Genomic DNA, 72,089 nt, shown 5'->3' with positions numbered 1-72,089 from the left:
TGTATCTAATCTGGAGGAACCGGGTTTGATTCTCTGCTCTGCCGCCTAAGCTGTGGAGGCTTATCTGGGGAATTCAGAGTAGCCTGTGCACTCCCACACATGCCAGCTGGGTGACCTTGGACTAGTCACAGCTTCTCGGAGCTCTCTCAGCCACACCCACCTCACGGGGTGTTTGTTGTGAGGGGGGAAGGGCAAGGAGATTGTAAGCCCCTTTGAGTCTCCTGCAGGAGAGAAAGGGGGGGTATAAATCCAAACTCCTCCTCCTCCTCCTCCTCGTCGTCGTCGTCGTCTTCTTCTTCTTCTTCTTCTTCTTCTTCTTCTTCTTCTTCTTCTTCTTCTTCTTCTTCTTCTTCTTCTTCTTCTTCTTCTTCTAGTGCAGTGGTTCTCAACCTGTGGATCATGACCCCTTTGGGGGGGTCGAATGATCCTTTCACAGGGGTCACCTAAGACTCTCTGCATCAGTGTTCTCCATCTGTAAAATGGATAAATGTTAGGGTGGGGGTCACCAAAACATGAGGAACTGTATCAAAGGGTCGCAGCATTAGGAAGGTTGAGAACCACTGCACTAGTGGATAACATAAAGGGGAAAGGAGAGAAAGAGGAGCAAAGGGAAAGGGCTGGAAAAGGGGCCTAACCAGTCAACAAAAAACGTACTCCTCACAAAGCAAAGAAGGCGGAGGAAAAAAGGCAATTAGAAACTAAAACAATCCTTCTGTGTCCCCAAAGGTTGTTGGATAAGCCTACACAATGGAGTGAGCCCTCCAACTGTACAAAATGTTCTATGTATTTTTTAAAAAAACTTACTGAAAAGTGAACAGGTGTGATGTGGGTCAGTAAGATATCAGGGTGCATCTGCACAAAATAACGTTTCAAAAATGACATAAGTGAGATGCAGACTTGGAGGCCTGTAGATCCATTATATGCAGAATGAGTGCTTTGTTCCACCTTCCAACTCCTGGGCAGCTTCCATTCAAGGAAATGCATATGGTAAAATGAATCAATAACAGCTCTCCAACATGACCTTCATACAAATCCTGACTATTTCCTATGAGTCTTCAAGGAAAGCGGCCGTCTGCCGCGTCAAATAGCTCAGCAATCTGCTATGCGCTGGCAGAACGCAGAATTGAATTCATAGTGCCTGAACTGAATCGGATGTAGTATAAGCAATTAAAATAACACAAACCAACATTCCCTGGCTAACCTGCCTGCCCAAGGGGATTACATGCAGCATTTGACTTTTCTCTTTGATGTTTCACCCTATCTATTATGTATGCCAAAGAATGGCAAACCTGTAACTGCTTAAATATCAGCTATGCTGGCAATGACACAGTGGTGCCAGATACATCCCAAGCCATGCAGCTATGGTTCCCATCCATGCTCCCAGCAATGTCATTAGCCTGTCCGGGTGACTAGGTTCAGAATCGGAATTCAATGTCAAAGTCAGAGTCAAATACCTTTATTGGCATGCACATAGCAAAACAAAGAGATTCAGAATAACCAGAATAAAATACGTGAATGAGATAAAATATTAAAATAAAGATGAAATGGGGATGTATACATTTCCAATTACGTATAGCCTTAGATCCCATTATCTAAGTTCAGTTGGAAATTGTACAGAAATAATTTCATGGTTCCGGATCCTATGAGCTATCACTAAAAACTCAGCTACATCAGCTGTTATCTGGGAGGCTTTATCACCCATTGGATATCTAACTTTCCCTGTGTCAGAGGTCACTAAATCTTCTTTTAAGAGTGGATTTATCAGTTTATTTCTTCGCCGACAGTAGAGATCACAGTGGAGTAAGATGTGTTCAATGGATTCTATTTCCCTCTGAAAACAGAGGCAAAGATGCTCCCCTTAAGAATTGCTGTAGGTAGAATGTTGAGCTTGCTTGCATGAAGACTTGTCGTTGCTTTGGGACAGTGAGATTGAAAAAGTAAGGAGGGAGAGTTTCTTGTTTTGGGGGTAGACCCATAGCTAGTGGGGAGCAAATTCTATATGTTGAGAGTGTATAATTTGTTTTTCAATGTCTTTTAATCTTTGTTTAGCAGTCACGAATAAAACCGGTTTGCTTGAGTTGAAAAAGGATTCCAGTGAAATGCCAATTGACTCGAGCTTCTTCAGTATTTGCTTGGACCAATTAGATCGAAATGGGTCTCATAGCATGGCCCATATTAAACTTCCAAGTTTGGCTCTAAAGTGAAATCGGAGCCAAAGTCTGACAGTAGACAACCAGGTCTTTGTCTCTACTAAACATAAGCCCAATTCGTAGCAGAGAGTTGAATAAGCTACACAATTGGGTATCCCAAGATGTCGAATGAAGAGTGATTGAGTGCATTCAATGTCTGCTTTAAAGTCACAGATCCATATCGGAACACCAAAGAGTATTTGAGGCAGTAATTTAGACTCCATTAATTTGATGGCTGCTGGCACATAGTGGCCACCATTAGTATAAAAGAATTTGGCTACTGCAGACATTTTTTGTTTAGATGTTTTTGTTACTTGCTTCATATGAGATGTCCATCTGAGGTTATGTTGGAAGCACATTCTGATTTAATGAAATTCCCTGACCTGTTCGAGCTTGTTTTCATTTAGATTCCATGTATGGAGCTTCCATAGAAAAAAATTAGAAATACTTTAGAAAGAATTAATATTTTAGATGTAACGTAATTGATGGTAAGGAGGTTCTGTTGACACTAAGATGCAAATACCTTGGGGAGTCGTTTAAGGCCTATTTGGGTCTGGGACAGCAAGACAGTGTCATCAGCATAAAGGAGAGCTGGTATCTCAATTAGACCTAATTGAGGTGGATGTGCATTGGTGCCTCACAAACAGTCTGCTAAATCAGTTATGAAAAGATTGAAGAGGTAAGGTGCAAGGAGACAGCCCTGATTCACCCCTTTGTTTGATCGAATTTCAGGGGTAAGTTGACCATGTATGTTAAAGGATCCGGCATTTGGTGTTTGGGTATAGCTTCCATATTAGGTGAAGCAGGCAGGGATCAATGTCCATATCTGTGAGTTTTTGCCATAACAGTTCCCTAGAGATGGAATTGAAGGCACTTTTTAAGTCCAGAAATATGGCATATAGTTTGGTTCCCTTCTGACAACTATATTTTTTGGCTAAGTGGTTCAACACCGCACAGTGATCAAGAGTGGTTTGTCCTTTAACAAATCCAACCTGCTTAGGACCCATCTGTGATTGTACTCAGGTTAATAATTTCTCAAGAAGATGGCTAGCATATAATTTGCCAGCTATAGAAAATAGACTGACAGGCCTGTAGTTCGTGAGAATACTAGGGTCACCTATTTTGAAAATGGGTACAACTGTCACGGATAGCCACTCACTGGGTATTTGGCCAGTATAATCAATGGTGGAAAACAAGGCAGCTAGTGTAGGGGCCAACAGTCTGGATATCTGGTAAATATATATAAAAAATAGGCCATCAAGCCTGGGTGCTTTCCCATTTTTAAGGCATGTTATCAGTCAAACTATGTCTTCAGGAGTGATTGGCGACCATGCCTCAGTTCCCGGAGGTATTATTTCTACTTCACTATGAGGATGTTCTCTAACATTGTTGAATATGTTTAGAAAATGCTCCATGCATTCTTCAGCGGTGATTCTGGAATTGGTATTGTTTGATCTCTCACTGGTTGTATAAGAAACAAGTTGCCAAAAGAGTTTGGAGTTCTTTGTATGAATGGCATTAGTTATTAGGTCACAGTTCCTCTCCTGGAATTGTCGTTTCTTCATGGACATCTTTGAAGAAATTGGTTTCTCATTAGGAGCAGCAGTGGCATAGTAGTTAAGAGCAGGTGCATTCTAAACTGGAGGAACCGGGTTTGATTCCCCGCTGTGCCGCCTGAGCTGTGGAGGCTTATCTGATTAACTTGTGCACTCCAACACACGCCAGCTGGGTGACCTTGGGCTAGTCACAGTTTTTCGGAGCTCTCTCAGCCCCACCCACCTCATAGGGTGTTTGTTGTGAGGGGGGAAGGGCAAGGAGATTGTAAGCCCCTTTGAGTCTCCTACTTTGAGAAAAGGGGGATATAAATCCAAACTCTTCTTCTTCTTCTAGGTGGTATTCATTCACTAAGTGTTTTGAAAATACATGTTGCAAAAGCCGGTGAAAAATATGTGACTGATTTTTTTAATTGGCGGCACTCAGTATCAAACCATGAATTTATGTTTAGGGCTCTTTGCTTGTGGGAATTAAATGTTCTGGGATGCATAAGTTGGCTTATAAACATTATTAACTTTTCATGCCAATGGAGAGATCCCACTGAAAAAGGAAAAATTATGATAGCTGCAAAAAAGGGTCGAAGAAGCCTTGCACCATGGCTTTATCCAGTAATTGCTCAGTACGCACAGACCATTTGAGTGGTGGAGTATGTGAAGTTTTTGTATCCGTGTCTATCGCCTGGTTGCTTTGTATAAATTCTCTGCACTCTATATGACAGATAAGAGGAGAATGATCACTCTCAGTTCTACTGGTGACTTGAAAAAAGGACAATGTGCTTTAGCAGTGCGGGAGAGATTATGACATAGTCTATAACACTATTTCTGTGGACAGAGTTGAATGTAAAAGCTCCCGGTCGGTCATTTGGATGAAGTCCATTTAGAACTATTTTATTAGATGTATGACAAAAGTTGAAGAGAAGTAATCCTGCTCTGTTGATATGAGAATCACTTGGAAGTCTACTGACATATTGTATCATTGTCATGTCCTATTCTGGCGTTTAGATCTCCAACCCAGAGAACTCGGGCAAATGGGTATTGTATTTCCAAGCTCTCTACAAAGTTCAAGAGTTTGTCCCACTGTTTGGAAAGTTCTGTAAAGTCAGACCAGGGAGGTAAGTATAAATTCATTATAAGCAGAGTGTTATAAGTCGAGTGAGTTGATCAATTTTGCAGAGGAGAGCCTGAGCCAAAGGGGGGGGGGCACGTGGCAAGAGCTATGGTTGAAAAATGTGAATTTGAAACATAAAGGCAGCATGGACCAATATACAAAGAATGGATTTTTAAAAAACAAATCCCACTTGTATGGGCTCTGTTAGTGCTCCATCCAAACAGGGGCCCATTCCACACAGCACAAATAAAACATCTTATGGACATTTTAAGAAGAACCATTTTGGCTTTTTTTTTTTTTTTGCCTGTGTAGGATGGGGAAAACAAGCGTTCCAAGGGAAAACACTTCTTTTGTCTACTCCAGGGGTAGGGAACCTGCGGCTCTCCAATTGGCCATGCTGGCAGGGGCTGATGGGAATTGTATTTCCTGAACATCTGGAGAGCCGCAGGTTCCCTACCCCTGGTCTACTCCATCCCACCAGCTCTCACTTTCAGTTTGTGCAGCTCACACTTGCCATTTTCTGCTGCTTCGGGCTTCTCCATGCTGTCTGCCCCTTGCAGAAGGTTCCCACGAATGTCTGCTCTCCTTGCAGCTTATTCGTCCACCATTTCAGTTTGTAAAGTCCACGAATAAAGTTAGTTTTCACTGCCGATTCCGTGCATATGTAGTTTTTTTCCTTTGTTGTTTTCAACAGGGTGTTTTCGAAGCTATGAAGACTTGACATGAGAATCACAGCCCATACATTATTTAAACATTTTTGGGGTCAGCCTGGGGCTTTCTCAGGTTTTAAGAAAGATCTGTCTTAACTGTTCATGGTTCTCATCTTTGGATTTAAGTATCCACAGATGGGGGCATGTTGGGATGGGGCCAGAGGTGTGTATGTGTGTTATACCACCAGGACACTAAAATGTGTGAAATGCTCACAAACTATAGTAAAAGAGCTACATAAATGTCAAAGCTGCATTGTGCACAGCATCTAGCCATTTACAGGTGGAAAAATCTAAAAATAAAACAAAATGGGCTGAAATTTGTTGTATAATGTTTGCATCCGAACAAGGGTAAGTGCTTTGACAGTAAAGTATGTTTCCAATTTTTATGCAGCATAATGGCAGAGTAAAAGTTTAGTGCTGCAACGCTTGTTCGGAAAAGAAATTTATCACCCTGCACAAGTCCAATGAAATTGAATGTGATCAGTGCCCGAAAGACTGTTCAATCATTTGTTTCAGCACGGACAAAAGAATTGAAAGGCAACAGTAATATTTAAGAGATGTCCGCTCTGTAAGTCCAGTAAAAAAAAAAAAAGGTGTCCTTTTATTCCCCTCCTTCCCTCTTCTCCGATGCTTTTATTTTCTTAGTGGGAGCCTGCAACATAATAGCACAATAAACTCAGAAAATAGCTTTTCCAAACCATTTCGGTCTATTGTCATTGTAAAAGGATTCAAACCACTGATACACAAATCTTCCTTTAATGTGCATTACCTAAACTGCATAGTTATGTTTCTACTCTACTGGATAGCTTCTAATGTTATTTTAAATGTCGTTTTGCTATATTAAAACATTCCTGATTCGCTGTCAATCACATAAGCCATTTTTGCTACATAGCCATTAAACAACATCTTCTTCTCAGTCTGTCACCTTCAGCTATCCCTCCATCTCCCCTAATTATACCTGCAATCAACAAGAGAGTTAGTAACTTGTCTAAGACATGGCAGGTATCCAGTGGGTATCGGCCGAAATTTGAACTTGAACTCCAGTGGGTATCGGCCGAAATTTGAACTTGAAAGAATTTTGGATTGAAATGATCTGCTGAGCTGGTAGGGGCTGGCAGCAGTGGCGTAGCTGTCGTGGGAACATCTGGGAACAAATGCCCTGGGCACCCCTGTGGGAGTCACATGGGGGGGCAGAAAATCACCCCCACTGCTACCTCGGCCTGCCCTTTGGGCAGCAGATGACTCAGCCGCAGCTGCTCCACCCAGCAGAGGGGGTGGCTGCCAGCTGGGCATAGGGAATGGCCATGGTGCAACCAGAGGCCACACCCCCTCTTCCCAATGCAGCAAGCATGGCCACTGGCTCTGTCTGCGTTTTCCGTCCTCCCCCCATGGGCTCCCACGCCACTGCCACCCCCAGGCCCCACATACATACTACATATAAAGTAAGTGGTGGTGCGGTGTGTGTGTTTGTGTGGCGCGGGGCCCCATGGGTGGTGCGGAAAATGCGGAGTCCACCCCAGGTGCAGTTTTTCCCAGCTACGCCTCTGGTTGGCAGAAACCACTTGAGATTCTTATGGTAATTACCATACTGGTTCTTAGGCTACAGATCTAAACATTACTTTTCACCAAGGATGTGAATTAGCCAGTGCATCTTTTTAGCTTGTTTTGCTGTCTGCTTTAGGTTTGAAATCTATTTTAAGCAATTCTGCTGTGTTTATGTTCCTGGTTGGTTTTCATAGTTTGTTTTGTTCTGATATTGTGTTTTTGTTTGTAAGTATTCTGAGAGAACTGTGACTAGTCAAAAGTCATCCAGCAGGCTTTGTTTGAAGGAGTGGGGAAACAAACCCGGTTCTCCAGCTTAGGGTCCACTGTTCTTAACCACTGCATCATGCTGGCTCTCTGGGACCAGCCTGAGGGTAGTGGTGATAGCACAAAGAAACAGAAGATTTTGTTTTTAAAAAACTGCAGCCTTGTACTTACAAGAAGTTCTTACAGGAAGGGACAAAGAGTAGCTCTAAGAATTGCTAGATCCTGGAAGTTAGCTGTAAAAATCAGTAGAAACTTTACGATAAAACTATAGGATTTTCAGCAATTCCTAGATGAACCTTTTGTTTGCAGTTGGTGGAGACAAAACCTCTTTTGCAACAGTGGCTGAGTCCTAGGCTCCTTCCGCACATGCAGAATAATGCACTTTCACAACTGCTTTCAGTGCTCTTTGAAGCTGTGTGGAATGGCAAAATCCACTTGCAAACAGTTGTGAAAGTGGTTTGAAAACGCATTATTTTGCGTGCGTGGAAGGGGCCCTAGTTAGCATCAGGCTGTCTGGCTGTGGTTTCTGTTATCCAAACACCTCCTGTAGAATGGGCAGGCTTTGGAATGCCACACCTTCTAGGCTTGGTTTCTGAGTCTCCGTGGGAATCTTATTTGATCAGTTCTCTATAGCACATTTTTACACTTATGTTGGCTCAACCATGCCAAGATAGGCAAAAAACATCAGGAAGGGGTACAGCACCCAATAAATATATCCAGTAACAAGATGTCGTTTTTGCAACTTGAATCCTCTGTGGAGTTTTAATGTCTTTTATAAACTAGCTAATAACATGAATAAATCATGACAGCTGACACGTTAATTGCCTAAAGGCCTCCAGCTTATAGGGCACACCAACATTTGCCACTGGACCGGCCGCAGTACCTACGCCAGGCACAAAATGGATAATTGCTTTGTGGGTCCCCTGAGGGTACAGTAGCATTGAACTGCACTGTAGAGCAGTTCCCTTTAGAAACAAGGGCCTGGTGTAACATGTTATAAGTTGAATCTAATATCTCTTTTAAAAAGTGCCAGATTTGTACTACAAAATATTTACATTTGTTTTCTGGCACCCATCATCATGTGACATCTGTGAAATTCGTAAAGGATGTGTTGCAGAGGTTTTTCTGCTCATGCATTCTCTTTTAGAGCTGATGACCAGGAATGTTTACCTCCATAAACCTTTGAATACCCACAATGGGATGCAATCTTCCTGGGCAACTGGTTGGTCACTGTGTGAAACAGGATGCTGGACTCAATGGATGGTTGATCTGATGCAGAGGGCTCTTTTCATGCTCTGATTCCATAGGATGCAGCTCTGGATGCATCTGGGGCTTCAAGACATAGGCGGGTCCTCAGGTTGAGAGCCACAGGGTAAGAACCCTCTAGCTTATTCTAGAGGGTCACTGCTCAGTTCAAGCCCACCTTAAAAGAATGGAGGCATCCAAGGAGCCCCAGCAAATCTGCAGCTTGTAGCTCCTTGAAAGCTAAAAAATCAGGCTGCGATCGTTTGGGCCCTCCAATACTGCTCTCCAGTGACATTGGGCCATGACATGGGAATATCCCCTGATGGTAGAAAAACTATAAGCGTGTAATTTCAATTTTTCTTCATCCTTTTAAGGTGACAATTTTCCAGAAGCTGACAGTCAGAACTGCAACAATTGGCACCTGGCAGGAGACTGTTAGGGAATGGGGGCTGCCACATCAACAGCATGATGTCATTTCTGGGGAGAACCCAAAAGAGATGTCATGGCACTCTAGGGTTCAGTAGAAACTCTATGGTTTTACCATAGTCTATTCTGAAACCTAGGCCGTTTCCGCACGGCCACGACAAGGGTTGGGTCGGCGTACATGATGCCAATCCAACCCCCCAGGACCGTTCGCATGAACGGTCCCAGAAACTACCGGGACGACTGCGCCAGGTTTGCGCCACAAGGTTCAATCGACTTACCTTTTCTGCGACCATCCGGGCATCGCTACCGGGGCCAGGGGACTTCGCGCTGACCTGCGCGACCGCCCGGAGTCGCGAGAGGAAGGGGGGGGCGTGTCCCCAGGCCCATGCGACGCTACCGGACGGTCGCTGCGCGGTAGGTCGATGGGGAAGGGGGGGAGGGATGGCACCTTCCAGCTGCTGCCATTCACACAGCAGCAGCTGGAAGCTGCCGTTTCCCAAAAATCTTGCTGGGGAAGCGAGGTGGGAAAACGACAGCTTCGCGCTGCTCGGGAGGCGTGAGGGCGGCGCGGCTGCACAGCAGCTGCGCCCCCCGTGCGAACCGCTCCCTGGGGACAGCGTTTTTGCCATCCCCAGGGCGCTGTTTATGGCCCGTGCGGAAAGGGCCTTAGAATGGAATGATGTCATTTTCAGGCTTTCCCTGGAATTACATCACACCATTGATGCAACGGCAATTGTTGCCATACGTTTTTCCTCTGCCTATGGACCATGTTGCTCAGTATAAACTTTGACAACTATTGGGGTCACCTCAGCTGGTTAGGAGTTTTCTTTATTTCTAATCAACAGACAGCAAAATAAGGTCAACTGCAGATTATGTTGGTGTTGAAGTTTTCCGCAAAATGGAATTGAGACAAATGTAAACTGAAATTAAACTTGAGCAGGGCATTATTATTGCTAAAGTTTATTAAAGAATAAGAAACTAGATACCCACCTTATTTACCTTACAGAAAAAGTGGGAAACTTAAGGCTATGCAGAGTTAGTACAGATACACTTTTAAATATAACTGAATATTAAATATTGCTGTTAATTTATGACTACTTATTTTCTTCTGTACGGAGAAAGTCTAGTAAAAGAAAAAATCACTTGAAAATTCCAAAAGTCTCGTAAAGAACACCTGAATTACAAATTTGAAACAATACTGAGCCTTACAACAGGACTCTGACAAAAGTGCCATAAGGAAGGATTCTTATTGCTAACACTATGTAATTATATAATTGAGTAATTAGTGATAAATTACCTGCTGGTAATGATAATATATTCCCCTGGAAAACAGTCTAAAAATATATTGTGTTTATCTGTTGAAGGAAATTTTGTCACCTGTTTTAATTCTGCAATTAGTGTCTGATAGACGATCCTTCCTCTAAGGCAGCTCCTATACAATTTCCCATTTCCAATTATTGGGCTTTTTGTATAGAATCAGTGCTTGGAGGATTGTGTTCCATTTTGGCTAATTTTCTCCTCTGCATGAAAGAATAAAAGTTAAAAAGAAAGGAAGAGAGGCAAACAACATTAAATCTTTTCTCTTGCTGCTTCTTTTCAAGCAAGTGCCGCACAAAAAGTACCCATCATAATCTCTAAAGCATTATATTCTCACATTTTTTTCTCATAGTATCAAATGTATGGATGCACAATAGGGATATTTCTGAAGTCCAACAGGGATATGGGTTGGATCCAACCAGATTCTCTGCTAGAGAAAGGGGAAGAAGGAGAGCATTTGACTGCCAGAAAAGGCGATGACATGAGATTACTGACATGCAGTGCAGCTACAGACGGATATGTCAGCCAGTGCACAGATAATTGAAAAAACAAGAAAAAGGCATGACAAATTATGGAACGTGCCTTCATGTCTCAGACCACTTATGGTGCAACCCCAGAGGTTTCTCAAGGCAAGAGAAGATCAAAGATGGCGTGACGTTTCCTGCCTCTGTATAACAACTCTGGACTTCCTTGGTAATCTGACACTGCTTAGCTTCTGAGATCTGACTAGTCTGGGGTATCCAGATCAGGGCCAATCCAGCTTCATTCTAAGTCAAGTTGTCCATGTGATATGGACATATAGTTTATGATGTTTTAAGCCATTGTATTTAATCATACAAGTTATATGAGAGTAATTCACTGGGCACCAAGTGTAACCTCAGCTTGTGGGTTCTGTGGGGCAGTACTTGGAAGGAGTTGCAAAGAACCAAATTTAAACAAAACAGTTTACTTCTCTTTGCAAATAACATTAAACATCAACATTTAACATTACAATTCAAGGTCCTGTTCAGGTTGCATTTCAAGTCCTTCTAGTTACAGTCTACTGATACTGCCAAGTCCACCTTCTTGGTAAGTGGGTTGGCTCCTGAAGACTCCAAGGGCTTGATGAACAGGATGCAACATGATGAAGGTTTCCAGGAGAACTCTCACCCATTACAAACACAAAGGCTCATTCCGCACACGCAGAATAATGCACTTTCAAGCTGCTTTCAGGGCTCTTTGAAGCTGTGCGGAATGGCAAAAAAACAGTTGTGAAAGCAGCTTGAAAGTGCATTATTTTGCGTGTGCGGAATGAGCCAAAAAGAAACCCTGAAACAATAAACTCCAACATTTACAACATATAGCAAAAATAAACAACTACCTTCCCAGTAGTTCCCTACAATATTGCAGTTTACCTTAACAAGGTGTCAAGGGCTTATACAACCAAGGTCCGAGTCTGGTAGCCTTGTCTTCTCCAAAGAGCTCTGCAGCCTTTCTGCTGCTCTGAGTCTCCACCCCCTTACTGGTTCAACCCATTCTGGGCAAGGTTGGGGGGTTGCTAATCACTTCAGAAGCTTAATACTTTAGCTGGAAGTTAGAAACTAAACTCACATGGGGCAGGCCTGACACTGAGTTTTCTAGGTGGTCAAAAACAGGGCCACACCAAGGAGATAAGGAATTAGCAGAAGCTCACAAATACACATAAAGGTAAAATAGAAACCAGTAGTTGTTATAGAAACCTTTTACGCAAGGCGTTTTTGACTTAAGTTTCACCAAATATGGGAATGGGCAAGGTGTAGTAAAAGGTGGGATGAGATGACCAGTTCTGTACGTCTTCTTGACTCAAACAAATGGTCAGAAGACAAGGAGGGTTGTTTGTAAGAGGGTATAAATTATGTTACACAGACGGCAGCACTCTGAACCTCCTCCCTGTTGCTAACAGAGGAGAGTTCCCTCTTCTGCGCAGAATTGAAAGAAAACAATAAATCTCTGAACACTGAAGAAGCTTTTGGATGGTTATTTTTGTAACTGGTCAGAGCTTTTGCTCTGTGGACAGGGCCTTTGCCCTGCGCCTATCACATGTCATGGAATGGAACTGCACACCTATTTGCTTTTCCTAATTTGCTTCAGTGTGTCACTTTTGGTGGGGGACTATTACTCTTTCTATCTGCATTTGGAGCCTCATGGCACAGAGTGGCAAGCTGCAGTACTGCAGTCAAAGCTCTGAGTTTGATCCCAACAGAAGCCGGTTTCAGGTAGCTGGTTCAAGGTTGACTCAACTTTCCATCTTTCTGAGGTCAGTAAAATGAGTCCCCAGCTTGCTGGGGGTAAAGTGTAGATGACTGGGGAAAGCAACGGCAAACTGCCCCATAAACATAGTCTGCCTAGTAAATGTTGTGGTGTGTCTTCATCCTATGGATGAGTAATGACCTGATGCTCGCCTATAGGCCTTCTTGTACCTTTTCACATGCATTTGGGCATACATTAGTAATACGAAAATGGGATGAAAGGACCATGTCTCAATAACATTAAAATACGTATAAAATCCATAGCAAAATGGGCCTTGCATGCATATTTTCACCCAGGTTCGCAGAAATTCCCAGTGGAGGGGACAAGGTAAAGCCAAAAGCAAAATCTTGAACAAATATTTTCCACATCTCTTGTGTCTAGTTCAGAACAAAGCAGAGGATGACCTCTGTGGAAGACATCCTTTGTCATCTTGAGATTTTCCCTCCCCTTGAGCTGCCTGTTAACCTCCCCCCACAAGAGGCCAGGCCATTGAAACTGATGGTGAAAGATAGTTCTTGGCCATTTGAAAGGATCTTGCTGCCCTAAGTATCCTCCTGACCCACCTTGGCTGGACTAAGGTGGGGTTCCAAAACAGTAGCTCTTCAACATGGGCATTTAGATTGCCAGCTATAGCAGGCTAACTTCTGGAAACCATATAGGGGTGGGGGGGAAGGACAGGCATTCCAATGTTGAACCAGTGTGCACACCATTTCAGATGCCAAACCAATAGGGATGTCATCCCAGGTTGATGCTCTGAGATATGCCTCAAACTGTATGGTTTAGCCTTAGTGTTTTGGATGAATTCTAGAGTATTGGCCCATGGCATGACAACATCACTTCTGGTCTGGCACCGGAGTAAGTTTGTCAAGTCTCTCCTGGCCACTGAGATAGGATTGTCAGATCCAGGTTAGGAAACTCCTGAAGATTTGGGAATGGAACCTGAGGAGAATAGAGATCTCAGGTGAGTTACTATGTCATAGAATCCATCCTCTGAAGTATCTATTTGCTCCAGGGGGACTGATCTCTGTAGTCTGGAGCGCAGGTGTAATTTCAAGAGATCCCCAGGTCCCACTGGGAGGCTGGCCCCCCTAAATTGATGTCATACAATGGTGCAATTCCAGAATGACCCCATTTTCACCCCTCACCCCTCTGGAGCAGCAGTGGCGTAGGAGGTTAAGAGCTCGTGTATCTAATCTAGAGGAACCGGGTTTGATTCCCAGCTCTGCCCCCTGAGCTGTGGAGGGTTATCTGGGGAATTCAGATTAGCCTGTACACTCCCACACACGCCAGCTGGGTCACCTTGGGCTAGTCACAGCTTCTCGGAGCTCTCTCAGCCCCACCCACCTCACAGGCTGTTTGTTGTGAGGGGGGAAGGTCAAGGAGATTGTAAGCTCCTTTGCGTCTCCAGCAGGAGAGAAAGGGGGGGATATAAATCCAAACTCTTCTTCCCCCGCACTTGTAACATGAAGCACCAGCAAAGGCTGAGAAAAACACCTGGGATGTCTCCTGCTATAGTAGGAGACCTGACAAGTCTTTTCGATCTGAGTGGCAACAGTAGAGGTCTGGGAGTGATTGACGGCCACAAGCAAAACCCATTGCCTTTCCCCATGTTACTTCCACCCCCTTAGCTATTTTGGTACCCCAAGCATCCACTTGGGTCACTGGGGTAGAAAATTGGCTCTCCATCCATACAGCAATCAGTGTTTCTCATTTTTCTAACTTCTAACTTTTCTAACTTAATTTGTACAAGGAGCTTATTTCCTATCCCCTGGCCCTGATTACTTTTTCATCATCTTTTTTGAGCTGCCCATTAGACAACTCTCTGGTTACAAACAACAAGTGCTATCTAACTGGGTTGGTGGGTGGGGGAAGGCAACAGTAGCAAAAACTGCTGTCGGGGCTTACATTTTAATTTTGATCCACCTGCAATAATGGTAGTCCTATTAATTTTAGTGGTGCTGGTTTTAATAAACCTTCCTTCCCTCCGACTGTTTTATAGTCATCAGAATTGAGCGTGTGCGTTACTTTGTTGATTAGAACATAAACATTTTAAACTTCTGGGGTTCAAAACCGGCCGACTCTTTTGCTCCAGATAAGCAAAACCTTCTAGCTCAGCTGTTTTCCACATCGTCATCTAATTCAGTCATTTGTTCTTTGCTATCAAAATAACCATCTCCTGCCGACTTAAAATAAAACAGAGACGCAACCGTTCCTGATATTCTGCTCACTTCTTTGTGCAATTACTATGGAAAGTTTTTGTGCCATATTTCAGATGTATCATGGTGCGGAGGAGAGGACTCACAATTCAGTGGGGGCAGAACACTTGGCACATACACAAGATCCCAGACTAGCGATTCCTAGCAGACGTACAGAAAAGGGTCGCTGACATGATCTATGGGTGGTGCAAACTGCCTAGCAGGGAAAACCACAGTCAGTGCTTTTGAATATCTTGGAAAAGTGAATAACAGGTAGGGATGATTTGATTTTTACAATAAGATGCTCAAAAATAAATTTAAAAACCCATGTTGCTTTCAATGCCCATGCTCATGAGTAAAGTTGTTTCATTTTCAGTGAAGTGTCCCGCCCAATCCCCTCAATGCATTCCTGGTCATTTAAAATGAGCAGCGATGTTTTGTATCTAGAAAGATCGCAACATGCTGTATAATAGCTGGACATGGAAAGCACATTGGGAGAGGGCATGGTTCAGTGGTAGGTCATCCATTTGGCATGTAGAGTCTCTGGTGCAATCCCAAGCATCTCCAATTAAAAAAGGGTCTCATCCTGAAATCCTGAAGAACTACTTCCAATCAGGATAGACAGTGCTGATCTTAATAGACATATGATCTGATTCAGTGTAAGGCAACTCTATGAGCTCATGTGCTCACTTTATTGGATTTCTTGGATCTTGAGCAATTGTACATTTTACAACTGTTACCTCTTGAGAACACTTTTGCACCTTCACACTTGGTAGCATTCACTGGTGTACAACATTTGTCATTACTGATAAGTATTCAAACTTTACTTGACTGAACAGTGGTTTCCAGAAGAGAATAAACATATTCTAAGAGAAGTAATTAAAGGGTTAGTTTATTTTCAAGTTTATTAAATAAATGGGGTGGAAAAGTAAGTAGTAGGAGTCTAGAAATTTCTTCTTCTAGTTTCCAGTGTGGTGTGGTGGTTAAGAGCAGGTGGATTCTAATCTGGAGAACCGGGTTTGATTCCCTACTCCTCCACTTGAGTGACGGAGGCTTATCTGGTGAACCAGATGTGTTTCCGCACTCCTACATTCCTGCTGGGTGACCTTGGAACTCTTCTTTGGAACTCTCTCAGCCTCACCTACCTCACAAGGTGTCCGTTGTGGGGAGAGGAAGGGAAAAGGAGTTTGTAAGCCACCTTGAGTCTCCTTACAGGAGAGAAAAGTAAGTGGTTCAAGGTCACTCGGCACGTTCTCCTGGCAGAGCGAGGATTTGAAAAATCTCCCCAGTCCTAATCTAGCACTTCAACCACTTCACCATTCTGGTGTATTACCTGGTTATAAGCATCCATCTTCAGAGTCAATAAGTTCTGAATTAGGGATGTCAGCCTCCAGGCGGGACCTGAGGATCCTCTGGAGTTATAGCTCATCTCCAAACTACAAAGATCCATTCCTTTGGAGAAAATGGATGCCTTGGAGGGTAGACTCTATGACCGTGGTGGCGAACCTTTGGCACTCCAGATGTTATGGATTACAATTCCCATCAGCCCTTGCCAATTGGCCATGCTGGCAGGGGCTGATGGGAATTGTAGTCCATGACATCTGGAGTGCCAAAGGTTCACCACCACTGCTCTTTGGTATTGTACCCTACTGATGTCCCTGTCCTCACTAGGCTCCATCCCCAAATCTTCAGGCTTTTCTGAACCTGGATCTGGCAACCCCCTCCCTCCAAATCACCTGCCAGCCACCCTATTCTGAATACCAGAGCTGGGGAGGGAGGTTGTGGTCTCCACTCCCTGCTCATAGTCCTTCTGGGGGCAGCTGTGACTGGATGCTGGACTAGATGGACCATTGGTCTGATCTTTCGGGCTTTCGGAGAGGCCAGCCGCTGATGTGTGCCCCCCCTCTCTATCCCCCCCTGTCCCCCTCTTTTTAGGGGATTTTAAGCTGTTGGACGCCACCTGTTGCTCGCAATGGAAGTAAAATTAGAGCACTGTGTTTTAAATGCTAAAATGTATTGAACTTATTTATTTATTTAACTGTTTTGTGTATTTGTGTGTGAACCGCCCTGAGCCCTTCGGGGAAGGGCGGTATACAAACCTAAATAATACTAACACTGATACTAATACTAATACTAATACTAATACTAATACTAATACTAATACTAATACTAATACTAATACTAATACTAATACTAATACTAATACTAATACTAATACTAATACTAATACTAATACTAATACTAATACTAATACTAATACTAATACTAATACTAATACTAATCTATGTTGACTGCTCCGAGGTTTTCCTTTAGGTGGATTTCTGAGATGTCTCCAGCTCCTCTCCTCTGAGGCCCCTTCTGCATGGGCCAATAAACCCTGGCTGGGGACAGGAAAAATGCATCCCGGGGGGAACTTCGCATGACCCCCACCCCTAAAATCAAGGCTGCCCAGTGCTATCTCCCCCAAAATGGGTTATTTGTGAATTGTGCTATCTGTGATTCTTTGGTTTTAATGTGGATTCCAGCCACTTGCAAGCGAATGGCTGCCCTGGGAAGCACTTTACTCGGCCAGCTTCCCATTTTTTAAAGGTCCTGTCTCGCAGCTGCATAGCCACTAGGGGGTAGCAGGGACGGCAGCATGGCTGTAAGGGTCCATGCCAGCCTGCCCGCATGCTATGCCGTGAGGAAGATAAGGAGCAAACCCACCCCCAGTGCCTCCATGCGAAGGCATTATAAGATACACAAACACGCGTGGCACATAGGTGTTGGCTCAAGCAATTTATATTACCTATTAGTTACTTGTAAAGTATGCCAAATTGTTGGCTAATAGACTTATCAAACTATTATATCTCCATAACACATATATATCTCCACTTTAAATCCAATTCATGACCCCCCTCTTTTTTAACATCAAATTTAAAATCAATCACATGGTAGATTATTTGAGTTTACTTCAGGAACCCAAGCATAGATGGATAATCACTAGGGCTTGTTGTAACTCCTTCCCTTGCTCTATGCTACAAGGAAGGTTCCAAAGAATTGACCTGCAAGAGCGGAAATGTCCTCATTGTATCACAGCAATACAAACTATGGAACATATATTGCTTGACTGCCCCAAATACGAGGGATCTAGGACCAGACTCTTTGCTCTTTGTCCTGTAATCTTTAATGAATACTCTGTTGTGGGGAAGATTACATTTCTACTAAATAATTCTGCCTCCGAGATTTTAACTTTTGTAGCTAGGTTCCTTATAGAAACTTTGAAATGATTACCTGCGATGGTTCCCATGTATGGGATACTTGTTTGGACAATGTTGGCTGTTATATGGATTCTATGCCTAATAAAGGTTTATCTATCTATCTATCTATCTATCTATCTATCTATCTATCTATCTATCTATCTATCTATCTATCTATCTATCTATCTATCTATCTATCTATCTATCTATCTATCTATCTATCTATCTATCTATCTATCTATCTATCTATCTATCTATCTATCTATCTATCTATCTATCTATCTATCTATCTATCTATCTATCTATCTATCTATCTATCTATCTATCTATCTATCTATCCAATTCATGCAACAATTTATTACAAGACAACCTTCTCTCAAGTCCATAATCATGTATTTGTTAAACCAACAATGTCCATAAGCTTGTAAATATTATTGCATCAATGTCACCCGCTGTGACTGTGATACAAGTTCATAACAATTAATGAAAATCCTGGATTGGTGGCTTGAATTACTTATAAATACCGTCCCAATTCAAGGGCAGTCAAATTTCTCATCATTTGCAGTTGTATATATTTCAATCCGCTCCGTTGTACTTCATAGATTGTCCATGCGAAGGCATGACAGCAACCTGTATTGTTTCCGCAGGCTCCGGTCGCTGCCTGCACGGAGGCATAAGAATATGAAAACAGGAGAGTGGGGTACTTTATGCCACCTGCAACCCACTCTCCGTGTGCAATGCGGAAAGGGCCTGAGCAGCAAATCTAGCCACGGCTGCCTTTGAAATATTGACAGCCCTATTCTTACAGTTATTCTTCTGGAGCTACAGCTGTACCTTTGCTGCTTGAGTTTCAGCCATCGCTTCTATAATGAGTTATCATGTCTTTTCATCTCATGCACTGAAGTGTTTTGATAGCCTTTGTGGTTGAAAGATGCTGAATGGAAATGAATTCTACTGATTTTTTTTCCTTTTGCCTAAAGCAGGTGTTAGACTAGGCAGTGATTCAACTTCCCCTGTTCTCTGTGCTCTAGTTGTCATCTTTTTAAAACAGATGTTTCATCTGTGTATGTGTGCGTGTGCATACGCATGTGTTAATGTTATTTATCAATCTAGCAGACAAAACAATTCAGATGTTACATTTTATTTTATTTTTAGCAAGGCTCTATTTTAACGAAACAAAAAACAACCCCAGCGATCAGAATAACAGATGTGTAGAATCTTTGAGGAGGAAAAAAATACAATAGGATCAGGAGACTATGAAACAAATATTGGATGTAAAAGAGATGTTCGGCATGTGATCATTTGCTCTTTCTGGCTTAAAATCCAGTTGGGAAATCCTTCTTAGATTTCAAAAGGCAAATGTGGGGATAGGGGAATTCCAGTAAAGGTTAAGAATTTGCTCTGACACACACACACACACACACACACACACACACACACACACACACACACACACACACACACTCATTGCCATCAAGTCACAGCTGACTTACAATGACCCCATAGGGAGCAGCAGTGGCGTAGGAGGTTAAGAGCTCGTGTATCTAATCTGGAGGAACCGGGTTTGATTTGCAGCTCTGCCGCCTGAGCTGTGGAGGCTTATCTGGGAAATTCAGATTAACCTGTACACTCCCACACACGCCAGCTGGGTGACCTTGGGCTAGTCACAGCTTCTCGGAGCTCTCTCAGCCCCACCCACCTCACAGGGTGTTTGTTGTGAGGGGGGAGGGGAAAGGAGTTTGTAAGCCCCTTTGAGTCTCCTGCAGGAGAGAAAGGTGGGATATAAATCCAAGCTCTTCTTCTTCTTCTTCTTTTCAAGGTGAGAGATGTTGGGAAGTGGTTTGCCACTGCTTGCACCCCAGTATTCCTTGGAGGTCTCCCGTCCAAACTCTAGCCAGGGTCAGGTGCGTGACAGGCCCTAGGTCACCCAGCAAGCTTCCACAACATATGTGGCGATTTAAACCTGGGGTTCCCAGATCCTAGTCCAATTCTTGAGCCACTCCACCATGCAGACTCTCTGTCTGGATATACTCAGAAGAAATTACATTAAAACACTGGGGCTGATTACCCATGGGGCAGCTGTTGCATGCTGGTAGCTGGAGTGCATCGGGGCAAGAAATTTTTTCCTGACACTCTTCCTCCGTAGTGCATGCTGGGAGCGGATGCACGTTGGAACAAAAAAAATTGTGTCCCTGTGTAACCTCTAACTGTGGGTTCTGTGGGGCAGAACGTGGAATCAGTTTGCAACAACATTTTTTAAAAACAAAATGGTTTACTTTCTTAACATATAACATATAACATCAACATTTAACATCACACTTCAAGGTCCTGTTCAGGTTTGCATTTTCAAGTCCTAATATTTACAGTCTACTGATACTGCCAAGTCCAATTCTTCTTTGCAAGTGGGTTGGCTCCTGAAGTCTCCAAGGGCTTGATGAACAGGATTCAACATGATGAAGGTTTCCAGGAGAACTCTCACCCATTACAAACATAAAAACCTCCCTGAAACAGTAAACTCCAACATTTACAACATAGCAAAAATAAACAACTACCTTCCCACTAGTCTCCAACAACATTGCAGTTACCTTAACAAGGTGTTAAGGGCTTATACAAATCAAGGCCCGAGTCTGGTAGCCTTGTCTCCTCCAAACTACATGAGCTCTGCAGCCTTCTGCTGCTTTGAGTCTCCACCCCTTTCTGGGTCAACCCATTCTGAGCATGGGGGTTACACCTGCACATTTCCTCTCTGTAGGGCACCAATAGAAGAAGCACATTGGGACAAGATTTCTTTTCCCGACATGCTTCCTCTTGCCCCGCCTGTGCGTCACGCTTTCCCTGCAAAAAGTGAGAGCACTTCTGGTGTGACTTTTGTGCCAGAGCAGGGCAAGGGTGGGGCACAACCAGCCATGGGTAAACAGCCCCCATGTATCTTCTCTAGTGTGAGCTGAGTTGAGGTTCAGGAAAAAGAAGCTTTCCCACTTTACTCTTCCCACTACAGATTTCTGGGCCCATCAAAACTGTGTCCGCTAGGGTCAATAGGACAACATGGAGGTGGGGGAAAGGGTGGGTCTACCAAGAGCGGGAACAATTGCCAAAATCACTCTCTCCCTTAAGAAGAAGTGCCTGAAGAGGATATTAGGTTGAAGAGCCTTCTTCCAAATTAAGTGGTTCTTCTATCAAAGGAAGGACAATTGAAATTGGTCACAGGTTCCCTCCACCAGAGGAAAGCACCAGACCTTGCTTGGGTGGCCATTTCATTAAAAAAACCCAATTTGTTGTGATTTCTTTAAAAATGTCCATAATAATTCAGGTAATGTATCAACACAGGTCGCAATAACCTTCTTGTGCTGTTTCTTAGCGCAGGGCCTCATCAGGGACACCGATGATTTTAATTGTTTGTGACAATCTTCACAGGCCTAGCCAGTTGACCTGAAGTGTTTCTGCCATCACTTATTGTCAGGAAATATGTGTGGAGGTATGCAAGTGCTAAACATTCTCCCTCAATGCCACACTGACTCCTTTAGTGCCAAGAAAACAGCTCGTTTGTTTTAGGACAGGACTACACAGATTGCTAAAGGAACCTGTTACAGACTGTAGCTGCTGAGGTGGTGATTTCCAGGCCAAGACAAAAGGGAAAAAGAACTTCTAAACTTCTTGGTTCTGCCTCCCACTCAGTGAAAATGATCCCCTCCAAGCTTCTCCCATTTCAATGTATTGTCGAAGGCTTTCACGGCCGGAATCACTGGGTTGCTGTGTGGTTTCCAGGCTGTATGGCCGTGTTCTAACAGCATTCTCTCCTGATGTTTCACTTGCATCTGTGGCTGGCATCTTCAGATCCTCTGAAGATGCCAGCCACAGATGCAGGTGAAACGTCAGGAGAGAATGCTGCTAGAACACGGCCATATATCCTTCTCCCATTTCATCTGAGGGAAATTTAGGCACCATGTCCTCTCCCCCTCCTTTCAGTGGGCATTAAACAGTTTTGAGGTGGAGATTTTAACCAGAATTGCAGAGTGGGAAGCAATGGGGGAGGGAAGTGCCCCTAGAGTCACCAACTGCCAGAAGAAAACTTGTCATATCCCTTTACTAGAGGCTTAATGGGGTGCTCTTTATCAGGCCACTTCATTTACTTCTATTAATCTACAGGTTTGCCAGCACTGGCTTCTGAAATTCCTGAAACTTTAGGAGCATTGCCAGGGGAAGTTGAAGTTTGGGAAAGAGTGGGATCTCAGCAGGGATGTGATGCCACAAAGTCCATCCTCCAAAGCAGCTATTTTCTTTTGGGGAACTGATCCATAAAATCCAGAGATCAATTGTAATTGTGGTAAACTTCCAGTCCTCACCCGGAGGTTGCCAATGCCAGATTTAGATCATTTTACCACCTCAGAATTCTACTCCAAGTCTAAGTCCAAGCCACAATATCAAGTCTCAGCCACAATATTTCACAAACATATTTGATGTGAGTTGCAAAGTTTGGTCCGCAATGGTTACATCAAAGTTAAGAAATTGAGAGATATTGGCCCTTTCCACACAAGTCATTAAAACATTCGCAAAATATTTTCAATGTCCCCTCCCCATTTGTCCAACCTTACCTCCTTGAAACAGTTTCTGGGCGCCATTTTGTTTTCATTTCGGGTTTTTTAAAAATATCTTCATGGATTTGATGCTCAAGCTTCAATGCTTCATGCTGCACTTTGCCATAGCGGGTGTAATCGTAGCATCAAAGAAATAACCCTCCAAAATGAAAATAATAATAATAATAAAAATTTAAACAGGTGAGACAGCCAGCACAAGCTCAGAAAATGGCGCTGAGGACTGAGGAGGGAGTCATGGAAAACATTTTAAAGGGATATGCAAAGCAAATGAAAACACTGTGAACAAATTTCCACAAAAGAATCTTCAGGAAAGACGAGGGGGCATCTGAATTCTACCAGAAAAACAACATGTTCAAGTCACACCATATCAGCTCCATAAGATGCTCATAGATTATATGCAAGACTTAAGAGATCTGGCATGTTTTGCTGTTTCCAGCACAGGTGTGTGATATTCTTGATTTCTTTTTGAGCTGCACCTGTGTGTGGCGGCAGTCAGTTGGACCTGCTGTTTGCGAAGGAGGAATTTTCTTTACTAAATTAATCTCAGCAAAACTTTGCTCCTGTTTCCTCCTCCATGCCAAGAGAAAATGCCAACATAGAAAATCCATTTCTGGAAAGGAGAGATGCAGCTGTCCAGTCCTTTCCAAGAATGACTCCCAGACGTTAAGGATAAAATTCCCCATCCAAAAAATTATTGCTATATTGTTTATCAAGTGCAAGAAGAAGCTGTAGTAAGACCTCAAGTCCCCTATGAAGTGCACAAAATATATACCACACCACACAATCATTCCACAATGGCTCTTTCTTCACAAGCCCCTGAAAATGTTTTGCAAGCAATTTTAAAAAAATGTTTTCAACCCCTCCATTTGTCCACACTCATCCCCTCGAAATGACACCTCAATGCCATTTTGTGGTTGTTCCATCTCTTTATTTAAACTCCGTGGATCTGATGCTGTGAAGCTTCAAAGCCTCATGCTGTGATTCTCTAGGGCCCTTTCCGCAAGGGCCATAAACGGCGCCCTGGGGACGGCAAAAACGCCGTCCCCAGGGAGCCATTCGCACAGGGGGCGCAGCTGCTGCGCAGCAGCGCCGCCCTCACGCCGCCCGACCGGCGCGAAGCCGGCATTTCCCAACCTCGCTCAAGGAGCGAGGTTGTTGGGAAATACCGCCTTGGAGCCGCTGCCGTGCAAACGGCAGCGGCTCCAAGGCGCCCTCCCCCTCCCCCTCCCAACCTTCACTTACCTGGTCCCCGGCCCTCCGGCGCGTCGCCGAGGCCTGGGGACACGCCCCCCTGCCCTGCGACACTCAAGCAGGCGCGCGAGGCTGGGGTGTGTGTCTCCAGGCCTCGGCGACGTGCCGGAGGGCCAGGGACAAGCCGGGTCGGCCGGGCAACGGCACTCCGCGGCGCTGTCGTCCCAGCCGGTTCTGGGATCATCCATGCGGACGGTCCCAGCGTCGTGGGGTCGGCGTGGTTTACGCCGACCCAACCCCTTCCGCCTCCGTGCGGAAGGGGCCTAGGAGTTGTATCTTTGTAGCTATGAAGACTTAACCCCCTTCTCCAAAAAACCCTGGTGAAAATACAGCACCAGATCGCAGGTACATCCTCAGAAAATGGTACCAATGAGGAAGTCTGGGAGGCATGGGGAACATAATAAAGAGATCGCACAGCAAGTGAAAACATTTTCAAAATGTTTTCACAAAATAATCACTAGGGAACAACATGCAAAAAACCCCCCCAATTTTCAGTCTGGAAGTAAAATGTTTTGGGCTAAAAACATTATGGAACTCCATGGAGGAAACATTTTATTTCCTGCATGAAAATGTATTATTATGAGGAAATGGGCACTGTGTCACACAGAGAAACACATCTTAACATGACATGTATCTGAAGAAGATGCCAACCAGAGCTGCCGCCAAAATGTTAGGAGCAAAAACTACCACACCAAATCCACACAGCCTGAAAAACCCACAACAGACAGCTGTAGCAGAACATTGGATGGAATTCTTGGTCATTGAAGAGGCCAGGATGACATGAGCCACTCCTGTAATTTAAATCTGCATTTATTTATTACAACTGAATCCTACGTTTTCTCCAAGGGGCGAAGAATGGCATATATGTCTCCCCTCCTTCACGTTATCCTTACCCTAGACTTGTAAGGATGGTTCAGCTATGACATGGGGTGCCGACAGTGAAGACTCAAGTTGTTGTTTCTTTTATGGTTGGGAGTTTCTGAACTTATGAAAAACTGTTTATTGTCCCAAGTGAGGGAAGTCATGAGAAACAGGAACCTGATTCAGCCTGAAATCCCAGCAAGAAATAATGGGTGCAAGAATCAGGGGCGCATGCGCGCCCCAGGCACAGTTTCCCGGCTGTATGGATACATGGGCAAACAGGAAGTTATGTCAAAGTCTGAATGAGCCAATCACCAGGAGTGAGAAATGATAGTTATTCTGCTTCTTCTTGAAAAAAAGCAGCACATACTTTTCAAAGGAGGCTCAGCCACACTGCTTTTCAGGAGGATAGGAAGAAAGCTAGTGATACCCAAGAGCCAGTGTAATGCAGCATTTGGAGATCCAGGTCCAGATTTCCACTGTGCTGTGGGTGCTGGCTACATGACCTTGGGTCAGTCTTGCTGTTTTAATCCTGTCTGCCTCACAGAGGATAAATGAAGTAAGCAAATGAATAAAATCCCTCCCACGAAATCACACCAGCCTCTATTGCTTCTAGTTTCAAGGTGGTATGACTCTTTGGTACTTTTCAAAGTCATTTCCCAAATCATTAACTTGTCAACAATGAGCGGGTGGCAATTTCGGGAGTCCTTCTCAGCACAGGCAGCTCAAACAGGTTGTCTTTTCCCCTTCGTTTGCTGAAACACTTTTAAAGGTGTTCTCTAAATCATCCTGTTTTATTGCACACAGGATATTTGAATATTCGGTTATAGCCCCTTAGGGGCATGGTGCATATGTTTTCTTTTCAACTATGTTAGAAAGATTTTCCTTTTTTTGGGGGGGGGGGGGAAATGAACTTCTTTGTTAAAATTACTTCCTTTTCAAAAGTGACGATAAGACCCAAGTTAAATGTGACATTGCAGCTTAGCTGCAGCCCTCTGAAGCCATGATGTACATGGAGAACCTGCCTGCTGCTAGTGTCAGGAGAGCAGGCTATGAAGTGGCCATCTAAAGTGAACTGAGAAAGTTGTGGTTTTCCCATGGGGGTACAGCTTCCATTCGTGTGACAAAGAACCTCTATAGTCCATGGTTCTGTTTTGTGTGAACAAAGCTCACTGACTCCATTCGGCCCCATTCCATCTATCTGTCTATCTATCTACCCATTCCACTCATCCATTCATTCATTCCATCTGTCTATCTATCTATCTTGTATCCATTCATCTATCTATCCATCTATCTATCTATCTATCTATCTATCTATCTATCTATCTATCTATCTATCTATCTATCTATCTATCTATCTATCTATCTATCTATCTATCTATCTATCTATCTATCTATCTATCTATCTATCTATCTATCTATCACCTACCTACCTACCTACCTACCTACCTACCTACCTACCTACCTACCTGGGGTGGGGGGGGGGGGGGGTGGGGGGGGGGGGGGGTGGGGGGGGGGGGGGGTGGGGGGGGGGGGGGGTGGGGGGGGGGGGGGGTGGGGGGGGGGGGGGGTGGGGGGGGGGGGGGGTGGGGGGGGGGGGGGGTGGGGGGGGGGGGGGGTGGGGGGGGGGGGGGGTGGGGGGGGGGGGGGGTGGGGGGGGGGGGGGGTGGGGGGGGGGGGGGGTGGGGGGGGGGGGGGGTGGGGGGGGGGGGGGGTGGGGGGGGGGGGGGGTGGGGGGGGGGGGGGGTGGGGGGGGGGGGGGGTGGGGGGGGGGGGGGGTGGGGGGGGGGGGGGGTGGGGGGGGGGGGGGGTGGGGGGGGGGGGGGGTGGGGGGGGGGGGGGGTGGGGGGGGGGGGGGGTGGGGGGGGGGGGGGGTGGGGGGGGGGGGGGGTGGGGGGGGGGGGGGGTGGGGGGGGGGGGGGGTGGGGGGGGGGGGGGGTGGGGGGGGGGGGGGGTGGGGGGGGGGGGGGGTGGGGGGGGGGGGGGGTGGGGGGGGGGGGGGGTGGGGGGGGGGGGGGGTGGGGGGGGGGGGGGGTGGGGGGGGGGGGGGGTGGGGGGGGGGGGGGGTGGGGGGGGGGGGGGGTGGGGGGGGGGGGGGGTGGGGGGGGGGGGGGGTGGGGGGGGGGGGGGGTGGGGGGGGGGGGGGGTGGGGGGGGGGGGGGGTGGGGGGGGGGGGGGGTGGGGGGGGGGGGGGGTGGGGGGGGGGGGGGGTGGGGGGGGGGGGGGGTGGGGGGGGGGGGGGGTGGGGGGGGGGGGGGGTGGGGGGGGGGGGGGGTGGGGGGGGGGGGGGGTGGGGGGGGGGGGGGGTGGGGGGGGGGGGGGGTGGGGGGGGGGGGGGGTGGGGGGGGGGGGGGGTGGGGGGGGGGGGGGGTGGGGGGGGGGGGGGGTGGGGGGGGGGGGGGGTGGGGGGGGGGGGGGGTGGGGGGGGGGGGGGGTGGGGGGGGGGGGGGGTGGGGGGGGGGGGGGGTGGGGGGGGGGGGGGGTGGGGGGGGGGGGGGGTGGGGGGGGGGGGGGGTGGGGGGGGGGGGGGGTGGGGGGGGGGGGGGGTGGGGGGGGGGGGGGGTGGGGGGGGGGGGGGGTGGGGGGGGGGGGGGGTGGGGGGGGGGGGGGGTGGGGGGGGGGGGGGGTGGGGGGGGGGGGGGGTGGGGGGGGGGGGGGGTGGGGGGGGGGGGGGGTGGGGGGGGGGGGGGGTGGGGGGGGGGGGGGGTGGGGGGGGGGGGGGGTGGGGGGGGGGGGGGGTGGGGGGGGGGGGGGGTGGGGGGGGGGGGGGGTGGGGGGGGGGGGGGGTGGGGGGGGGGGGGGGTGGGGGGGGGGGGGGGTGGGGGGGGGGGGGGGTGGGGGGGGGGGGGGGTGGGGGGGGGGGGGGGTGGGGGGGGGGGGGGGTGGGGGGGGGGGGGGGTGGGGGGGGGGGGGGGTGGGGGGGGGGGGGGGTGGGGGGGGGGGGGGGTGGGGGGGGGGGGGGGTGGGGGGGGGGGGGGGTGGGGGGGGGGGGGGGTGGGGGGGGGGGGGGGTGGGGGGGGGGGGGGGTGGGGGGGGGGGGGGGTGGGGGGGGGGGGGGGTGGGGGGGGGGGGGGGTGGGGGGGGGGGGGGGTGGGGGGGGGGGGGGGTGGGGGGGGGGGGGGGTGGGGGGGGGGGGGGGTGGGGGGGGGGGGGGGTGGGGGGGGGGGGGGGTGGGGGGGGGGGGGGGTGGGGGGGGGGGGGGGTGGGGGGGGGGGGGGGTGGGGGGGGGGGGGGGTGGGGGGGGGGGGGGGTGGGGGGGGGGGGGGGTGGGGGGGGGGGGGGGTGGGGGGGGGGGGGGGTGGGGGGGGGGGGGGGTGGGGGGGGGGGGGGGTGGGGGGGGGGGGGGGTGGGGGGGGGGGGGGGTGGGGGGGGGGGGGGGTGGGGGGGGGGGGGGGTGGGGGGGGGGGGGGGTGGGGGGGGGGGGGGGTGGGGGGGGGGGGGGGTGGGGGGGGGGGGGGGTGGGGGGGGGGGGGGGTGGGGGGGGGGGGGGGTGGGGGGGGGGGGGGGTGGGGGGGGGGGGGGGTGGGGGGGGGGGGGGGTGGGGGGGGGGGGGGGTGGGGGGGGGGGGGGGTGGGGGGGGGGGGGGGTGGGGGGGGGGGGGGGTGGGGGGGGGGGGGGGTGGGGGGGGGGGGGGGTGGGGGGGGGGGGGGGTGGGGGGGGGGGGGGGTGGGGGGGGGGGGGGGTGGGGGGGGGGGGGGGTGGGGGGGGGGGGGGGTGGGGGGGGGGGGGGGTGGGGGGGGGGGGGGGTGGGGGGGGGGGGGGGTGGGGGGGGGGGGGGGTGGGGGGGGGGGGGGGTGGGGGGGGGGGGGGGTGGGGGGGGGGGGGGGTGGGGGGGGGGGGGGGTGGGGGGGGGGGGGGGTGGGGGGGGGGGGGGGTGGGGGGGGGGGGGGGTGGGGGGGGGGGGGGGTGGGGGGGGGGGGGGGTGGGGGGGGGGGGGGGTGGGGGGGGGGGGGGGTGGGGGGGGGGGGGGGTGGGGGGGGGGGGGGGTGGGGGGGGGGGGGGGTGGGGGGGGGGGGGGGTGGGGGGGGGGGGGGGTGGGGGGGGGGGGGGGTGGGGGGGGGGGGGGGTGGGGGGGGGGGGGGGTGGGGGGGGGGGGGGGTGGGGGGGGGGGGGGGTGGGGGGGGGGGGGGGTGGGGGGGGGGGGGGGTGGGGGGGGGGGGGGGTGGGGGGGGGGGGGGGTGGGGGGGGGGGGGGGTGGGGGGGGGGGGGGGTGGGGGGGGGGGGGGGTGGGGGGGGGGGGGGGTGGGGGGGGGGGGGGGTGGGGGGGGGGGGGGGTGGGGGGGGGGGGGGGTGGGGGGGGGGGGGGGTGGGGGGGGGGGGGGGTGGGGGGGGGGGGGGGTGGGGGGGGGGGGGGGTGGGGGGGGGGGGGGGTGGGGGGGGGGGGGGGTGGGGGGGGGGGGGGGTGGGGGGGGGGGGGGGTGGGGGGGGGGGGGGGTGGGGGGGGGGGGGGGTGGGGGGGGGGGGGGGTGGGGGGGGGGGGGGGTGGGGGGGGGGGGGGGTGGGGGGGGGGGGGGGTGGGGGGGGGGGGGGGTGGGGGGGGGGGGGGGTGGGGGGGGGGGGGGGTGGGGGGGGGGGGGGGTGGGGGGGGGGGGGGGTGGGGGGGGGGGGGGGTGGGGGGGGGGGGGGGTGGGGGGGGGGGGGGGTGGGGGGGGGGGGGGGTGGGGGGGGGGGGGGGTGGGGGGGGGGGGGGGTGGGGGGGGGGGGGGGTGGGGGGGGGGGGGGGTGGGGGGGGGGGGGGGTGGGGGGGGGGGGGGGTGGGGGGGGGGGGGGGTGGGGGGGGGGGGGGGTGGGGGGGGGGGGGGGTGGGGGGGGGGGGGGGTGGGGGGGGGGGGGGGTGGGGGGGGGGGGGGGTGGGGGGGGGGGGGGGTGGGGGGGGGGGGGGGTGGGGGGGGGGGGGGGTGGGGGGGGGGGGGGGTGGGGGGGGGGGGGGGTGGGGGGGGGGGGGGGTGGGGGGGGGGGGGGGTGGGGGGGGGGGGGGGTGGGGGGGGGGGGGGGTGGGGGGGGGGGGGGGTGGGGGGGGGGGGGGGTGGGGGGGGGGGGGGGTGGGGGGGGGGGGGGGTGGGGGGGGGGGGGGGTGGGGGGGGGGGGGGGTGGGGGGGGGGGGGGGTGGGGGGGGGGGGGGGTGGGGGGGGGGGGGGGTGGGGGGGGGGGGGGGTGGGGGGGGGGGGGGGTGGGGGGGGGGGGGGGTGGGGGGGGGGGGGGGTGGGGGGGGGGGGGGGTGGGGGGGGGGGGGGGTGGGGGGGGGGGGGGGTGGGGGGGGGGGGGGGTGGGGGGGGGGGGGGGTGGGGGGGGGGGGGGGTGGGGGGGGGGGGGGGTGGGGGGGGGGGGGGGTGGGGGGGGGGGGGGGTGGGGGGGGGGGGGGGTGGGGGGGGGGGGGGGTGGGGGGGGGGGGGGGTGGGGGGGGGGGGGGGTGGGGGGGGGGGGGGGTGGGGGGGGGGGGGGGTGGGGGGGGGGGGGGGTGGGGGGGGGGGGGGGTGGGGGGGGGGGGGGGTGGGGGGGGGGGGGGGTGGGGGGGGGGGGGGGTGGGGGGGGGGGGGGGTGGGGGGGGGGGGGGGTGGGGGGGGGGGGGGGTGGGGGGGGGGGGGGGTGGGGGGGGGGGGGGGTGGGGGGGGGGGGGGGTGGGGGGGGGGGGGGGTGGGGGGGGGGGGGGGTGGGGGGGGGGGGGGGTGGGGGGGGGGGGGGGTGGGGGGGGGGGGGGGTGGGGGGGGGGGGGGGTGGGGGGGGGGGGGGGTGGGGGGGGGGGGGGGTGGGGGGGGGGGGGGGTGGGGGGGGGGGGGGGTGGGGGGGGGGGGGGGTGGGGGGGGGGGGGGGTGGGGGGGGGGGGGGGTGGGGGGGGGGGGGGGTGGGGGGGGGGGGGGGTGGGGGGGGGGGGGGGTGGGGGGGGGGGGGGGTGGGGGGGGGGGGGGGTGGGGGGGGGGGGGGGTGGGGGGGGGGGGGGGTGGGGGGGGGGGGGGGTGGGGGGGGGGGGGGGTGGGGGGGGGGGGGGGTGGGGGGGGGGGGGGGTGGGGGGGGGGGGGGGTGGGGGGGGGGGGGGGTGGGGGGGGGGGGGGGTGGGGGGGGGGGGGGGTGGGGGGGGGGGGGGGTGGGGGGGGGGGGGGGTGGGGGGGGGGGGGGGTGGGGGGGGGGGGGGGTGGGGGGGGGGGGGGGTGGGGGGGGGGGGGGGTGGGGGGGGGGGGGGGTGGGGGGGGGGGGGGGTGGGGGGGGGGGGGGGTGGGGGGGGGGGGGGGTGGGGGGGGGGGGGGGTGGGGGGGGGGGGGGGTGGGGGGGGGGGGGGGTGGGGGGGGGGGGGGGTGGGGGGGGGGGGGGGTGGGGGGGGGGGGGGGTGGGGGGGGGGGGGGGTGGGGGGGGGGGGGGGTGGGGGGGGGGGGGGGTGGGGGGGGGGGGGGGTGGGGGGGGGGGGGGGTGGGGGGGGGGGGGGGTGGGGGGGGGGGGGGGTGGGGGGGGGGGGGGGTGGGGGGGGGGGGGGGTGGATCTATCTATCCTATCTGGCATCATATCCTATCCTATCTATCTATCATGCATCATACTTCTATCTATCTATCTATCTATCTATCTATCTATCCTATCCTATCTATCCTATCCTAGTCTATCCTATCCTATCCTATCCTATCCTATCCTATCTATCTATCTATCCTGCTCCTCATCTATCCTATCTATAGAGATAGAGTCAGATAGATAGAAAGGATAAATATCAAAATATCTATCTATCCTATCCTTCTATCCTATCCTGTTACAACTGTGCAAGTTGAGTAGGTACTCCATCATCCATCTAAGGTTGAGGTCAGTGTTCTGTGAAGATGTGGTGGTTGGAGAATGAGACTGAGATCGAAGACACCCCTGGCCGAAATCCTAACTCTGCCATGAAGCTCTCTGGATTAGCCAGTTCTTTGCTTAAGGAGCCCCAGGTGAGTCACTCCTTTCACCGACAGAAATATAAGGTTTGTGGCTTGAGCAGAGTGATCAGAAAGGGAAAGGATCAGTTAGTTTTGCATGCATTTTTTCAGTTGTCCCACTGACAATTTGCAAATATCCATCAGACATTTTTGAGCATTCAGTGGAAATGCTTGCAGAAATACAAATTGTTGGGCACCGAAGGGTTTCCTCATTTCTTTTGATTGCTACTTTAACAGTGACTTCCGCTTCAAGTCACTGGGTACAAAACAGACTTGAGTGTAGTCAGCATATTGACAAATTCATACTCCTGTGAAGTAGACAATCTTACCCAGGATCCCAGTGGACCACTGAAAGTCAGATTCCTAGTAGAGTATTCATTTTCCCAACTGCTGGTTGACATGGATAAAGAGGTAGATAAGAAGCACTTGGCTGCATTAGATGAGTGCAGATCCCCTGAGCAAGATGGTGTGCATCCAAGAGTGCTCAAAGAAAGTTCTAAAAAGCTTGCAGAGTTTTTGTCTGTCATCTTCTGTACCTCTTAGAGGACAGGGAATGTGCCACAAGGCTGGAGGATGGCAAACACAGCAAAAGGAAGAAAAAAAGGATATGCTAGGTTGACTGTGCGGAGAAGATGGCAAAATGCTAACAGGGGATGGAGAAAAGGCAGAAGTACTCAACATGTTCTTTGCCTCGGTCAGTTGGGTCTAAAAACTGTGTTCAAACAGTGTTCAACCAGGGGAAAATGGAACTGAAGATAAAGTAGGGGAAATTCAGCACAGAATAAATAAAGAGGTGGTATAGGAATACCTGACTTCTTTAAATGAATTCAAATCTCCAGAACCTGATTAACTACATCTTAGAACCACTTGCAAAAATATTTGACAACTCCTGGACAACAGAAGTCCCAGCAGACTGGAGGAGGGCTAATGTTGTTCCCATCTTCAAAAAGGGGGGAAAAACCCAAACAATTACTGCCCTGTCAGTCTGACACCAATACCAAGCAAGATTCTAGAGCAGATAATTAAACAGTCTGTAAGCACTTAGAAGGGGATACTGTGATCACTAAAAGTCAACATGGGCAGATATGAACAAAATGTAATTCAGCAAAGATAAACGTTTAGTTCTACATCTAGAACATGCATACTAGATGGGAAGTACACTTCTGGGTAACAGTGTGCGTATGAAGAAGATTTTAGGGTCCAGGTGGACCATAAATTAAATATCAGCAACCAGCATGATGCAGCACCAAAAAATGGCTAATGCAATCTGGGGTGTATCAACAGAGGCATAAAATCCATTTTGAAAGCTGTCATAATCACATTGTATTGTGTGCAGTTCTGGAGGCTGCACTTCAAAAAGGCTGCGGACAGAATAAAGTGGGTGCAGAAGTGAGCAATGAGGGTGATTAGGGGCCTGGAGACCAGGTCCTATAAGGAAAGGCTGAGTGACTTGGGAATGTTTTGTTTGGAGAAGAGGAGGTTGAATGGGGATATGTATTTATTAAGTATATGAAGAGCTGTCACTTAGAGGACTGAGAGCTTTTCCTGCTGGCAGCAAATGATAAGACTTCCTATAATTGGTTTAAATTATTGGCAGAAAGGTACTGTCTGAATAATAGGAAAACTTTTTTTTTACAGTAAGAATTGTTCAACAGTGGAATCAGCTACCTAATGATGTAGTTAGCTCCCCCTCACTGGCAGTGGCTGGGCAAAAAATTTTTTAGGGATACTCTAGGCTGACCTTGCATTGAAAAAGGAGTTGGATTAGATTGCATGCATGCGTGACTTTTTCCAACGTTATCGTTCTGTGTTTCTATGACTTGCTTTATGTCTTAAACAAAATAGAGGAGAACAATGTAATCTTGCTCCCCGTATAACCCCCAGATTTTCAATTCAGTTTAGAAAGATCAGATATCCAGCATGACAGACGTTGCTGAAGGTTCAAGAGAATTAACAAGATGTTCTCCGTGCCTGTCACTAGACAGAGATAATCCAGCCAGCACCATCTTCACAGTCAGTTCCAAACCCAGGCAGGATGCTGGAGCGACACAGATATAAGATATTTTTATCTCGAAAGGCCTTTTTCTGAGTCTCAAATAAGAATTCAAATACCTTCTCACCAAAGCAATTCATCCCATATCTGGCACATTTGTCACTCTACCAAGAGAATTACTTGATAACAGTTTTGGTTTTTTCAGAGAACATCAACAATCTTTCTTTCCACATGACAGGTGGACAGAATTTACAGTGTCCTGTGCGTGAAAGCTAGGGTTGCCATCCTCCAGGTAAGGCCTGAGGATCCCCTGGAATTACAGCTCATCTCTAGACTACAGAGATCTGTTCCCCTGGAGAAAAAATAAATGTTTTGGAAGATGACCTCTATGGCATAGTAATAGGGTTATATTAAACAGATCAGCAAATATATACAGTCAACCCAATACTGAAAGATTTGAGGCCAGCCAAGCCTAAAAAACAAGGACTGTATATATAGGGATACAAGGCAATGAGGTATAAGCAGCTAGTTAGAGTATAATTTCAATAGATACTTCATAAACCGTTCATAAAGATTATTCATAAAGATATATTGTGATTATTTAACTGGATATAAAGGTAATAGGGTTGCCAGGAATTGAGTGGGGGTGGGGGTGGGGGTGGGGGTGGGGGTGGGGGTGGGGGTGGGGGTGGGGGTGGGGAGGTGCAAGGTTTAGTTTGGGAAACTCCTGGAAATATGAGGATAGAGCTTGGAGAAGACAGGAACCTCAGTGGCAAATAATGCTATACAGTCCACCCTCCAAAGAATCCATTTTCCCTAGGCCATTTTCCCTGATCTCTATAGTCTGGAATGAGCTGTAATTCCAGGGGATCCCTTGGTCCCACCTATTATTATTATTATTATTATTATTATTATTATTATTATTATTATTATTATTATTATTATTATTATTATTATTATTATTATTATTATTATTATTGTTGTTGTTGTTGTTGTTGTTGTTGTTGTTGTTGTTGTTGTTGTTGTTGTTGTTGTGGTGGTGGTGGTGGTGGTGGTGTTGTTGTTGTTGTTGTTGTTGTTGTTGTTATTGTTATTGTTGTTATTGTTGTTATTATTGTTATTATCGTTATCGTTATCGTTATCGTTATTATTGTTGTTATTATTATACTTCATTAACCACTCAACCCCCAGAGGGCTCTGAGCGGTGTACAGGGCCCATAAACAAGGCTGATAAAACAATAAATAAAAATATAAACATTAACATTAAAACCCTTAAATTTCCATAGCAGCATCTACATAAAATGAATTAAAAATACATTGATTATTTATATTTATGGCGTTCAATCCCAAGGCTGGGAGGGGGCCAGCACTGCTGAAGATGATGGACTGCAGTACCGGCAATGCTGTAGATGGGGCAAATACAAAGCAGGGGCATCAAGAGGGGGCAGACAATCCGTGGCCGGCCTCCCCAAAGGCCTGGTGGAATAACTTAAAGGGTTACATTGACTCCACTGAGGACCCTGTTCTCCCCGGATTCCATTCCCGGGAGCCAATGGTGAAAATTCATCCTCACAAATGCAATAGACTGTACTACAAACAATGTAGGTTTGCTGGTCAGGACGTAACTGACAGTATCCACAGTGTATCTTCCTGAATATGCCACTGCAGTCTTCATGGGATCCTGCTGATCACTTGTAGTTGGATCCATCAGAAGAGATCACAGAAGACCAGAACAAAGCATTCCCAAAATAGCATGCTATCTATCTCCAAACTCCATTTTTAAGACTGGGAGAGCAAATGAGTCATAGGCTGGCCAAGAACTGCAGTGACAATGGGGAATCAAGTCAAGACTGCCTTCGTTCTCTTCTATCGATGCAAGCTGAGAAAAATGAAACAGATTCCATTTTACTTGTTGCTGCAGGGCAATGTCCAGTCATGCATTTTGCTTGTAAGGTTCTCTTGATCCTCGGGAAAGAGATTTGGGCCAAAGAGGAGGCTGCTTGGGGAAGGAAGGGAAAGATATACTCCACCAAGCCCTTCCATGAACTATGTGGAGGGGCTGTGGCTCAGTTGGATAGCATCCATTTGGGATACAGAAGTTCCAACACTCAATTCCTACCTAGACTCTTCAGTTCAAAACAGTGCCAGATCTAGGGAGTGAGGGGAACAGGTGCCCCATGCAGCGAGGAGGCAACGGGGAGAGGTGGGGGGAGACTCAATTGCCTGGAAGAGATGGCTTGTTCTGCAGCTTTCACACCCCATTGCCCCAATTAGGCTGCTGCTAGGAGGGGAAGGACACTGAATTACATGGAAGAGATGGCTCTTTCTGCAGCATGTGTGCCCCATTCCCCCCAATTAGGCGGCCAGAAGGTAGGGGGAAGAAAGAGGGAGACCTGAACATCAGAGGACAGTCACAATCCTTGGTAAGACAAAAGCTGTGACTTTCAGTAGGGCAAGACTATGGCAAGCAAAAAGGAGTTAAATGTTCCCGAGGAAGAAGAAGAAGAGCTTGGATTTATACCCTGCTTTTCTCTTCTGTAAAGAATTTCAAAGTGGCTTGCAAACTCTTTTCCCTTTCTCTCCCCTCAACAGGCTCCTTGTGAGGTGATCAGGAGGCCAGGTGATCGGGAGGCCATTGCGTTCACATCCTACATGTGAGCTCCCAAAGGCACCTGGTGGGCCACTGCGAGTAGCAGAGAGCTGGACTAGATGGACTTTGGTCTGATCCAGCTGGCTTGTTCTTATGTTCTTATGTTCTTATGAGGTAGGTAGGGCTGAGAGAGAGAGCTGAATGAACTGTGACTGGCCCAGCAGGAGTGTAGAAGTGGATAAACAAATCTGCTACACCAGATCAGAGGAGATGTTCCAGAGGCGTCCAAGAGTTCTATGCTCACAGTGCGTTGGGAATCCAAAATTTTAATAAGCTTGGGTTCAGAGTGGTGGTGTACAGGATTCCAAGAGCACAGTGGCCGCCGCCGCTGCACGCACCTCCAGTCCCTATTGGGCAGGGAGGCTGCTTTAGCAACCCCTTCTAGGCACTCAGAAAAAATTAGTAACCACTTCTAGAACCTTCTCTAATGACATAGAACCTTCTCTAATGACATAGAACTTCTAGAGAAGTGGTGAGAACTGGTTGGATCCCACCTCTGGTTCTATGTCATTAGAGATATATACCCCCAGGTAACCTTCCTTTGACTCACTAATCTCCCTCCTTCCCCCAGCCTGGGCACTCTCTGCTCTTTCACCTGCAGGATCCTTCCAATTCCTTTTCCTGCCACCCCTCAGTTCAAGGACTGCACTTTGACAGCAGCTATGGTAGGCCTTGGGCATGTGAAAATTCTGGGGAGGGATGCTTGGAGCACCTTCTAAACACTCGCAGGGGGGGAAGCATTTGGGGACAACTGTTAACAATGTAGAATGCCTGATGTGCCCCCTCTTTCCTGCCCCCTGACTTGTGCTTTGCTGAGGTTCTGCAAGCCGTGGGGCAGCCTGGAGTCAAATGGAGTGGTGGGGAAGAAGATGGGCTCTTCTTTCTCCCCCTCCCCCAAGCTGCTTTACAATTGGGAGTTGTGTTATGCTTGGCTTTGCCATGACTAGACCCGCCCCCTCATCTGATAGGCTTTCCCTTCTCCAAAGAGTCTGATTTACAACTTGGGAGAGGGGGGCAAGAATGGAAGGCCAGGTCACCTGCGTTATGTGCCATCAAGTCTCTTTGATTTATGAGTGAATGACACCCTCCCCCAAACCTCCTCTTGTTAACAGCTCTGCTCAGGTCAGCCAAACTGAGGGCTTCAGGTTCCTATATTGAGTCAATCCATCTCATGGTTCAGTATAAGGCAGCTTCATGGTTTCATGTGGATTTATTTATTTATTTATTTATTTATTTTTGAGTTTTTTATACCGCCCTACCCCCAAAGGGCTCTGGGCGGTGAACAACATAGTGATACAACATAGAATTAAAACCCCATTTAAAATAAACAACAGCGATCAGCATATAAAAACAGCGTCGGCAATAAATCCTTAATAAAACCCTCCCAGAGGGGGGGAGGGGTCCCATAGATGGTAAAGGGACCCCAAACACAAGAGGCTAAAATAGGGGAGGGGAGGGGTGAGAGGGGGGCACATCTGTAGTGATGCACTGCTGACCCAGCAGCACCGTGGTAGAACGTTGGGACGCCAACGGACCTACGGCCTTGCTGGTCGCACCGCACCCCCACTCCTCATCCCCATGAGTCCGCAGGGTCATGAACTGCACCTACCAGCTCCAATCACAGGAGCGGCCAGGGGACAATGGTCTTGCCCCAGGTGAGGATTAGGCTCAGACAGCTTAGCTCCTCTCCGCACGTAGCCAGATGAGATCATGCATCACATGATGATCTCCCGACCTCCGCTCTCCGGAACTCCCCCCGGTCCTCCCTCCTACACGCCCCCGATAGAATAACAATAAAAGGTGCCAGGGAACCCGGCAGGCAGGGGGAGACTTCGCTAGAGAACACTGGGACCTCCAGGGTCTCCAGCTGCGCTGGCGATCTCCACCAGATGTTATCTCCGGCGTCTCCGTCCCTGCGTTCTTACGCTGTGAAGCCGATGAATTAGGTCGACCTACACACATCAGCGGCCGGACACTCCAAAAGCCCAGTGGAACAACTCCGTCTTACAGGCCCTGAGGAACTCACTGAGATCCCGCAGGCCCCGGGCAGCTGGAGGAAGAGTGTTCCACCAGGCTGGGGCCAGGGCCATAAAAGCCCTGGCCCGAGTGGAGGCCAGCCACAACATTGAGGGGCCGGGAACCAGCAGCAGATTGGCCTATGCTGAACGCAGAGGCCTAGTAGGGACGTATGGGGTAATGCCGTGGGGTAATGGGGTAATGCCAGTTTTAGTCAGGCAAAGTTTAAATTTTCATTAGAATACCTTTGAGTGCCTTAGTTATCAGTAAACCTCACTGCATGCTATGGGAAACAAGGGGACCAGTGGTTTCCCCAGTCCTATTAGATCATATGATGTTGAATCAAAGATTAATTCAAAGATAATGTACCTTTCAACCCATCAGCTGGATGCAATCAAGAAATATTGGTGTTGTTACTGTTTGGATAACTGAAATCAATAAAATTATATGATCGTGAAATTAGCACAGCATAAACCCAATATAGATCAGCGATTCTGGCCAAAATTGGAAATAACTGTTTGAGAGCATTATACATTTTTTGATGTCCATCATGCTTGATTACAAAACAGGCACCCTTTCTTTGAAGCTGTAGCCCGTTAGCTAATTAATACTGAGATGTGTTTAGAGATGATATCCCTTATTTGCTCTGCATATTCGGCATTCATCCCTCCAGACAGTCAAGCTGTTGGCACATGCTCCGTACATGATTAATTTAAATCCTTTGTTTGGTTTTGATGGGCAAACTGTCTTGATAGCTGGAATTAGCTCGATTTTTTTTAAAAAAACATCAGTGTAATTTAGAGCACAGGTGGCCAGAATTTCCACTATATTGTGCCAGAATCTTCCTGCTTAAGTTATGGTGTGTTTGTGTTAAGGGTTGCCAAGTTGCTTCTGATTACGGTGACCCCATGAATTATTGACCTCCAAAATGTTCTGCCTTGTCGAGGTCTGGCCACCTGAGGGCTGTGACTTCCTTGACTGAGTGAATCCATCTCATGTTGGGTCTTCCTCTTTTCCTGCTGTCTTCAACTAGTCCTAGAGGTATTGGCTTTTCCAGTGACTCTTCTCATAAAGTATCGAAAATACGATAGCCTCAGTCTTCTAAAACATTGGCCGCAGGACCCATCAGGGGCGATTCCACACATGAGTAAAATAGATTCGACCCAGTTCCCTGAGAAGGGTACTGACCTAGGTCGAAGCCATTGTTGTTCCCCACTGCAACCAGCTTGATCCCAGCTCAGAGGGCGGAATCATCCTGTGCCTCTTCGCCACTCCGTTCCGATTGGCTTCTGTTCTACGGCCATGTTTCATCTATCCCCACACACGTTATTTAAAAAACTGCCACAGGAATGGAGTGACAAAGGTGGCATTTTTTGATTGGCCGCTTACATTAGTACGCGGAAATTGTGCGCTGTTTGTGCAACCAGCCATCGCTTTGAACGCAAGAAAGAAGAGGGGGAAAAATTGGGTGTGATTTTTGTCGCTGCGGTTCTCCAGCTGTACGCATGCCCGAAACACTCAGCTGTGATTGGCTGAATGGGGGACTCCTGGCACCAGATATTCCGCACTTTACTGGAATCGAGCTGAGTTCAAGCATGGTTCCCTGAAAAAGTAGTAGTTCCCAACTGGAGTCGGAAATTTGACCGTTACACGGGGCGAAGCTGGTACAAAACCACGTTGATCCCAGTGGTTGTGTGGAGCACTTAGGTCGAATGCAGCTTGAACTTAGGTTGATAACGCAAGTGCGGAATTGACCCAGGAGTCTTCAGAGCTATGTACTCCTTGTCTTTGATTTAGTTCCCAGGACAAACAAATGCGTATTTGAGGGAGAGGCGGGTGGGGGGGAGATTAAAAGCTATTGTAGAACTTTTGGCTACCATGAAAAGTTTCACACCAAACATCCCTGTCGATATGACAGAATGGGGCATCGTGAATGGCTGCATGGAATGACCCTAGCTGACAATTCCTGTTTACAGCTGCATCTATAGGTAATAGAAAGTTTAATATTTCTGTCTAGCCTAAGATGTAAAGGTGACAGAGGGCATCATGAAACAAGCTGGGCTGCAGACATGCAGAATGTGGACTAATGGTTAGAATGTGCCGTAGAGCCTCAGATGCCTTCAGAAGAACTTGGTTCAAATGAACTCTGACATGAATAGCATATTTGGGTCTACCTATCTCTAAGGGCTGTCACTAGATTTATAGTCCCCCATGCTCCTTGGAGCATACAAACTCATGAAGCTACCTTATACTAGCCATATTTACAAGCTACAGTAAGCACATGTACAATCCATGTATGGTGTTCACGTGTTGGTTCTTTGGACTTGAGTTAATTCTCAAGTGACATTTGATGCATATACAGCTGGACGTGTGATTGAAACCCAAAGTTTATCCAGGTCCCCAGTTTCATTCCTAAAGTGTACATAAGTTGGTTCTTTCTTAGAACAGATATACACAGATACATACAGGATGTACCTGTGTTTCACTGTAAAATGTGAACAGGGCTACATACAATCCATGCATGGTACACATTCAATTTATACATGCACTGAGGAATTCTCATGTAACATTCAATGTATACATCTGAACCTGTGATTGAAGCCCAACATTTATCAGGGTAATGCTCCCTGATTTCATTTTTGAAGTGAGTGTGAGTTAGCTCTTTCTTACCAGCTAATATACGTATGTACCTGTAGGACAGTGGTGGCAAACCTATGGCATGGGTGCCAGAGGTGGCACTCAGAGCCCTCTCTGTGGGCATGCGTGCACAGAGTTTGTCATGTGGTAATAGTGTAATTATTTCAGGGAGATTATTAGCATTAAATCTAAGACCTAGTTTTGGGGATGCAGTGTAGGTAACCCTGTTAAGCGCTGTTAAGCCCTGCTGATTTTCATGGGAAGAACGGAAGCATGATCCTTTACCTGGGAGTAAGCTCGGTTGCTGGCAATGGGGTTTGCTTCTGAGTAAACCCTCCTAGGGTCGTGATTCACCCGTTAGAAGCGTTGCACAGTTGCTTCAAAGCAAAGCCACCGACTACCACCAAGCTTACTCCCGAGTAACGCGCTCCTTGGAGACAGCCGTTTTTTTCTATACTAAAACCTCAGTATTCAGGTTAAATTGCCGGGTTGGCACTTTGCGATAAGTAAGTGGGTTTTGGGTTGCAGTTTGGGCACTCGGTCTCGAAAAGGTTCACCATCACTGCTGTAGGATGTACATGCATTCACTGCAGCCTATGAAGAGAGATACTGAGTCATACCATTGGATCTAACAAAGTCAGTATTATCTACACTGACTGGCAGAGGATCTCCCAGGTCTTTTGCATCACCTACTGCCTGGTCCTTTTAAATGGAGATACCAGGGATTGAACCTGGGACCTTTTGGATGCAAAACAGAATCTCAGTGAATTACTGATCATCACTGTTTTCATTCCCCACCCCCTGAAAATTTTCTGACTATTGGGCTGCTATGGAAGAGGGTTCTGGTATGACCGAGGTGTGAAAGAAGTTCATATTGGAGCTGGATTCCCCAAGACAGGTAGATTCTGTCACCCAGCAATTCTGTTAAAGCAAGGACAAATATTAATGAATAACACAAATGAACACGAGAAACTTCAGCGTCCTACGAACAACAGAGAGGCAGAGAGGGAAATAAGAAATCCTTGCCCAAGAGTCCAAAATTGAACGCAGCGAATATCAAGGAAAATGCCTCTAGACAGTCACGACAGCCGCTATATTTCATTTTAATTTATTTGAGAGAATGAGACCGGAGCCTGAAAAGAAATGGGACGACTGCATTTTCCTTGTCAGACAACTCAATTTGAAGTTTTAGCTGCCCGTGGACAACCAGTCAGGAGCCTGGCTCTTGCTGATACTGTCACTTCATCCTTTCAAGGGAGGTTGAACAAAGGGGGTGTTGATGTGGCAAGGGCGGGGGGCGGGGGGGGGGGAGAACAGAAGATACAGAATTGAGATGAGAGATTAAGGAAAGGAAAGGCTGATTTGAAGCATTTACTTCTCAAACTTTCCCTTTGCCGTAATGGAACAGAAACGAAAGAAACAAATATACTGGTTTATTTTGACATTTGTTTCATGGTGTTTGCAGTGAGAAGCTCTCTCGCAGTGTGCCCTCTGCAGGGTCAGGAGGTTTGCAGCAATGAGCAGGTTCTCAGCTGTGCCAAACATCAGAGGAATGTGAAATGCACGATCCTTCAGGGCATATGCTTTCCAAATGGTACTTTTATTCATCTGGACGATGCTGTACGTCCATAGGTCACCTGTGATGAATTTATCCCTGCTGATCATTAAGCGGCAGACCTGTGGCTCGGAAAGGAACGGCCAAGCTTTATTAATGCTGATTGCTTTGCATTTCCTTTTATAGAGTGTAGCCAATTAGTGCTCATTAGACCAGAAGTCTTTGTTGTTTCAGAGGGGGGAAAAACCCTATGTACTGTCATACACAGAAGAGGTGTTTGAATTTATCCCCTGCTTTTCTCAACCAAAAGGTGTCTCAAAGCAAACTCCTTCCCTTCCCTTCCCTTCCCCTCCCCACAACAGAACCTTGTGAAGTAGGCGAGGCTGAGAGAGTTCGGAGAGAACTGTGACTAGCCAAGGTCACCCAGCAGTCTTCATATGTAAGAGTGGGGAGACAAATCTAGTTCACCAGATTAGAGTCTGACACTCATGTGGAAGAGTGGGGAATCAAACCCAGCTCTCCAGATTAGAGTCCACGGCTCTCAACCCCTACATTACATAACCTCCACTGCCGTCAAGATGGTCGTCTCCATCCTTTGGATTCCATGTGTTGCCCAAATTAGCATTTTTGTTGTGCTGATTAATTCTTTTATTTCATCACTTTTAATGCCATTTTCACCTTTCACACCATTTTTATGACTCTGGTACTCCCTTTTCCAAGGAGCTTGGAGCAACATAATGTGGTTCTCCCATCTCCATTTCATCCTTATGCAAACCCTTTCAGGTAGGCCAGTGGTTCTCAGCCTTCCTAATGCCGCAACCCTTTAATACAGTTCCTCATGTTGTGGTGACCCCCAACCCTAACATTTATCCATTTTACAGATGGAGAACACTGATGCAGAGAGTCTTAGGTGACCCCTGTGAAAGGGTCATTCGACCCCCAAAGGGGTCCCGACCCCCAGGTTGAGGACCACTGAGGTGGGCTAAGCTGAGTGAGTGGACCACCAAAGGTCACCCATGTGCCTCATGACAGAGTGCAGATTTGAACTTGCATCTCCCCAGACTGAGTCTAGAACTCTAATGAGGAGAACTGGTGTGGCTAGCTCATGACACTGCAATCCTGAAGGGAGGTAGTTCTGGCGCAGCTGGGGATGGCTCAGCCTTGGTCCAACTGGACTGCCTTCTAACAGGCTTGCTGCACTGTGAGCAGCAAGATGACAGTGACATTGCCTCTCCCTCCCCCCAAATGGCCTATGCAACACAATGGACTGATTTTGTCTGCATAAGTTTATGCTGGCAAATGGGGGCATTCCTGACCCAAAATAGCTCAGAAAACTGCCCCCCCCCCGCAATAAATTGCACCCTTCCCTCAAAACTCTACCCCTGGTGTCCTAAATCTCTGTCATATCTGTGAGCTGGGTAAGCGGTGGGATGGCTGGATGAGGTGGTGGGTGGGTTGAGTGAGGCAGCATGCAGTGGCCAAGCTGAGTGAGGAGGGCCGAGCAAGGCAGTGAGCAGCAAGCAGGCCAGATGAGGTGCTGAATGGTGGGCAGGCCAGGCAAGGCAGCAGGTAAGCCAGGCAAGGCACTGGACAAGCTGGGTGAGGCAGCGAGTGGCAGGCAGGCAGGCTGGGTGAGCAGCAGGTGAGCTAGTCGAGTGGCAGGCAGGCTGGGTGAGTGGTGGGTGGGCTGACAAGTTACAGGCTGGCAGGTGGGGATGCAGAGAGGAAGAGGTTGTTACCCAAAATGGTGGGAGTCTCTCCCTTTTAGAGTGGAGAATTTGTGAGAGGTTGGGCAAACTCGAGACCTGGCTTGAGCTAAAGGTTGGGCAAACTCAAGACCTGGCTTGCCTATGTGGGGTTTTTAGCGCCATCTGTTAGTTGTTTTAATGGTTTAATACTTGATTGTTGTTTTATGGCTGTTTTAATCTGTATTTATTTGATGTTCATCGCCCTGAGCCCAGCTGGGAAAGGGTGGGGTATAATTTTGAATATAAATAAAATAAAATAAAATAAATTTGTAAATTGCTGAATCCCTCCCCTCCCTCCCTCCCTCCCTCCCCTTCCCTTGCATGCCTCCCCTCCCTCCCCTCCCTTGCATGCCACCCCTAACTTCCTCCCCTCTCTCACTCTCCCTCCCTTGCATGCCACCGCTCCTCTCCCGCCCCTCCCCCTCCATCTGTTAGGGTGGGTAAGCCATTTCCAGATGCCAGGCCCCCTCCCTCCCCTCCCTTGCATGCCACCCCTCACTCCCTCCCCTCCCCTCCCTCCCCTCCCTTGCATGCCACCCCTCACTCCCTCCCCTCCCCTCCCTCCCCTCCCTCCCTTCCCTTGCATGCCACCCCTCACTCCCTCCCCTCCCCTCCCTCCCCTCCCTTGCATGCCACCCCTCACTCCCTCCCTTCACTCCCCTTCCCTTGCATACCTTTCCCTGCTGCAAAGTACTATAAAGTCAGCTAAGTGGGCTTTTGAAAGAAACTTGCAGGAGAACAAATAAAGTTTAACAATTCTATTTAGGGATAACGGGGGTACACAAGCACACAATAAAATCAGTGCAGCAGAACACACACTGTCCTACAATATACAAAGTTGTGAGGGGTTAGGTCTGGAATAGATGAGGGAATTAAGGAATAAGAGTTATAGTCACCTGATCTTAGAGTGGAACAGTCTGGTGAACAGAACTGAGTGTCTCTGGAAGAACAACGCATTGTGGAGCAATATCACAGACAGAGAGATGTCCAGAGATATTAAACACTAGCTACGGGAGGAGGGGCTTCTTATAGGGAAAAACAAACCCTCAAGGTTATGCAGAGTGATCCTTAGTCTCCCAAGACAAAGAAGAGTCCTGCCTTTCCAGAGAAAGACACAAGACAGAAATAAACCTCAATGGCTGGGTCATTAATCTAATAGGTTGAGATGTCAACTTGATGTTCCAAGCTGGGGGAGTGTCTCCAACGGGGAAGTAAGCTGATGAAATTACAGCTGTAAAACAATGATAATGTAAATGAGGTGGTTGTTAAATGTATTAGAGGAAGCAGCATTGGTTAGTACAACACTGGGCTGGTAAGCACATTAACACATCCATTGTCTTCACTGGGGTGTATGGTTCAGGGCTGGAGGCTCCCTTCCAGGGAGAGGTCTTTATGTTTACTTAATCCTGTCAGGAAGGGTGAGGGAGAGGCATTATGTAAGGCTGGTTTGGAGGGAGACAAGTCCAGACATATTTCTTTCTCTTTGTGGGTACACTGAGCCAATGCAAAAAAAAATGGGCTCCACATTTTGGCATTGCATTGCTAAGCACCCTAAAGATTGGCTGAGATGGGTAGAGACACCATGGTCCTCCATACAGCATTCCCTTGGTCCATCATAGGTCAGTCTGGCAACAAGATGGCCAAATGTGTCTTGGAAGTAGTGCCTCTATCCCCCCTAGATATACCACTTCATTTACACCACCACCTAGGTGGTTTAGCCCCACTCCTCAGAATAACACTATTAATGTTCCTCAGCCAGAACTCTCTCTCTCTCTCTCTCTCTCTCTCTCTCTCTTGTTCTGAGAGGATGGGCACTTCTGGTGCAACATGGCAATAATGTCATGGTGTCAGATGATGCTCTAGCATTCTTCCCAAATTCTGCAGTTAAACCATAGAGTTTTATGTAAATGCTGGAACCCCACATGTATAAAATGATATCATTTCCAGGCCATACTGGAAGTGATGTTACCATGTCACTGTTGATATCATGACATCATCAGCAAGGTCTCACCCCCAAGACACTATATCCATGTTTAATTCCAATCCTCTGCAAAAATTTTGGGAGGATTTTTAAAACCATCCAGAGAATCATTTAATGTGTCTCCAAGCCAGCTCACCAATTCCCAAATAGAGAGAGAAAATTATGGCACATTAGAGAAGCAGAACTCAGGAGGCAGAGCCCATGCTGGGAGGCAGCAGCAGGGAAAGACCTCAGCCACTATGCTCAGTTTGTTTAGCTCTCAGGGGAAACTGGTTAACTGCTGTACTGGACTAGATGAACCAGCAGGGCTCCATATCTGCCTCTGAAGCTGTCACTGTTGGATTGTCTAAGTACTGCTGTCAGTGTCTTGGTTGCCAAACTCTAAGTGGGGACTGGATATCTCTTAGAATTCCAACATATCTCCACACTAAAGATCAGTTCCCCTAGAGCAGGGGTAGGGAACCTGCGGCTCTCCAGATGTTCAGGAACTACAATTCCCATCAGCCTCTGTCAGCATGGCCAATTGGTGTGGGGGGGGGGGGGGTTTGGGGGGGGGGGGGGTGGGGGGGGGGGGGGGTGGGGGGAGAGGGGGGGGGTGGGGGGGGGGGGGGGGGGGGGGGGGGGGGGGTGGGGGGGGGGGGGGGGGGGGGGGGGGGGGGGATGGTGGGGGGGGGGGCTGGATGGGGGGAGGGGCGGGGGGGGGGGGGGGGGGGGGGGGGGGGGGGTGGGGGTGGGGGGGGGTGGGGTGGGGGGGGTGGGGGTGGGGGGGGGGTGGGGGGGGGGGTGGGGGGGGGGTGGGGGTGTGGGGGGGGGGGGGGGGGTGGGGGGGGGGGGGTGGGGGGGGGGGGGGGGGGGGGGGAGGGGGGGGGGGGGGGGGGGGGGGGGGGGGGGGGGGGGGGGGGGGGGGTGGGGGGGGGGGGGATAGATAGATAGATAGATAGATAGATAGATAGATAGATAGGGGAGAGCTCCATTTGAGAACTAGATGATAAACATGTATGCTCTGTTTGAGAACCACAAACAGGTATGCTTTTGAAGACCCTATTTGTTTAGATCATAGGATCCACAATTGGATCTGTAGTTTAAATGGTGACTAATAGACTAATCAGTCCATAAATATTACTGTTGATAGGGTTCTGAATGATCTTAAAAAGGTGGGGTTATAGCAAGAGATAATTTCTCACACAATAATAGAGATTTTGCACTGGACACATTTCAAGGCTTTGCCTGTGAAAACAGCAGTTAGCCATGAAATTCTCCATCGTTTATCATGTTAGAGCAACTCTTCTGCCTGTAACACTGATAATACAAAATTAAGGAAGTTTTTAGACCTAAGTCCATTTTTGTCTTTTGAGCAGTAAAGCAGACATGATCTTTTATTAAACAAAGAAAGGTTTTATTTTATTGAGCAAGAAGAAAATAAAGACTTATAAGAATTAACTCCATAAATACTGCTGACATTCTGGCAAAAATTATCAGTGTTCCTAGAATGACTTATTCAGACAATAACAGATTGTAGTTGTTTAAAACAAATCAAGTCTCAGTTTTTGTCTCTGCTTTTAGGGATTATGAAAAAGCCCAAGTTACCCAATATCTCTCCTCGTCTTCTGCTGTGTGAGATTTCTAGCCAATCTGACCTGCACGATTATCAGTCTTATCTTTCTGTAAGTTTTATTTTTCGCAATTATGTGTTTATTTCTAGATACCTGATTGGCACCACTAAACCAGAGATAAGCAACGAATTCAAATAACCAATCAGCAGGTGCGTATGAGATCATCTGATGTATCATGAGAAGACCAATCACAACTCTTCAAATGCAATTAATCTAGCCTTTTCCTGTAATTGTTCCCACTAACTGTCAAAGACTGAGGATGATCAAAGCAACAGGTGTGTAATCTCTTTTTCAACTTGCCAACTCAGTAAGAAGAGAAAGGAATGGCCTCATTGCTACTGCATCAGGAAGAGGACACATTTTTAGTGGGATAGTAGCACCTTTGCCAAAACAAGTATGCTTCATGAAGATTCTCGAAAGCTTCATTTGAACCAGCTTAATGAAGCTGTTAAGAGCAGCAGACACTAATCTGGTGAATGAGGCTAGATTCCCCACTCTTCCACAGGAAGCCGTCTGGCCGACCGTGGGCCAGTCACAGTTCTCTCAGAACTCTCTCAGCCCCACCTACCTTGCAAAATGTCTGTTGTGGAGAGAGGAAGGGAAGGAGTTTGTAAGCTGCTTTGACACTCCGTATGGTAGAGAAAAGCGGGGTATAAATGCCATCTCTTCTTCACAGCAGCTGCCCTGGCTGTTGCCGCGTACTTCCCAGCAATAAACTATTACTGGTACGATCTTAGTTCAGGAGTGGTTCCTATGGGTAAATCTAGATGTTTATGGATCAATAATTCTAATCCCCTGCCAGCATAGCTAATTGTCCATGCTGGCAGGGGCTGATGGGAATTGTAGTCTATGAACATCTGGAGTGCCATAGGTTTGCCACCATTGTCTTAGGCCTTACACCAGCAAGTATTGCTCACTCTAGAATTCTAGAAAGGGATTTTGTGGAAGGTCAGTATTGTCCACTCTGACTGGCAGCAACTCCCTGGGGTCTCAGGAAGAGGCCTTCCACTTTAACTACTCCTTTTAACTGGAGTTGATGGGGATTGAACCAACCCACTCTCTTCAGTGAGATTTTTTTTTACACAACTCCTATTGATACAGAAAGCCTGTCAGAACTGAGATATGAAATCTACCTTCTGTTGTCTCTTCTGAAAAGCAAAATATGCTGGATAAATTGTATTAGGCTAATTCAAACATGATCCAAGATAGGACAGAAGAATTTAGCTTCGCAAGATTTTACACATCCAAGTTACCCAGGCTAACAGCTATTGTGAATGCAGAGTTATGCCAGAGATTAATAGTCCAGGCACATGTAGTGACCCAGTTTGAATAAGATGTTGAACACATGTGAAGTCACTCAAGCCCTCTTCAAATGTTCTGTTCCTCTCAAACAAACTTGAAGACAGCTACCTGTGCCTGTTAGGACTAGGTGGGATTTCCATGAGGCATCCAGTCCTCATGGTCTTTTCTTTCATGTCCAATCACCATCTCCAGCTCAGGAGGGAATTTTCCTCAGGCCAGATTGGCCAGGGATCCTGGAGGTTTTTTGCCTTCTTGTGGGCATCAAGCAAGGACCATTGGAGGAGTAGGGAAAAGGTAACTGTGAGTTTCCTGTGTTGTGTTGTCAGTTGGACTAGCTGACCTTTGAGTTCCCTTCCAGCATTATGTTTCTATGTTTCAGTCTGCATGGTTGCCTTCTCATATGAATTGGGCAACATGTAGATTGTTCGAAGAAGAAGAAGAAGAAGAAGAAGAAGAAGAAGAAGAAGAAGAAGAAGAAGAGGAGGAGGAGGAGGAGGAGGAGGAGGAGGAGGAGGAGTTTGGATTTATATCCCCCCTTTCTCTCCTGCAGGAGACTCAAAGGGGCTTACAATCTCCTTTCCCTGTGAGGTGGGTGGGACTGAGAGAGCTCTGAGAAGCTGTGACTAGCCCAGGGGTAGGGAACCTGCGGCTCTCCAGATGTTCAGGAACTACAATTCCCATCAGCCTCTGTCAGCATGGCCAATTGGCCATGCTGGTAGGGGCTGATGGGAATTGTAGTTCCTGAACATCTGGAGAGCCGTGGGGTGGGGGGGGGGGGGGGGGGGGGAGGGGAGGGGAGAAGGGAGGGGGGGGGGGGGGGGGGGGGGGGGGGGGGGGGGGGGGGGCCCCCCCATCCCCCCCCCGAATTTCTTAATCTGGAACTGGCATCACTAGCTCAAGCAGAGATCTGTCTCCGTCTACCCAACGGCAGTCTGTTTCCAGCTAATCCTCCCAATTAATTAAAGTAACAGACCAGAACAATTCAGGTAACACCAGGGATTGCCTACCTCACAGAGAAGTGGCAAACACTCTGACTAAAAGGGTAAAAGATAAATGTTTATTAGGAAGCACTTTTAGGATAGGAAAGAGGAAAAATAGCATGCTGCTATCTTGCCAGCTAGGAAAGATGCTTGTGAATCACCAAGAGGCATGATTGCTGCAAAGGATGGGGAAGAGCGAGGCCAGTGATGCCCCACATTAAAGGAGGGGCGGAAGGAAGAAGGAGCCATGCTAGAGAAGGGCTAGCGTCACCAGAGGAAAGGAGGGGCGAGAGAGACTTTCAAGTGGCTCCCCCTCCTTTGTCCCGGGCCATGTGCTTGTCGGCTTACGATTTGCCCACCCACCTCTCCCTAAATTTTTTATGTTAATGCACACTTATTTTGTCATAGCCCTGATGATTGGCGGTTTGGCGCATGGGTATGGCTCTGGAAGGAAAGGTGAAGGGAGCTAGGGAGCTACGCCTTCCCCTTAGGAATGGCAACAGCGGCAAGAGGCGACTGCCCCTGTCGAACTGGGCCAAAGGGGAACATTTCTGGCCAGGAGCGTCCACCCGGCAGAGCCCCGCAGTGGAACGAAGCTCGGGACGAGGCATCCGCCCTGCTGAGCTGTTGCACATCACCCGTATGACCAGACCCAGACCCATGCTTAGCCTCACGCTTCTGCTCAATAAAATGGCTAGGGCCAATTTATTACCCAATTGAGTAGTGTGTATTATTGGTAAAGGGACTCGCACAAAAAGAGATCCACCCTCAGACAGCAATAAACTCTGCGACTAACTTCTGAGAAGAAGCAGGATATTAGACCTGGGAGTATCAGTCTAAGGACAGACAAGAGAAGACACAAAAGGACAGAGGAGTCATTAACTTTACAGCCCTCACTAGCTGACCACTTATCTGCCCCCTGCTGGGTCTTCTTCACAGTCCTTTTGCACATTAGATATTGTTCCATCCAAAACCCCTTTGCAATGTCTAGTGTGCAAAGTCCACAAGATTCATCCTCTTACAGAGACTTTCAAACTTCTCTCCAGGTAAGGGCTTGGTGAGCACATCTGCAACCATTTCTTCTGTCGTACAGCACTGCAAGTCATCAAGCCCATCTTCACAGAAGTTTCTCATGAGATATTTCACATGCGTATGCTTGACTCAAATGCAGAACTATTTCGTCACAGTCCTCCTTGCTGTCATAACATGAGATCAGATCATCCACATAAATCAGAATGTGAGTCTATCTGTACCTTGAATACAGGCAAGGTTCTGTCTTGCCTTGTTCAAATCCTTCTTTGGTAAGCTTCTGATGAAGTTTTTGGTTCCAACACTGGGCTGCTTGTTTTAATCCATAAATGTTCTTCTGCAGTTTGCATATGAGGTAATTGCCCTTGTGTTGTTCAAATCCTGTGGTTTGAAATCCATGTAAGCTTCTTCCTTTATTTCTCCATTTAGAAAGGCAGTCTATATGTCTAGGTGATCAACTTGCATCTTTCTTGCAGCTGTGATGCTCAAGAGCAGTCTCACAGAAGTGTGTCTGACCACTGGTGAAAAAGTGTCATCGTAGTCTTCTCCAAATTTTTGAGACTAGTCATTTGCAACTAGTCTTGCCTTGTATCCTTCCCCTTCCCCTTCCACATCATGCTTAGTCTTGAAGACGCCTTCTTTCCAGGTGGTCTTTCTGTTAACTGTCCATGTTTTCTTTTGAGTTAATGCCTCAACCTCTTCTTTTGCAGCTTTTCTCCTCCTCTCTGCTTCTCTGGCAGGCATCTATGCAATGTCCTGCCATGTGGAGGGCTCTGGAACCACTGCTGCCTTTGCAAAACGAATGTATCTCAAAGGTGGCATGCCAACCTTTGGTCTGCTGGAATGCCAGATACTTCCAGCCCTGTTTGGATGAGTAGGCTCTGCAGATGCTCCATGCAGATGCTATAGAGAGTGTCTTAACCTACTGCATCTGTGTATGGTTCTCCAGTTGCACAGTGGCAGATAGGAAGGCACTCCAAAGGGTGATCACTACTGCACAGAGGATTATCGGCTGCCCTCTCCCCTCCTTGGAAGAACTCTATAATTCCCAAAGCCTAAAAAAAGCCCAAAATATTCGGAGAGACCCACCTCATCCAGAACACTCTCTTTTTGAACTGTTACCATCTGGCAGACGATACAGGTCTATCAAAACTAGGACAAAGAGGCTTAGCTTCTACTCTAGAGCTGTGGCTAAGCTAAACTCTGCGGCTTCATGTTGATTTGTTTGGGGTTGTGTAGGGATGGGTGGAGGAAGGGGAAAGTGAGGATGGGGTATGAGTCTGAAATTGTGTGCATCGAGGAATGCTACTGTAAATTTCGTTGTGCGTGCACAATGACAATAAAATGCTTATGCTTATGTTTATGTTTATGCTTATGTGTGCTGTCCATGGTGCTGTCATCCTCAGGGTGCTTCAAGTGTGCTGCCATGACATTCGGATAGATTGTGTCTGGCTGCTGCACTGGAGTTTGCTGTACTGAGATGAAATCACTGGAATCTGCATTCTGTCTTTCATCAACATAAAGTGCATCACAAATCTTTAATTCAACAAATCTTTAATACAACAATCTGTATCCTCTGCACCCTTGAACATATCACTGGACCTTCTTCACTCCTGAGATCCATTTTTGGTAAACAAACAAGAGTCTCTCAGGGCAGCTTACAGGCTTACATTTTTGGTTTGTTTGTTTTAATCCTAGGACAAGAAATGATGGACTATTTTCAGATGTAGGAACTGACATCTGAGGAAGAAGGTTTTAATCTTTGAAAGCTGATAAAGTAGCAATAAGAAAGATCCAGAAGGTTTTAGTTAGTTGGTTTGCTGCTATAGGCTAACCTGGTTTCCATTTGGGGTTGAACTTTCAGCTGCTTCTAAAATGCTTTGTCTATCTGAGCTCTCAGTCCTAACTGCAGTTCAGGTAGCACTGTGCAAAAATAAAATAAAAATCCCCGGGTGCTGATTTTTGCAGCTAAAGGGAACTCTGTGGCATTCCGGAATGAATGGCCCACAAGACACAGTTCAAGATAGCTCCTAAGCCTCTGCATTCCCTGAACTTCCCTGGTAGAGTTCTAGAAAAGTCCCTGATCTAGAAGAACTAGCGATCAGGTTGATCCCTTTAGAAGAAGAAGAAGAGTTGGATTTATATCCCCCCTTTCTCTCCTATAGGAGACTTAATGGGGCTCACAAACTCCTTTCCCTTCCCCCCCCCCTCACAGCAAACACCCTGTGAGGTAGATGGGGCTGAGAAAGCTCAGAAGAACTGTGACTAGCCCAAGGTCACCCAGCTGCCATGTGTTGGAGTGCACAGGCTAATTTGAATCCCCCAGATAAGCGTCCACAGCTCAGGTGGCAGAACGGGGAATCAAACGCAGTTCCTCCAGATTAGAGTTACAGCTACTCTTAACCACTATGCCACTGCTGCTCCTTTATGCAACATTGGCTGGATTTCCAAACTCAGGGAAGGAGGAAGGATGGCTTAACAGCAAGCTGGATGCCTTATTGGTAGTACTGCCAACTCCAACTTGGGAAATTCCTGGAGATTTAGGGGTGGAGTCTGGGGAGAGCAGAGGGACCTCAGTGGGGCATAATGCCACAGAGTCCACCCTCCAGAGCATCCATTTTGTTGAGAGAAACTGATCTCTGTTGTCTGTCATTCTTGGAAATATCCAGGTCCCACCTTGAGGTTGGCAGCTCCAACTATTGTGCACACAAATCTTCCCTTGTATGTGATTATTGAAATGCTTGCTGTCACTAAACACCCACCAGAAACATGTTTGATGGCTTCATAATTAAAAACAACCTGACTGCCAGCTGTCATCGGCAACCCATGTGAAGAACAAAATCATGCTTACAAATCTTTTGGAGTTTCTCCCCCCACGTTCATTGCAAAGAACTCCACAGAGATTTCTGCAGGACGGGAGTGACTCATCTGTTTAGCCTCGGCATCGCTCTTCTCCTTCTTCCTTTATAAATATAATTTGGGAAATGTGTGCATTTTTCCAAAAGCTGAAGTGCAGAACAAGGCTATGTACATAGAGCTGCAGTCCTGCAAACACACACACGCTTATCGCGATTATCACGCACACACACACACTATCACACATTGAATATTGATGACATTATCAATAACACACACACACACACATGTATACATGTATACACACACACACACAAATATATATATATCCTCCTAGAGAGGAGCCTGGCCCCTCCCTCTTCTTTTTGTTGGGGCGATCTTAATGAACTGGATTATAGGGCACCTGTCATGGTGATATTAACCACTGTTTTAAGTAGATTTTAATGGATTTTAGTACTATATTGTTTGTTATTGATTTAATTAATTGTATATGTGAATGTTGTACACCGCCCGGAGCCCCTAGGGGATGGGGTGGTTTATAAATCGAAACATTAAATAAATAATACACACACACACACACACGTATGTATACATGTATACATGAATACATGTATACACACACACAAATATATATATGTGTGTGTGTGTGTGTGTGTGTATTTGTGTGTGTGTGTATTTGTGTGTGTGTATATATATATTTGTGTGTGTGTATATTTGTGTGTGTGTATATATATATATATTTGTGTGTGTGTGTATTTATGTATATATATGTGTGTGTGTGTATTTATGTATATATGTATACATGTATATATATATATATTTGTGTGTGTGTGTGTATGTGTGTGTGTGTGTGTTTATGTATATATGTATGTATATGTGTATATGTATGTATGTGTATATATGTCAGTGATGGCGAACCTTTTCGAGACTGAGCGCTCAAACTGCAACCCAAAACCCACTTATTTATCGTGAAGTGCCAACATGGCAACTGAACCTGAATACTGAGGTTTTAGTATAGAAAAAATGGTTGGCTCCAAGGCGCGCATTACTCGGGAGTAAGCTTGGTGGTAGTTGGTGGCTTTGCTTTAAAGCAATTGTGCAACACTTCTAACAGGTGAATCACGACCCTAAGAGGGTTTACTCAGAAGCAAACCCCATTGCCAGCAACCGAGCTTACTTCCAGGTAAAGGATCATGCTTTCGTTCTTCCCATGAAAATCAGTAGGATTTAACAGTGCTTAACAGGGTTGCCTACACTGCATCTCCAAAACTAGGTCTTAGATATAATGCTAATAATCTCCCTGAAATAATTACACTATTACAAACTCTGTGCACGTGTGCCCACAGAGAGGGCTCTGAGTGCCACCTCTGGCACCCGTGCCATAGGTTCGCCACCACTGATATATGTGTATATGTGTGTGTGTGTGTATATGTGTGTGTGTAACCCCTGTGTAAGAATGGGATGACCCAGAAAGGGGTGGAGTCTGAAATGAAGCAGAAGGCTGCAGAACTCATAAGGTTGGAGGAAGCAAGGCAACCAGGCTGGGACCTTGATTTATTTTATTAAGCCCTTAACACCTTGTTTAAGATAACTGCAATGTTGTTGGGAACTAGTGGGAAGGGAGTTTATTTTTTTTTTTTTGCTATATTGTAAATGTTAGAATGTATTGTTTCAGGGTTTTTGTGTATGTAAATGGTGAGAGTTTTCTGGGAACCTTCATCATCTTGAATCCCGTTCACCAAGCCTCTGAAGTCTTCGAAACCAACCACCAGCAAAGAAGAATTGGACTTGGCAATATCAGTAGACTGTCAATAGAAGGACTTGAAAATGCAAACTTAACAGGACTGTAAAGTGTAAATGTTAAATGTTTAAAAGTGTTATTTGTTAAGAGAAGTAAACTGTTTTCTTTTAAATTTAGGCCGTTTCCTTTTTAGTGCTGCAACGGCGAGGATCGGTGTAATGCTGACGCCGACCCGACGACACTAGGACCGTCCGCACGGACGGTCCTAGAAAGAGCCGGGCAGCCGGTGCTGCGGAGTGCCAGCGCCCGGCCAACCCGGCATGTCCCCGGGCCTCCGGCACATCGCCGAGGCCTGGGGACATGCCCCCATGGCCTTGCGCGCCTGCTCCAGCGGCGCAGGGCAGGGGGGGTGTCCCCAGGCCTTGGCGATGTGCCGGAGGCCCAGGGACAAGGTAAGTGCTGGGTGCGAGGAGGGTGGGGGAGGCGTCTCGAAGCCGCTGCCATTCGCTCGGCAGCGGCTTCGAGGCGGCGTTTCCCCAACAAGAGCGCTTCCGAGTGCCCTGGGGAAACGCCAGCTTCGCAGCGGTCGGGCGGTGCGAGGGCGGCACGGCTGCGATGCAGCTGCACCCCCTGTGCGAATGGCAGCCTTAGTTCTTTGCAACTCCTTCCAAGTACTGCCCCACAGAACCCACAGAAAGAGGTAACATGTATGTATGTATACATTCATATTATATGTGGGTGTGTTATTAGTTAGTTAGTTTATTCAATTTATATCTCACCCTCCCCCGAAGGGCACTGGGCAGCACACCACAATAGTGTGAACTCCTGACCGTGTGAGTGGCAGTGCAAGCACTTAACCACTCCACCACGCGGCTCCTATTCAAAGGTATGGGCAATAATTTCTGGATCACAACCTGACAGCCCAGATATGTCGCATTTGACCATAGTCATGCGGAGTTGCCTTATACTGAATCGGAACAGGGGGTCTACCAAGTTGAGAACTGTCCACCGTGGCCGGAAGTGGCTCCCCAAGGTCTCAAGTAGAGAAGGGCAGAATTCAAGCCCAGTAGCTTTTGAGAGACAAAACTCCCTTTGACCTATCTGATGAAGGGAGCTTCAATTCTTCGGAGCTGATACCCTGGAAATCTTGCTGGCCTTTGAGGTGCTAGTAGATTTGAATCTTGCTTTTCCACTGCAGATCTACATGGCTGTCTACCGGAAACTATTGTCAAGGTCTTTCCCATCACCTGCTCCTTCATTCTTTCTACTGGGTTGACACTGGGACCTTCAGAATGAAACATGGACACTCCCTCTCCTACCTGGATCAGCAGAAAGGTCAGCAGTTACTGAGTCCTATAAGGAGGGATAGGAGGAAGGATTCTACCAGGAGAGTTCTTCAACAAATAATATTTATATAGACCCTGTCTTCCCTCCCCCCCCCCCCTTATAGGTTAAAGGAACTATTCTGAAATCCCAGAAAAATTGGCTCTTTCAGTTAAAGATGACCCTGAGCAGTTTTAACCCACCCAATGATTATTTGCGCAGCAGCTCACCAAAGGTCTGTTCGAATGTGGTAGCATTAGAGAAGGTCATATTTTCTCACAGATGAACTGTCTCTGAACAATTCTCCAATTTATTGGGCAGAAATAAGCTCTCCATCAGAATCAGGCATGAGGTTCTTCCCCTCCCCACCTTCCCATATTTTTCTTATTATTTCACTTCTTTTGCCTTTCCATCAGTGTTTCTCTTGTTGTTGCAAGAAGAAGAATTCCACACGGCGGGGAGTGTTGAGTTTCCCTTACATTTTTCTTCGATTGCATTTAATCGAAGCAGTGAAGGTCTTGATTTGGGCTGCAATATTTATCTCCATCTATATTGCTGACGGACTATCCAGGTAGATTTTTTTTTATGAGAGTAGATATGTATTTTTTGAAAATCTGAGGCCAAGGGAATAAAACTGATTTCTAGTGATGCAGTACTAAAAAGCGACTTGCTCTTCTCTGGATTGCTAGCTCTAAACTTTAGGGCTGTTGCAGCCATTAAGCTCTTCACCTTACACTTAAGACTTCTTTAAAGGTATACCTAAAATTAATTTATTTATCCGTTGGTTTACGCATTTATCTGCACTTTTTAGTGGTTTGCTCCACAGGCTGCTTGCACAGAATAACCAACCTAACAACAGGAAGAAGAAGAAGAAGAAGAAGAAGAAGAAGAAGAAGAAGAAGAAGAAGAAGAAGAAGAAGAAGAAGAAGAAGAAGAAGAAGAAGAAGAAGAAGAAAGAAGGAGGAGGAGGAGGAGGAGGAGTTTGGATTTATACCCCCCCTTTCTCTCCTGCAGGAGAGAAGAAGAAGAAGAAGAAGAAGAAGAAGAAGAAGAAGAAGAAGAAGAGAGTTTGGATTTATACCCCCCTTTCTCTCCTGCAGGAGACTCAAAGGGGCTTACAATCTCCTTGCCCATCCCCCCTCACAACAAACACCCTGTGAGGTGGGTGGGGCTGAGAGAGCTCAGAAAAACTGTGACTCGCCCAAGGTCACCCAGCTGGCGTGTGTGGGAGTGTATAGGCTACTCTGAATTCCCCAGATAAGTCTCCACAGCTCAGGCGGCAGAGCTGGGAATCAAACCCGGTTCCTCCAGATTAGATACATGACCTCTTAACCTCCTACGCCACTGCTGCTCCAGGTATAGTTCAATCTGCAGAACCAGGTAATCTTGTTCCCTCCAAACTCTCTCAGCCCCATGTGCCTCACAAATTGCCTGCAGTGGGGAGGGAAAGGGAAAGAGTTGGCAAGCCGCTTTGAGACTCCTTACAGTTGAGAAAAACAAGGTATAAATACAAACTTTTCCTCTTCTTGTCTTCGTAAGTCTGCTGTGACATGTTGGCACTTATCACCATCAAGCTGTTTTAAGCTTTTTGGAAAGTCAAGGGAAAATGTTTTAAATTAATTTATGACAAGTTAGCGATCCTAGGTGAACATTTTCTTATGCATGAACAGTCACTGGAATAGGACTATGTTACTGCATGAGTAACTAAGAAACAGTTTATCCTTCCCTGTTCATAGAAGTCACAATTCTATCGAAATACCCGCTTGTAACTTGCTTTCTTTTCCAGCTTTTATGTTTTGGGGAGTTCAGCTACCCACTTTTTGAAATATTCTCTTCCATTATCTCCATGTGACAACCGTCATTTTGTCCTTCTGTTTTGAGATTTTTTTTGTTGTCTGACCATCCTGTGGAAGAGAATGCCCTGTTTCACTGAGCAGCAATAGTAGACCTCAATTGATTTCTGAGCAGCAGTGGCGTAGTGGCTAAGAGCAGTGACTAAGAGCAGGTGCACTCTGATCTGGAAGAACCGGGTTTGATTCCCAGCTCTGCCGCTTGAGCTGTGGAGACTTATCTGGGGAATTCAGAGTAGCCTGTGCACTCCCACACACACCAGCTGGGTGACCTTGGGCTAGTCACAGCTTCTCGGAGCTCTCTCAGCCTCACCTACCTCACAGGGTGTTTGTTGTGAGGGGGGGAGGGCAAGGAGATTGTAAGCCCCTTTGAGTCTCCTGCAGGAGAGAAAGGGGGGTATAAATCCAAACTCTCTTCTTCTTCTTCTTCTTCTTCTTCTTCTTCTTCTTCTTCTTCTTCTTCTTCTTCTTCTTCTTCTTCTTCTTCTTCTTCTTCTTCTTCTTCTTCTTCTTCTTCTTCTTCTTCTTCTTCTTCTTCTTCTTCTTCTTCTTCTTCTTCTTCTTCTTTAACCACCACACCACACCGGCTGGTGATCTTGTAGGGTTTTCATGGTAAGAAATGACCAGAGGTGGTTTACCTTTGCCTGATTCTGTGTGGCAACCCCTGTTTTTCTTTGGTGCCTGTTTTTCTAAGTACCCATCAAATCAGACTTCCGAGATCTGATGAGATCAGGCTAGTGTGGGACATCCAGGTTAGAGTTCAGACAGCTTACAGACATGAAAATTAAAAATCTTTTGAAATACTGTAAAACAAAAACGTAACTACTACTGCTCAACCTGGCTATCAGAAACTACCCACCAAAACATCACAGATTAAAAGAGCATAAATTATGGACGAGCCCACTGCGAGGCGATTTCTCTGATATAATGCCTTGCAAGAATTCTGAAAAAGCATCCCTAGCTGTCTATACCATGACATTGTGGCTGTGGTTAGAAAGGAGCTAGCAGCAACCAGAGGGCACAGGTTCCAATGTTTGCTATGAGGAATGCAACTAGGATCGCCAGCCCCGTGACTGTGGATCCTGGGAACTTTTGAGGACAAAGTGTGGTGAGCAGGAGAGTGCCAGTCCTCTGTGTTAATTCCCCCCCCAATATCACTAATCTGCGGTATACAATAGTTTTCCCCAGTCTCAATAGTAATCCGTCACTTCAGGTAGAGACATGGTAAGCCTAGTTGCAGCTAGTACATCAAATGGGATGCCAAAGAATTCACTTTTCAAAGCTGCCATTTCCTTTAAGGGAACTGAGCTCTGAAGGCTGGGGTTTACTGTAATTACAGGAAAATAGGCCCTCCCCTAAGTGGTGGTAACCCCACAAACCAGATTCTACTCATTCAGTTCAGTTGTACTCAACAAAAAGAGTGGCTTTTTTTTACTCTCAAAATAACACTTTCCCCGAATCCCATGAAATTGTGCCAACCCCAAATTCTGCCATACACTTGTTCTGGCACTAGGCTTGTGTGTTCGTGTGTGTGTAGATGTGTGTAGGAAGTGGCTGTGTTTCTTATTCTGCTAGGCAATTCCAGGAACGTCTCTCCTTAAATTGTAGGTTTTACCACAAACTGTCCCTATTCTCTGTTTTTGCTTCTTTCCACGAGCAAGACACGGATGGCTCTTTAATAATTGCATCAGAACATTTTTTCCAGTATTATTTCCCTTAATTCCTTATTAATCATAACATTTTGTTTGCTTTTTTACAACAGCTGCAATATTGCATGGAGAGAAAATGAGTCATGAGTTGAGCTGGCTCAGGGGCTTAGTCGATGAAAATACCTCTGCAGGAAGATTGGAAGGGGGAAAGGAAGGATTTATTATGAGATCTCATGGCTGAGGGAAGAAGCAAAAGGATTTGTAAACGGGTACAAGTTGGGAAATCCACACCACTCCATATGGGTCACTCCCTGTGATATTCTACTGTGGAGGCCGTGCCTTAAAACCTAATAATAATAATAAATCTTCACCCCGCCTTGTACAAAAGTCTCGAGTCGGCTCACAACAAAATCAGAATAACACATAAGTGCAAAAATAAAACATGACAATAAAAATAATCAGAAAATCAAACCCAACACCAACTTTCCCACCCTACCTCTCACACTAGCAGCTGTAAAAGGGCTTCCAGGGAAGCTAGCCAAAGGCCTGGGTGAAGAAGAAAGTCTTCACTATGGCTCATTCCGCACACACAGAATAATGCAGTTTCAAACTGGTTTCAGTGGTCTTTGAAGCTGTGCGGAATAGCAAAATCCACTTGCAAACAGTTGTGAAAGTGGTTTGAAAACACAGTATTTTAGCGATGTCTTGGGAAGGGGCCTATGCGCATAAACCCATAAAGGGTAGCCATTTGATAGTCTCTGAGGAAGACTGTTCCAAAGCCTGAGGGCAATGATGGAGGAAGTCCTCATGGAGAAAGCCCTCATGGAGAAATGCCCCTGTCACCTGCACCACCAAGAGTGCCACCTCCTGTGACCTCAGTGCCCAAGCACATATATACAGGTGCAGTTGCTTCTTCATGTAGCCAGGGCCCAATCTGGTTGGGCTTTGCAAATTCACATCAGCACCTTGAATTGTGCCTGGGAGTGAATTGGGAGTCAGTGCAGTTCCTTAAGGACTGGCATGATTGCATCTGGCCAGATGTACCAGCGAACAGCTTAGCTGTCACATGCTGCACAAGCTCCAGATTTTGGACCATCTTCAATGTGCAGTCCCTCATAGATAAGGTGACCAGATTTTCACCTTTTTGCAGGGATGCATGCGTGTGTACCTCAGGCCCTTGCACTGCCTTCTAGGGGCACTCCCTGGTTTCCCTGCCCATGTTACAGGGCAGGAAGCGGAGATGCCCCAGAAGTGCTGAAACAATCTTGTGTTTCCAAAAATCGAGACATTTAAAAACCCCATGGAGACATCAAGGGGCAAATTGGTTAAAAGCGGGACTGTCCCGCCAAAAGCGGGACGTCTGGTCACACTACTCATAGACAGCATTACAGTAGTCCATTCAAGAGATTACCAGAGCATGCAACCCTGTGGCCAGGTCTCCTTTGCCTTAAAGATGGGCACAACTGGGGAATATTATGGCCAAAGCCACCACCTCAGCTTCAAGGACCGTGATTAGGCATCAGACCAAGAGCCAGTGGAGTACAGTGATTAAGAAAGGTGACTCTGATCTTGAAAACTGGGTTTTAATCTCCCCTCCTCCACATAAAGCCTGTTGGATTACTTTGAGTTAATCACAGTTCTCTCAGAGCTCTCTCAGCCTCGCCATTTTCACACGGTTTCTTTTGTGGGGAGAGAAAAAGAAGGCAATTGTAAGCCACTTTGAGAAAAGCAGGGTGTAAAAAAACGACTCTTCTTTTATTCAGGCTTTTCACTAAGGGGTTGATTGTTTCCATTCTTTTTTACAGTCTGCTTCTCGTCTGAGGGCTTTTGTGAGGACAATGTTGGTTGCCGAACCTTTTGTGCTCCAGGGTTTTATGAGCATTTGTGCTTTTGGGGGTTTTTTGCCTTTAGGCTTCTGGGTTCCATTACTTTCTGGGTTCCGTTCCGTTCACTGGTTTTTAATCGTTATTAATTGGAATGATTTTATGATTTATGATGTTTATCTCTGATGTTATGTGCCACCTTCAATGGTCGCTGAAGAGGTAATGCATATACATCTTTTTAAAAATAAATTTGAATGTTCTCTTGCATCGCCACCCCAGCTCACCAAAACCCTTCCCACAGAGATGTCAGGAAATGGGGTCTTGCCTAGCTTCTGAATTCAGAATGAAATTATTCCCATCATAATTGTGGAAAGGTTTGCTCTTCGGCTTGCTGTTGTATTGCCTCATGTGACATTGTTCATTTCCCTATGGTTTTGTTGTTCTCATTGCTGAATGATTCTACCCAATGTCAGTCACTTCCAGAGTCCAGTAGGCCAAAAATAAAATAATATAAAATAGACAGAGCATATAAAAGTGCCAGGTGTGATAGTTTTGGACTTCCCATAGTCAATGCCTCAGGAAATACTTTACAGCGGTTCAAACCACTCTGTGGCCCTTTTCGCACAAATGTCCTAAAACATTTGTAAAACATTTCCAATCCTCCCCCTTTTGTTCACACTCATCCCCTTGAAACAATTCCTGGCCACCTTTGTGTGATTTTTCCCTTCGTTTTGTTTTGGGTTTTTTTAGTTCTGTGTTGAATCAAAGCTTCATTGCTTCACATTCTACACTCCTCGTATACTCGATTCTTCAAAGATTGCCTCCCCCACCCCAAAAAAGAACAAACAGAGAAATGCTGCAAATAAACAGGCGAGGGGAAACTGAGTGAGCTCAGAAAATGGCGCTGAGGAGGACGCTCAGGGAAGCAGAGAAGCATGGGAAACATAGCTAATGGATCACACAGCAACCGAAGATGTTTTCAAAACATTTCTGCCAAACATTTTAAAATGGGGATTCATTTAAAATGTTTTGAGTCTGGAATTAAACATTTTGTGGTAAAAACAATGCAGAACTCCATGGAGGAAACGTTTTATTTCCTGCCTCACAACATTATTTATTTGATTTATTTTTATTTATTTCTAAGTTTTGTATACCTCCCGACCCCCAAAGGGCTCTGGGCAGTGGACAACATAAATTTATAACATATACAGTTAAAAACCCAATTAAAATAAAACACAGCGGTAGATATAATAAAATAGCATCAGCAATAAAACCCTTATTAAAACCCTCCCAAAGAGGGGAGAAAGAAAAATGGGTCCCATGGATAGTAAAGGGACCCCAAGCACAGGAGAATAAAGGGGCACTTTATCAGCGGCTGGACACTCCCAAAGCCTGAATTGGAACAACTCCGTCTTGCCCAGGCCCTGCAGGAACTCCACCAAGGATCCCATGGGGAGACCCGTTTACAGCTAAGGAGGGAAGAGTGTTCCACCAGGCAGGGGAACCCAGGAGCCAAAAAAGACCCTACAAGCCAGATGGAAACTCCGGCCAGCATCATTGAGGGGCCAGGAACCACCAGCAAATTGGCCTCTGCTGAACGCCAATTTGAATTGTGAGGAAAAGTTCAACATCTTAATGTGGTAGACCAGTGGCCCATCAATTTGACAAACCTATATCACATGAAGCTGCCTTGTAGTGAATCAGACAATTGGTCCATCAAGGTCAGTATTGTCTGCTCACACTGGTAGCAGCTATCCAGGGTTTCAGGTCTTTTATATCACCTGCTGTTCAATCCTTTGAAACTTGAGGTGTTAGGGATTGAACCTGGGACCATCTGAACACCCAGAAGATGATCTGCCCTCAAATCCATGTGGCCCCTCCCCTCTCTTATGCCGCATCAACAAAGGATGCAACCAAGTGACTTCTGACCTTCACTGCTATCTTCCAATGTGTCCCATCACTCTTCTTTATTTCAAGACCAGCTCTGTGCATGGTTATCATTGTAAACAGGTCCCAAAATGCCACCGCATAACATTTTGTGGCTGGGAGTCAAAAAGGCCTAGAACAGAGCTTTAAATAAATCATAAACAGGAACAGCACCAAGTTGCTGCATGATAATGAGTCATCTCATTTCCCTTCCAACACATTCGCTTAAAGATAAGAAAAAGAGGCGCTTTAATACCTATACATCCAAACCTCCAGAGATTAATTAACGCGTCTTGATATCTGTTCTGGAGAACACCTGTTGTTGCCAAGGTGAGCTGCTTCTACATGCATCACCTCACAAGGCATAGGGACAGCAGTTCATCCGTCCCTTTCAAATCCCAACTTCACTGCTTGTGTGATCCCGCATGTATACATACGAGTGATGCATTCCTTTATGAATGCTGATGTATCTTTCCTCTCTGGTGGACGATCTCAAGCATTTGACATTATATTACTCTTGATGTGCAGTGTGGGGGGGGAAACGGATGGAAAGACATTTTTTCCCTTCCCCTCTCAGCTCTGCAGCCGAGGTCCAGTTGATGAAATTGATTGGCAGTGGGCAAGACAGACAACAGGACGTGTTTCTTTTCAAAGCATACAATTAACATTTGGAATCTGCTGCCGTAAGCTATTGTAATAGTCGTACCATTTTGTAGGATGCCTGGAATAGAGAGGGAGGGAGGGAGGAAGATTGATATACACTGGGACAGTGGTAGGATCCAAAAAATTTAGTAACAGGTTCTCTCGCCAGCCCCCCCTCAGCAAAGGGGGCAGAGGCATACCTAGGCAAACCTGAGCCCTGGGCAAAACCTGAGTTGGATTGCCCCCCCCATGGGAAGCCACCCCACCATGACCCCCCAATTTTTTTTACACCAGGTCATTTCTAAATCATTATAGAAAATGCCCCAACTCACAAATCTGAACACAGCAATGGTGAAACACACAGGTTCTTCTTGATCAGAGGCTGAGTGAGATACAAAAAAAAGAAAGAGTCACGAAAGGCTGAGAATCAATGAATTGCGAGGTACCTGGAAGGGGATTAACCCAGTTCAAGAGGAGTTGCGACATTTATTAGTACTTGCATGAATTGCTATATGGAACCTTCACGTTCAAAGGCAGGATGCCTCTCGGGGAGGCGAGGGCGCGGAGATGGAAAAGCGGACCCAATTAGTAACCCCCTCTTGGCACACACAAATAATTAGTAACCCACTCTCGGGAACTGGTGAGAACCTGCTGGATCCCACCTCTGCACTGGGATATATACTGAAAGAAAGGGAGGGGGAGGAATGTGCGCCAGTGCTACACCACTGCACTCACATCACTTCCAGTAAAAACCAGTTGTCCCATCCTTGCTTGCCTTTCATTCCTGTAGTTCAGAAGAGCAAGGCCAACCTCATCATGACCTCTCAAGCGCTTCCAGGGATGCTGGTAGGAGCCAACATCTGCACTGGAAAGGGGCAGATAAAATGTCTTGGCATCGTCCTCTAAAACACTGCCATTTTGGTAATGCCTTTTGGTTGCTTTACTCATTCAAAGAGGCCAGAAGCTCCAAGTCAGTTAGGTGCTCATTGATTCCAGGCCCATCTGAATGACCAGTAAATTTCTTCTCGGGCCACCTTGCCATTCTTTTGCCATCTTGAAGATGCTGTTACCTGTTGACAACTCTTTGCAGAACCAACTTTAATAAATAGTTCCCAAGTGGTCTCCACTACATCTCCCATCACAGGTTTTAAAACAGTTAAATGATTTCCTCAGAAAAATACAAAACAACTAGAACACGCAGAGGACCAACCTCAACTCAGGTGACAACACCACCATCCACTCGTAGGCATGGCTATATATCCATTACAGAATGATATAAGGGCACCCCAACCTTATAGAGTCTGTGGATACTTTTGGAACGTTTTGGAATGTTCCATTAGTGGGTATCACCACAAAATGGCTTCTTGGTCTTGGACCAATCACAACATTTTGGGATGTTCTAAGCCAGCCTCCTTCTCTGACAAAGGAATCTATTTTTGAATGGGTATTTCCTCAAGAACCAACAAATGACATTTACTGGGTTCCTCTGAAGTTTTGCCTGCTGTAGTGAGGTGGAGGAAAGCCAGGACTGGATTTTTCCATTAGGAAATAGATACTTGATAGGAAAAGGAAGTAGTTACAAGGAAGTAGTTACCAGGAAGTTACAGACACCATGGCATTCAGGGGTTCCATGCTGGGGGTTACTGCTGTATCTGCTACACTCTACAGAAACGTTTTTGGGACTCTATGATGTTGGATGTAAACTGGGATGGCAAACAGCCAAACCAGAGAAAAAGGAAGATGTGGGTACAGAATCTGGTAAGCCATCATGTATTCTGATGACTAATAATTCTGGATTATCTGACAAGGTTATTGTATAGATTGGTTGTTTATTATGTACATATTTTAACTAACTCCCACCCCAAAACCAAACCAGAAAGTGAATGTGAGTTGTACTTCCCTCTGTTGTGGTTATTCTAATATAATAATGATTAAGTGCAGTCAAATTGCAGTTGACTCATGGTGACCCTGTAGAGTTTTCAAGGAAGACATGAGCAAAGGTGGTTTGCCATGGTTTTCCTCTGCACAGCAACTCAGGCCTTCTTTGGTGGTCTCTCATCCAAGTACTAGCAAGGGCTGACCCGGCTTAGCTTCTGAGCTCAGGTGAGTTTGGACAATTCATAAGGCTTGTTTTAAAATATACTCTTCAAAAGAGGAGTTCTTGGAGGGGAGAGTTATGGATGTTATTTAAGAGATTTTGGAAGAATATTATGGAAGAGTTTTGCCAATTTGATCGCACTTTAGAAATATTAAAGCTCTGATCTTAAGCTTATTAGGTTATTAACTTATATCTGAGTAAATGTGATTCAGGTCAGACTGCCAGTTCTATTAAATACTGAGTGCTTGCCCCTGTCCCTAAATCTTTAGTTGTTCTGTTTCAAGGATTCCAGATGAAGATGTGAACAGCAGAAGTCATCTCCAAGACAAAATCTTAGGCTGTCAAACAAAGGACAGTTCCAGAGATTGTTAGCACATCATCCTCTACCATTCCGTGTGTACACTGCTTGCAAATAGGAAATAAATAGTTTGAATCTATAAGTCACTATACATTTAACCAAACACAGGCTGAAGCCTATTAATTCATTCTCTCTGAGAATGCTCTCTAGGGTTTATTAAGCAAGTGTCAAAAGTGTGGCTTTTGAATTGCCGCATTCTGGAATGAGCCAAAATGGCTGACTTGCACTTTGTAGACAAAGAGACACAGCCAAATCTTTTGCATGTCCGTTTATGACACTGGGAATTTAATGTGTGTGTGTGTGTGTGTGTGTGTGTGTACAAAGAATGATATATTACCCTTTTTTCTGAGTGAGGAGATTGCAATTAATTTAAAAGAAGTTTTACAGCACCACGGAATATTCATGTGCATGTGTCCTGACATTTATTCTTCAGTGGATCCTAATTATAGCTGTTAATATTGTTCATATCCTCTTACGCATTAGACACATATTGTTTCCAAGACGAGGGAAGAAATAGTACCGCTTTAATCAGCCCTGCTATATAGAATGCACTCAAGTATTAGGTTCACTCCTGAACACCAAGGTTCAAGAAGTATCTTGGATAGGCTGAATCCCATGGCGGAAATGCTCCAGAATTCTTTCTGTTATATTGTTCTGTGGGAAAGGAAGACACAATAAGTGTTACGTGTAACTAGGAGCAAGTTAGACATTAAAAAGCCCTGTCTAGAACAGGAGGTCCCGATTTTGCGAATCTTGTAAGTGTGATCTCTATCTGTGGGTTCTGTGGAGCAGGACTTGCTGAAGTATCTGTTTTGCAGGCAGAAGGACCTGGATTCAATCGCTGGCATGCCTAGTTAACCACATGATATGAAAGACCTCCATCCAAGTCCCTGCAGTTGGCGCTGACAATACTGATCTTGAAAGACCAATGGTCTGACTCATCACAAGGCAGTTTTCATGTGCTCATGATTCAAATGATATGTGTTGGGTAGTGTTCACTGTCTGGACAGTGCCAGCATGTCAGAAAATCTTGGTAGGGGGTAGGGAAGGAGGCAAAGAAGAAACAGAGCAGATTCGGCAGTGTTAACTTCTGGTCTGCATACACAACTTTCCCAAACATAAAGAGAGTTACCTTTCACCATAATGCATCTAAACACATGAGATCAGAAATGAGTGACATCAATTTCAGTACGATTTACATCTAAGTATACACGGGTAGGTTTACAGCCATAATTAAAATTCTAATTTTAGATTTGTTAAAATTAATTGCAGTCTCTAAGTGCTAATGGGAAGCCTTCTCGAGATGTTATGCATAAAGTATAAGCAGGGATATGCAGCAGCAATCCAACGTGAGAAGCCACCCTGACCTGAAGATGAAGTGAAAGGACTCTTTCAGTTGATGGGTTTCAGTCTGTTACCCAGTAGTTCAAGGCAGAAAAAAGGAAGCTGCCAGAGATACCAGGTTGTATTACAGGTGCCTTAAGCAAAGTAATTCAGATGTTTTAAATAAGCAAATCAATTTTTAAAAATCTCTGGCCGTTTCCGCACGCGGACCGCGGATGGGGAGTTAGGGATTCGTAAATTGCATCGCGAAACCGGTCCCGATTAGCGAATGGGAAGACTTAATGCCACGGAGGCGCCCGTTGTCTGTCGACCTACCACATCTCTTCTCTGCGACCGTCTGGTGCGTCGCCGAAGCCAGGGGACACGCCCCCCCCTGCCCTGCGCGACCGCTCTGGAGTCGCAGGGCAGGGGGGCATGTCCCCAGGCCTCAGCGATATGCCGGACCGCTTGCATGAGAGAAGGTAGGTTCGATCGAGACTTAGAATGGGGAGGGATGGATAAAACCGCTTCCAGCGCATACCATTACGCACAGCAGCGGCTGTAAGCCGCCGTTTTCCAACAACCTCGCTCAGGGAGCCGTGGGGAATCAGGGAGCGAGGTGGGAAAATGGCGGCTTCGTGCCACTGGGGAGATGTGAGGGCAGCACGGTTGCGAAGCAGCTGCGCCTCCCTTGCGAACAGCTCCCTAGGGACGGCATTTTTGCCGTCCACAGGGTGCTGTATTTTGCCCGTGCGGAAAGGGCCTCAGATTCTGGATAAGTGAAGGATCGAGGAAACTCAAATTTTGTTACAAAACAGTGGAAAAAGACATCAATGGCTGGCATCTGGCTTGTAACTTTTGAAAACAGAATGTCCTTAACTGACCTGGGCCCGAACCAATAAGGTTATTCTGCCTTTCTAGCTCCTGATTCAAAGACCTTGTGCTCTTGAGCAAAACCCCAGCCCCAAACAGGAGGATATGGCAGTCAGTCACAGCCATTAAACATCGAACAATGAAAGGCACGACTTAAAAATAAAGATAATACTTTCATTGTTCGTTAATAATTAATAATAAATTAATTATTAAGGAAAATAATTCTCCATGTATGAAATAATATTCAGAATTAATTATTATTATGAATATGAATATTATCCTGGTGATATGCATTCGTAATCAGTTATGAATATTCCTGGATGTAGTCTTGAGTCAACAGCGTTGAGGTTGTTAAATACATTCGGTCTGATCAGCGCACCCTGGAAGGGAGATTGCCTTGGAACTTTCTGTATACTGCCTTCATTTCCACAAGAGGAAGACAATAAATCAATGTAATAAATAAGTCACCGATGATCAGCTTTATGTCGTGACTGGGAGTATCATTGATGGTGTCCTGCAGTTGATCATTGAATGCATCTTTCTCTGCATTGTTGGCATCTTCATTCGGCACATACACCTGGATGACAGTGGTCCTTGTGTGTCAGAATTGAAACCACTCTGTGATGATATGTTCATTGATGGGTTTCCAACCAATCAGTGCTCTTGTTGCTTCCTTGCTCAGTACCAAGCCAACACCACATATGCATTGTTCATCATGCCCAGAATATAAGATGGTCTTTTGATTGCTGACCAGTCAGTTGCTACCTGTCCAGTGCATTTCACTGATGCTGGGGATGTCTATTCGGTAATTGTCAAACTCATTCAGCAGTTGCACAAGTCTCCCACACTGGTACATTCTGTCCACACATTCCACATTCTGATTCTTGTAGTCATGTTGGCGCTTAGGATCAAGCTCTGCATCAGGTATGGTAGACTTCCTTTTGGGTTTCATCCAGCACTGTCATAAGTAGTGGTGGGATCCAAAAATTTTAGTAACAGGTTCCCATGGTGGTGGGATTCAAACTGTGGCGTAGCGCCAATGGGGCTGGGTGGGGCACAATGGGGGCGTGGCTGGGCATTCCAGGGGCGGGGCATTCCTGGGTGGGGCTGTGGCAAGGACGCAGCCACTGCGCCGGTCCTTGGGCGGGAAACGAATGCACGCAGGTGCAGGCTGCCACACACGCCGGTGCACCTCCTGCTAGACTGCTTCAAGTTCTGCGCGCTACTGCTGAGAGGAGGGGCGTAACTAAGGCAAAAATCACATGGCAAAATCACCAATTAGTAACCCCCTCTCAGCACACACAAATAATTAGTAACCTACTCTCGGGAACCTGAGAGAACCTGCTGGATCCCACCTCTGGTCATAAGAAATGAGCTGGCTCATTCATGCCTTGGAGGAAGGGTGAGATAAAATTGTCTTAGGTAAGCAAACAAATTGCTTGGTATTCTGGAGGTCGTTTGAATGCCCCCATCTTGTCAATTGTGGTATTTGCAAAAGAACTGATCTTGTATCCACATGTCATTCAGTATTGCCATATAGCTGTGGTAGAGCAATCATTTGCAACTATTTTTTTTCTTCATAGCCTTTTTCTGCATGTATAAGCCAAGCCTGTTGCAAATGATCAATATACCGCAGAACAGGCCAGCATCAAACAATGCACTGATGCAGCCCAAAATCTATGTGGATCGAGTCCATTATCCCTTGACAAACAATTACATATTTCAATGACACATTCAGTACACAAATTAGGTTTCTACCACACTTTGTCTGATCATCTGCATTCGAATTGTTTATAGTGGGAACATGAGAGGGGTTCTTTTTGGACCTTTTTGCTAGATCTTTAGCAGCTTGGCAAAATAAAACTTCTTTAAAATAGAGGAAAAAAATCCCAACCATCATATATTTGAAGTCCCTAGCGAGTTGAAAATGAAATGTCATGTTTCAAACCCCCGCTCCCTTCCCCGTGCACATGGTTTTCCGCAGGATCTGGAGGCCTTTCTTTCGCAGAGGCATTATAATAAATCCAGCACCTTTTGAATCTCTCTTCATGCTCAAGGATAAGGAGGGGCTTGCTCTTTGGTCTTTCTTCCTGCACAGAGTAGTGCTGGCAAGTCAGGGGCCTTTGTCACTTTTGAAATTATTCATTCTGGCTCAGCCCAGGCTCTTTAGCGGAGCAGCTGGAATACAAAGCAGCTGGGAGGTAGCTGAAGGGAGCTTTTGCTGACAACTGATTAGGGGCACTGAATGCAGCAGCGATGTGAGTTGCCGTGCACATGTTGAGTGGCTGGAGAATTCACAAACAGTGTTCTGAATACACTGAAGCAGGGGAGAACTTCATGGTGAGAGGTGAAGGACCAGGATGATTGATGGAAGCTCAGAACCCAGATACAGGGTGATACGGAATTGAATGCCCTTTTGGGTGACATGAGAATTTCAACCAATTTCAAATTTTTCAAATTTTTC

Source organism: Sphaerodactylus townsendi, linkage group LG04, assembly GCF_021028975.2.
Source record: "Sphaerodactylus townsendi isolate TG3544 linkage group LG04, MPM_Stown_v2.3, whole genome shotgun sequence".
Taxonomy (NCBI): Eukaryota; Metazoa; Chordata; class Lepidosauria; order Squamata; family Sphaerodactylidae; genus Sphaerodactylus; species Sphaerodactylus townsendi.
This window is presented reverse-complemented; position numbering follows the sequence as displayed.